We start from the raw sequence: 65,485 nt of genomic DNA, 5'->3' as shown, positions 1-65,485 counted from the left end.
AAAGTGATTCAATGTTATCCTGCTGTCAATTACACATCATGAACGCTTTAGTTTGAGTTTTAAAAATCTCTTCTTGAAGTTAAAATACAAATGTTTGGGATAGAATCGATGATCTACTCCGAAAAATAGCTCATCAAAAGTTGAAACTAATTCCTACAACATTTACATAATTCACTTTTCTAGGGACATAATTGAATCTAAACACAAATAGTGGGTATAATATTAAAACCGAACACATCCAAGTGACACCTAATTGAGAATGAATACATCCAAGTGAGAATAATTGAAAAATATAATCTGATTTGTTAATATAATTGATAGTAGGATAACATTGAATCACTTTTATAAACGTTAGGGATTCAAATAGAACGATTTAAACGTTAGGGATACAAATAGGACTTACCCCAAACGTTAGGGACAAAAACGATACTTTACTCAAACTAAAACGATAAGATTAAACATTTTTTATGATGTTACAAATAGGACAGAGACGGTTGAGATGGCATACCTGCTGGGGCAGTACATTCCAATCCTCAGCACATGCAATACTAGATTCGAGGATGCTATCGTATTTGTGTGAACCTCCGGTAGGTTCTAAGTTGTCTACTTTGATGTCAAAACCATCATTTCCTTCCATGAGTGGAAAGTCGAGCACTCTTTTTGCTGGTTTGCGACATGATGCTGACTTTCGGGTATCCATGTTATGAAGCTTGGCATCAGAAATGGGAATCAATCTCCCAGGTGCTGATTGTGCAGGTGTCTCCGTCATCAAACTATTTGAGGAAGAGGAAATTTTGATATCAGGGCTCTCAAAACTACTATCACAAACATCATGTGGAGGACAGACAGTATGCACTGGTGTATTAGCAATATTAGGTTGAAAGTGAGAGAGAGATTCCTTCCCCTGTCCTCCAGTTTTCATATTAGTTGCACAATCAGATGGTGGTGCATATTTGCTTTCTTGGTTATCCTGGCAATCAGATGCACAGGATGACAAGGAAGCTTTAGTTGTTGAAAAACACTGGAGCTTTTCGGTTTGGCTAGCAACATTCTTTTGAGAAAAGTGTCGGCTAAAGGATGGACATAGATGGAACTTCCCAGGCAACAATTCAATTTGATTGGAAGTTGACGAAAAAGCTCTGGAAGAATTTACAGGCAAATCTACATCAATCACGCCACATGGTCTTTGGCCAAAGGGCTCTGGCAGAACAGCCTCTGGAATATCAGCAGCCTTATCCACAATAAAACAAAAAGAGAAACGGGGATAAATACCTCCATCACAATTTCAAAATTCTTGAGCGAAACATGCAAATAACTGAGCCTGGCCCAAGAATACACTAATGAAGAGGTAAGCTAAACAGAAAAAAAAACACAAGTGGATACTGTCATTATCATCAACCCAACTTTTAACATAAGAAAACATGTTATTATACAGTGTGTATACCTGCTTGATGAAATGACAATACACAGCACAGAATTCTTTGCAGGTAATCCAAACACCACAACACAATATATTACCGCTAATTGACTCTTGTGGACATAGTCAGACACATAACACAATAGAAGAAGTACCCAGAAGACCCACTAGTAATTACCTTGTCATACTCTTGTAATAACGCAGTGCATTGAACAATTATCCTCGTGACAGCTAACGGTCTATAACAATTTCATATGATTGTATTGTGTAAACTACAAAGCAAAAACATAACTAACATGATAACTTAAAATTAAAAAAGTTACCTCGGGATGCATATTGGAGAAATTAATAAGCCTAGAACTAAAATATTGTCGAAGAGCCATATCAGCAGATTCATTAGATTCCTCTTCCAAAAAATCAAATACCAAGGTGATCTTCATGTCTGACTTCATACACAAGCTCTTCTTATCATGAACAAGGACCTTATCTATATGTATGCCCTCAGGAAGTATATACTTCATTTGTGCAAGATGGGCATATGAGAATTTCCTGGAAATAAAATACAGAACAGTAACTTCTTTTACTTAACCATAAAACCAAAGTTGTCAGAAGAGTAATCCCTGAAAAAAGATTGCACCCAATTGCCAAAGCATTAACATTAGTCTCACTACAAACTGAATAACTCCAGCAGAGTCCATAAAAATCAAAAGTACGACTGTAACAGTCATCCTAGTTGTCTATATAACGTGTTGGAAGCTACTTTATTCATGGACAACTTTGGGGATCTAATGTTATCACTAAACTAAATCAGGAAACATCTAAGAAAACAAAACAACACACCTCTGCGCCAGAATTTCAACTTGGGCACAAATATTTTGAAAAGTTGGAGACTTTTTACGCAGATGCAGCAATCTAAGTGAGCAGCTCATATGGCCAAACAAATCAGCTACGGCTCTGTATCTGAAACAAAAATTTAAAAGTAATATGAAATCACAATTTGATTAAAATTTGATGGAAATTGAAACTTTTGCCAAAACAATCTTTAAAAAGATAATATAATTATTTAGGGTGCACACTTTTCTGGGAGCTGAGTTTGTTGCTCTTTGGATTTGGAAGGTAAGGGCTCATTCGTCTTATTTGGTGTAGGGCATGCAATTGATTCATCGGATTCGTTGAGATTCTTCGCACACTTCAAGTCCGAAACGCTTCTCGCAGATTCCTCGCACGATTTTTGTTCCATTCTCCAACAACACTAAAGACGATGGTGCAGTAGGAAAAACTGCATGGCATGAAATAGAAGCGGGAAAAAAAAAAGGAATCAACGCACAAATTCAGCTAAGCATTGTCGTGGCACTGGAACAAAACTGTGCTCTGTAAAAGAAATTTTACCTGAGCTGAGAGGGTCGCAGGATTCGATTTGGAAAGGGGAAAAAAACCCTAGCTGGGTTTCTGAGTTGACTCGGTAGCGAGTTGTGACTCGGAAAGGAGGGAAAATGTACGAACTTCAAAAATCGTGTAGTGGCTAGTGTGTGTTTTCGCTTTCGTTGTGGATTGGTGCTTTCGTGAAAAGACGCGATTGCCCTCGTTTTGTTCAGCCTGTTGGCGCTTTTTTGCAGTTTTCCGTTTTGGGATTTGACCGTTGAGGGGCACTTGGAAGTTCAAACTTTTCTTCGTTTCAGCTCTTATTTTTTGGTCTTGAGGGTTTCAGCCTTTTATTTCAGGAACCAATAACATGGTTTTTTCCCGTATTATTGGGTCTTGAGCCCACTCTTGTAATAAAAAAAAAAATTAGTCTTCTTCGTTGATGTTAGGGCTGAAAGTGAGTCAAGTCAGCTTGATTTCGATTTGTTAATAGTTCGATAAGTCAAACTCGTGAGCTGACTCAATTATATATATATATATATATATATATATATATATATGCATTTAATCTATATTTTTAATATTATATATATATATATACATATAAAATAGTAAACATAATTATATATATTAATGATCTTAATTATTTAAAATTTTATATTTATTTTTTATATATAATTTTGATGTAGGAAATAAATAAAAATTTTATAATTTATTGATAGATAAATAATATATAAAATTGATCTTTTTAAATATTTTTTAAAATATATAAATTATAATTTATTGATATAGAATTATAGATTATGTTATTATTATTTAAGTCAGCTCGTGAGCTCAAACAAGTTCGTAAACTTAATCCATGAGCCATACTCAAATTTTTTAGTCGAATTTAAGTTTAGTCCAACTCAACTCACTTTCGACCTTAGTTAATATTTGATAGAGACCTAAAATTATTATTACTAAAATAAAGATATATACACAGATGTAAATATTCATTTTAGGAAGGAGCCATAGAGGTCGAAGGAATTGGTCATGGATGTTAAAAGAATTGGGTTTTTGAGAATAAAATTAGCAGGATAAAATAGGAAAAAATTGACTTAGAAATGATTGACAAAAATATTACAAAAAATAATGGTAACTGATTTTAGTAGTTTATTTTAATATACATGTACAGTGATTTTTAAATACCAAACGATGAAATTTTGTTTTTGTTTTTAGTCTAAACACTATAAATATTATTGAACATTTTTATTTTTTTCCCTCGACCATTGGATTTGGATCCAAAATAGGGATGTTGAAGAGTCTTGGATTAAATAGGCTTCATTCGTCCACTTGGCACAAAACCATAAGGCAGATTTCAGATCAGATGAACTCAAAGGGCAATGTTAATAAAAATAAAGAAATGATTGAAAAATTCAATTTGGTTGGTTTAGTAAGTATTGAGAGTTTGAATTTCGTTTTGGGTATACAACAACACTCATATTCATTCCCTGACGGATTAATCTATAGACAAAGATAATTATCTCATTTAAAAATTTATGTGAGTTGTATTAAATATTTAAATGCATGACTGGCTTATTTGATATTTTAATTGTTAATCAGTAAAACAATTTGTTTATTCGATATAAATTATGACTTTAATCTCGCAGATATTTTGATTCCAACCAACGATGATATTATAATTTCAGTTCAATTAATTATTAATAAATTAGTATTTACAATTTGTGAAGAAAAATATCCATGCACATGTATGTATAGGACTATAGGAGCGAAATGGGTCATACAGTTGACCAACCTAACACATTATGATTATTAACACCACGTGTCACCCTTCTTGACCAGTAGCTTGATCCTTGTGGCCCCACCTTTCCAACCATATTATAGTTGTACCTCACACGTGGAACACCCAAGAGCCGACCTATAAAAATGATTTGGAAGATTGGGAGGAGTATGTGTGGCCAAACACTATTACTATGAATGAACGTTATGAAGATGAACAAATTATTATGTTGCAAAATTATACATACATACATAATATATATTATATTTTCCTTTTGGTTTATATATATTCTCGTCGTTTTATTAAGAATAATATCCATATCAATATCATCAATATCAACTTCAATCACATACACCTTCATTTAAGCAAGGATATTTCATTTGACACCTATTACATGGATCGATCTTTGATACTAGCACATCCTTGCTTCCATTGATTAATTATAATGCATATCTTATAATAAAAAGATAGATATTATTATTATATTTTACATAATTTATTGAACGAAAAATATCATAGTATATCATCATCTCTTCACGTATATTATAGTAAACTTTAAAATTTAAACGGTAATATATTATTATATATATATGTTCATTACATGTATATTATTCTCGTTTATTAATCTCTTATGTAAGACTTCACGACGTGTCGTGGGTGTTTCGAATTATTCATTGGAAATAAATTAGTGTACATATTTTTCTAGTTTGATATGACATTTCCTTGCCACATGGCAGTAAAACAAAGATCCTTATGTATACCAGATTTCAGGGAATTGTTCAATAATTAGTTTTTTTATGTTTTATATAATAAATAAATTCATATATTATTCAACTACAGTCGGTTGACCTGAGATAATTCACTGAATTCAAAATAAAAATGGAAACGAAAGACATACGATAACAACAACAATAATGATAAGGACAAGTCGTAATAAATAGTTTGATATTTCGTAAAAATAAAAGATACACATTTAAATATAAAATAAAAATGTACTTATTAAAATAACAATCTCTTTCATAATTTATAAGTTCCAACAAAAGTAATTAATTAAGTGCATAACGTTATAAGATTTAATTTGATGAAGTTTTATATATATGTATATCAACTAATAACACAAATCTCAAATATATCTATACTACAGTAATTATTATAATCAGTTATATAAGGGTGGGGCAATTGCCAATTGCCCTCGTTGAATTTTTAAAAAACAAATAATAAATATATATGTATTTGTAATGTCTTCATTACAATAATAATAAAGATTATTATATTATATAGATTTAGAAAAAATATAAAAAATAATTTTTAATTAGTTAATATTAACCCTATTTAGTGTTTAGGCTTATGATTTAGAATTTAGAATTAAAAATTAATAATTTTAGGTTTAGATTTTAAGATAAACAAAATAATTTTTAAAAATTGGCCATTATTGGCTAAAAAAGATTACTTAATTCCGTAAAAAAAGTTATAACATAAATATTATAATGCCAACTCTATAATTAAATAACAAAAAATATTTGAATAATGATTTAATAAAAAAAAAAGACATTGTCTATAACTATATATAAAAGAATTGTGATTTGTTTGATTCTTTAATTTTTATATTTTACATAATATTTTATTTTCCTCTCACACAATTATATTGAAAAATCGAAATTGGTCCATTTAATATGTTAGACTCTTTATAGAATTTTTTTAAATATTAAGGTATAATTTTTATTATATAAAAAATAATCAATAAAAATAACTTTTTATGGATATAAAATATTTAACAAGATATTACTAGTATTATAATAAAATATTATGCAACATATTAAAAAATTGATTAATATATTTTAAATTTTAGATATATAAATATATTATTATTTTTGTCTCCATTACTAAAATTGTTTGAATTTATCACCGATTATAATGATGATTATAGCACTTTAAAAAATATTATTAAAAAAATATTATTAACATATAAAAAAAATATAACTTTAATCTTAATAACACTTTAATACATTATTTGTGAAAGAATTATATCTGCAACTAATTGTTGAAACTGGCCAAAGGCTATAATCATACTTTAGGCCGATTATAAAATGAGACAGCTTAATCCAAATAAGGGGCATGTTAAAAATTCTACTTGAGTTTCACTTGAAAAATTATTAGAATTTGACTTAAATATTAAAGTGTTTTTTTTTTGGTAAGTATTTACACTGTGTTTTTTATTAATCAAAGTATATTTTGTCCATCCCAATGAAATGGAACTAACTCAACTAAAATTTGGACGAATTATACCACGGAAAGATCAATCAAGCAAGAACAATATATATATATATATATATATATATATATATATATATATATATATATATATATATATATATATTTCAATTACGTTAGATAATCAATAAAGATTTTGCCAATAATATAATAAACCAATAAATATTTTTAAATTATATTTTATACTAATTAATTATTCTTAATTGTAGTTGTTTAAAGTTGACTGATTAAAAATGGTTCTTTATACTTTTTCATAATTTTTTTATATTTATCTTATATTTAAATTAATATTGGTCAATCTTTTATTTTTTTACTAAAAATATCTGATTCTTTAAATTTTTTTTTCTCTCTCAGCTTAAACCTAAAACCTTTGCGAGATAATAGACATGCATGCATCATATACAGTATTTTTCTTCTTCTTGCCTTTATTATTATTGTTATTTGACACGTAATTTTGGGACTCCATAAATGTGGTTGGCTTAAGTTGCAAGCTGGCATGATGAGGAAGGAAACTAAGCATGAAGATTTTTAATTTTAAGCTAAGATCAGATGAGAGGGTATGTATTGGCATCGAACAGTATGCATCATACACTTTTGAGTGCTAACGACAGCTAATGGAATTTTCCTGAATACCACTAACTTCTCCATTAATTACTTCTTGTATGTTTATATCATACATGCATGGTTTATTTATTTATTTATTTTTTTCATGTCATTTTCCTTAGAATTAATTAATATATGATACTAAAAGTTTGTCCCACTAAAATTAAGATTGACGGTTTACGTGTGATATTATTTTTTATAAGTCACCATTCCACTAGATCTCTATCTGTCCCTCTTACACGTACATTGGTTTAACATATGACAATTATTAATACTGATAAATACTATATATATATATACTAATTTAAATATATACGATATTAATAATTTATTATTATTATTATTGTTGTTATTTAATCTAAATTTGATGGGAAGAAGCTAAGTGTGTTGTACCCAGGAAATGAAGCATGCAGGTATAAGGGAAGCTAGCTAGATAGAGTACGTAGTTATATATTGACTTATTGTTATTTAAAAACTGGTAAAAAGTTGCAAGCTGGTGCTAAATTAGTGGCAAAGTGGGAGAAGGAACAAGAATGAATGAACCACTTGTGCTTATGAAAGTTGCATGTCACATGTTTTATTTGCCAAAACACTCACTATTAGTGGTGATGAAGACACATTATGTATGAATTGTCCACATTCATAAATATTTACTAATACTTACAAAGAAGAAATTTCAAGTGCTTTAAACCCCGTTGTTTGTTTTGTGGCTCAAGAGTTGTTTGGGATCTCAACGCTCCACTCAAGAAAAAAAATAAAAATGTTGAAATCAAAGTGATTACCTATATAAAAATATTTTCACAAGAAAATCATCATATATATCACTACAAGGAAATCGAAAAATAACGGTAGCTTTGTTAAGAAATTGCGATGATTTTAAACCACCGCAAAACAACATATCAACAGTTCTACAACTGTTACAATTTAGGGCATTGATATTTGATTTTGTGACAGTTTTTACGAATCGCTAGCACAACCATCGCAAATTAGATTATTGATTTTACGACGATTGCAGAAATGTCACTATTTTAGTCAGTAAATTTAAAAAATATACGGATATAGGATTTTTAAAAAATGCGATAGTTTCAAACCACCGTAATTTCATACATGAGCTTTAAAAAAAACTAACTAATTATAAATCACATTATTTGAAAAAAGTATAGATTTTAATTGGAAAATGTTTCCAATTTTTTTTTTAAAATAGAAAACACTTATTTAACAGTTTTTATCTAATATTTTTACATAAAAAATATCTAATTAAGTTATTCATCTAATATAAAAAAAAATGAATGAACAACCATCTCCTCTCAATAGAATATATGTGTGTAACACTATATGTATATACCTAATTAGATTAAATCGACATCTAGAATAGTAACTACTTGCCAAGAATGAGTTCGTTCAGAGGCAAAAGCACATTTGATATAGGATGATATATATTCTTTTGCATATTAAAAACACTAGATAGTAAAAAGTACCATTTCATATAATTTTTTATTTGCTTTTTCGGTCTACTTATTTTTATCATTTTCGGGTGGATGAGTTAACTTTAGCCTCCACTTGCTAACGAAATTTTCTTCAGATTGAGCATTAATATATCATCATCATCATATTTTGGTGAAAGTTTGAATATTAATTATCTTCACCCACTTGTAAGTTGACTTGGGCAGTTTATTTTAAATTTCTAATCCTTGTGAAAACAACCTCATTAGACGGCAAGCAATCCCATTTGCGGCAGTAATAATGGTAGTGTGGTCACTTGGCACTCAAATACTTAAGTAACAAATAAGAGAAATATAATGTTCTAATCATGATTTTGACACTACATTTTAGATATATTAAAACCTTGTGTTTTAATATTTTTATTATTGTTTATATCTATATTAATAACAGTCAAATATATCATAAGATTTAATATTATTTAATACTAAATATGCTTTTGCTTTTGCATAATAGAAACACTAAATACTAAATAGTAAAAAACACCCATTTATAATATAAAGGGATTTTTTATTTTAATGGGCTTCCAAAAAAATATATTTTTCGAATTATTTTTTTAAAAAAATATTTGTATATTTAGATATTTCATACAGAAAAATTTTTTTATTTATCAATTATGTCTGAATATAATAATAAAATATATTTTTTAAATTTTTCTTTAAAATATGTAAATTATAGTTTTTTTAAAAAATATATTTTTTATTTTTTAATATTTTTATTTTTACTATTAAAAATTTACTAAATACGTTAAAAAATAAAAAAAAAACTTTTTTTTATTAAATTTTTTTAATCAACTTAATGACGTCCAAATAATTAAACACAAACACAATTATAATTAAATATAGCTTATAGGATATATATTATTTTTTATATTCATATTAATAACAATCATTTAAAAGCTTTATGTTTATGATAACGAGGATGAAAATTAACTAAGACAATAAAAGGGGAAAAGCTAAAACCAAAACAAAATTTTTGTAAAACTAAAATACAAATGATCTATAATTAATTATTTATACTAATACAAATATGGACACCAAAAATACTACTAAAAATACTTAAACCTATTTATTTTTGAAAAATTTTATTGGGAAATGGTAGAATTAAATAGAAAATATAATATTTTTAAAAGAAATTTACATAAAAATATGTGATTTTTAAAATTTTTTTATTATTAAATTTTTGTTCCTTTTTATTGAAAAATACAATAAGATTATTACTAAAAGTAAACCTTACTATATCGTCACCATATATTATAAGATTATAATATCAAACGACCAATAATCCAATATTATATAAATAGGACATAGCCTATATGTTTGTTTATGTTGTCCAATTTATTAGAATATTTGTTGTTTCTATCTTTGTTTCCACACAAGACTGTGTCTCTCTGTCTCTATCTCTCTGAGTGTTTCTCGTTGAAGGAACAGCTAAGAACCCACATTCCTTTTGATTTTTGCTTCTTGGATCTCCATTTTTTGGGGAGGTTGTGTTTCTGGGAAGCTCTCAAGATCTATGCTTTCTTTTGATTTTGGATTGAATTGAATTGTATGATACTAAAGTTTTGTGCTTTCTCCATCTACTTGCTCTGGTTGCTGAATCAGACCTCACTTTAATGTTCATGGTATGACATTAGCTTGTGATTCTAATATTTTTTTTTTTTTGAAGTGAGAAATTCAAAGGGAATGAAATTATTGCAGGTCTGGAAATTGTTCTAATGGAAAAGTGTTTTTTTTTTGAAAAAAAAAAGATCAGCTCAACCAAGTTCAAGCTTTAGCATTGGAGTGAATTATGAGAAAAAGGAGTTTTGCCTTTTCAATCAAAGCTATATGGATAATAAAAAAAATTGAAGATTTTTGTGGTTTTTCCACCAACTCAGGAGCATTTTTCTCATTTTTTTTTCTAAAAGTTTGAGCTTTTAAAATTGAGTTATTGTTCAATTCTGGTTTTCTTTAGATTTTGAGTGTTATCCAGTATTCCTTTGCGTTTCTGCAATGTTTGCTTGTTTTGGGTATCTTTGGAAATCCTTTACTCACAATTTTTGAACTTTCTGTGAATTTTTTAGCCGTTTACTTGTTCAAGTATGCAAGTTAGAAACTTATAGATGAAGCTACTTTACCTTGATGAATTCTTCACTGTGCTTAAGTCTGAACCATTTTCATTTCCTTACCTTCTTCTATTGATGATGTGATATGTTGTTAAGAGTAAATGGGGTGCACGGGTGTTCATTACCATGAAATTGAAAGTATGGTGTTGGTGTAATCTTTTGAAGCCTTTTTCTCTTGTTGTCACAGTTCCTAGTTGACATGGACAAACACTTGTCATATCTCATGCTGTTCTTGTGATATTATTACTTTATTTATTTTTCTCTATTTATTTCTTAATTAAGATCTCTCTAAATGTGATTTTTTTTTTTTAATGCAGAGAATACCAGAAATTTTGACTTGACCAGTCAACAGCAAGGGCAAAGGACAAGGTTTGTTAGTTACATAAGTCTTTGGTTCTTGTTTTTAATTAAGGATTATGATCATGAAGATTTTGTAGCTTGTTGGGAAGTGGATATAGTAGTGAGAACCATTAATACTGCTGAAAGCTGTCGAAAAAAGTATAAAATTAATGGCTCCAAATAAAATATTTGTCAAGTTTAAAATATTGTAGAAGAGTTCAGTTACAAGTTGAATGTAATGCTGCTCGTGAGTGTAACCTACTACCTCTTTTTTTGGTTGTTTTGGCAACTTGGCATTTAATTAGTCAAGTTGATGGTTTTTCTAGTGTTAATCTCTCAGCTTCCTTGAAAGTTTGTTCCCGGAAATGAAGAATCTTTGAATCAAACCAATATACTGTGGGACCATTATTCCCAGCACTATATTGTTAAGTTTGCTCTGCTTGATGTTGGAGACAATCGAAACTCACTGTCTTATTGAAACAGGATTCTTGAGGGGTGGTTTATTTATTGTATATAATACACATAAGCATTTCGAAGGTATAGCAAGGCTCCAGACATGGGGTGCCTGGTGTCGACTCCAAAGGACTCTGGTGGAAACAGAAGGAAACCAGGGAGTATTGGAGAAGTTTCGGTCTATGTCCCCGGTCTACGAATTCCTAAACCTGTTGATTTTGCTCAGTCACTTGGAGATCACTTGTCAAAGAAAATAGTAGAGCGCCTTTCGGCTCTTAGAACACGTATAGTTGTAATGGCTGGCCAAGAAGGCCCTACAATTACAAGAACAAAAAGAAAAAGTGCTACTCAACATGGTCAGTTTCTTAAACAAAGATGAACTTATTTTATTTAATGATAAAAGAAGGTAGATTAAATTTACTGATGCATTGGTATGGCAACGCATGATCATCTGCAGGTGGTTCGACACTGCTTGATCTTCTGCAGGCTCTAGAAGATTATTTGCCGGTTCTTTTGGGGTTAGTCAACGATGGTAAGTCTTATATTTGTTCTTTATTATGTAATTATGTGCTTTTGCCTTTCTGTAAGATAAATATTCTAATATTTGCTTTATGGTGAAGGAAGCCATTTACAATATAAAGTACAATTTGTTTGGGTGAATCAAGAGGATGATGCTGAGGTAACTCCAACCATTTTTTTTCCTTTCTCTCCTGATGTATATTGTGTTTCTGGATTTGATTTGAAAATTATTTTCTACACTTAAAAAGTGCTGATCAGTTTGTTCCCACCACTTCCATTCTTTATGGTGTGGCGTGATTGACGCTTTCACAGGAAACAGCCATGTCTAATGGTTGGTATGAAGTGTTGTCAGTTTTACATTTGATGGCAATGCTATTACTATCACAGGCTAATTTTTTACTGCTTCCAAGATCATCCACTGATGGTTATCAGCTTAAGGTATCTGAAGGTAAGTAATTTGGAATTTTAACACAAATCCATTGTACGAAACAGCCAAAATCGATTGTAATAGATTTGTTTAGACCTCAAATTAGACTCTTTGCTCTTGAGATCATTGTTGTATATACTGTAATACTTTATTTATAAGAATTTTCTGTCTTCGCAGTTGCACTGATCTTTAGTATATATTGTGTCGATTGCGAAAGTAAAATAGTTGTTACTTGTAACAGAAAGCAGACGAGCTTCTGTTGATATCTTCTTAAAGGCTGCTGGATATCTGGATTGTGCTGTCAAACATGTTCTTCCCCAGTTGCCGGCCGAACTCAGGTTAGTACATATATATGTGATTTATGCAATAACTGGAATGAAGCATTTTCTTTCCCTGTATATGACCTATATAGTTTTCTATATTATTTGATGTTTATTACATGTGTTCTGATTATAGGAGGAATTTACCAGTAGACTTAGCAGAAGGAACGCTTCGAGCACTCTCTCTACAGGCATTAGGCCAGGTATCAAATTATAATTTCATATGGACCTACTAAATGAGGTGTCTTCTCTCTGCTATGGTGTATTTATGATCCACTCTTAGCTTTGAAACATTCAACTGAAAATCCTCTCTGCTTTGGTATAATTGTTTATTTCTTCCCTTGTTTAGGGAGTGGATATCCAACTTGGAATGGCAATTGATAGTACCAAGGCCACTCTAGCTGTGAAGCGTAGACTTGCATGCGAAATGGTGAAATGTTGGCAGCAGGTATGATAATGAAGAATTAGTCCTTTACCGAGTCTGTACCCTGTTGATTATGCTTTTGTTTGCATTAGTTTGTTAACATGCACCGGTTCGCTAAGCTTTGGTTATTTTTATATTTCACTGGTGTTTTCAGGCTCAAGATAACATTATGAACCTTCCATTGGCAAATGATTGGGGCGAAAAGCATATTCTCTTTGTGAAATGGAAATATGTAGAAGCAAAGGTAGGGGATTCTTTGCATCTTGATATTTGTTTATTTATAAATCATGAGTTGCTGTATAGTAATGATTAGAAATCTCTATCAAGTTAACATAAGTGATTACCTTGTTGAAATGGTTTACCAGGCTGCAGCATATTATTATCACGGTTTGATTCTTGATGAGGGAAATACAGAGAAATCTCATGGGATGGCGGTAGCTGCTTTGCAAGCTGCAGATGAATATTTCAAGGAAAGTAAGAAGCTGAATGAGGCATTCAACGCAGCACCTCCATTGTCAAGGTCACCATCATCTTCCCTTTCTCACAATGTTGTGCTGTTATTTATCTGAAAATCCTTGCATTTGTGAATCCTTTTGATGTTGACTTTATCTGAAACCTCAGTGTTTGGTTTCACTTCTTAGATTTAAATGATTTCACCACCTCGTTATAGAACTTGGCATGATGAATTTTTTAAATTTTTTGTCTCATCTTCCATTGCCTGTTGAAAATTTCAATGAAGATACTTTTGTGTAATATGTGTACACAAGAAGCTTGCAATCTTGAAGGCTCGAAGTTATGTCGTTTGGTATACTTGTTTATTGCCCATCTAACTCAAGGTCATGGTGCAGAAATCCACCACTTTGGGGGACCATGAAATATCTGTCTGAGAAAATTCCTAAGGATACTTCGAGCAAGGTGCGAATCAACCGTGATCTGTACTCTCATGAAAGGTAAATTTGCATGGTGCATGAGTAACTTTCCGGAATCATGTAGTTATGTATTATTCTTGGTCACTGTAAAGTACTACAATGACTAATAAAATCACATCTTGTCATTGTTATTTTTTTATCATTACAGGATCATGGAGACAGCACCAACATTGCCGGATTTCGCATTGGCCTTGAAACCAGATGAATATCAACTTCCTGCACTTGACCCCTCTTGGAAAACTGAGAACATAAAAATTGGAACAAACTGATGCCAACCATTTCAAGGGTGTCATAAACATCAAAACAAAACCTTGAAAGAAGCCAATCAAGTTCAAGCTCAGAAACTGAAAAGGGTGTTGTTTTCTTCAGTTCTTGTTAATACAAAAAGAAAATGGTTTTTAATTGAACCTTGTTTTGGTTTACCCTTTTGGGCCTTTTTTTATCTCCCTTTATAAATTGATTTCCTCCATCTACACCATCAGAAGAGATGCCATGCAAGTAGAGCTTCCAATGGAGTTCAATGTAAAATTTCCCCACTGCTTGTGAAGAAAGAATAGTTTCCCAATACCAAAAGAATAAGATTGCTATTTCCATTTCATAGTAAAGCAAGTCACATCATTTTCCATGTGTGTAAAATTGACTTGTGCTGTTGTGCAGTTGAATATAAAATGATAAGTTTCTTGACAAGAGTTCCCATATTTAGTCTAATTTTAAAAATATATAAGTAAATGATGTATTATATACAAATATTTTTATATCATAAGTTTTAGCTTAGATACGTAAAAATCCACATGAATGAAGCTTAAAACGTACTAGATGACAAGAGTAACACAATGGATAAACTTCTCAAGAAGGAGATTCTTGCTCTGCTGTGGCCAAACATATCCCAGTCTAAAGCCTCAAAATTAAACAAACAAAGTAATATAGAATACATGTCACACAACAGCTAAAACATCAAATCCTCAATTCTATAATGAACTAAGTGATTAAATTGACATATTCAAAGAATTTTCTGCATAAATTCTTGAAAAGCATTCTCTCCTTTGTGGACAGAGAAGTAATCTACAAGCAATTTCACAGTGGTAGCATCTGCTGCAAAACCTTTGTCTTTCATAATCTGAAGGTATTTTATTGACTTCAGAACATCATTTCGTCGCAGTACTCTTTGGACAAAGTCATTATATGTGCAGCCATCCTCTTCCATATTCATCAGCAACTCTTCAGCACCAATCAGAAGTCCTTTCATACATAGACCTTGGATCATTATTGTTTAGTATATACATTAGGTTTCAAGCCTTTTGCTGGCAGACAAGAGTTCTCGTGCATCATTTAGTTTTCCAGATGGCACATCCCATCGATCACCAAACTATAAATTACAATATTAAGATCCAAATTATTCTTCTCCATTTCTCTAAATAATGATATTGCATCAGAAGACAATGACATTTGAATTGGCCATCCAATATAATCGCGCAGCTCTGTAGATCAGGATGTTGATCAAATTTATGGATTGTAATAAACAATTCTCTAGCAGCTAACGGTTTCCTCACTCTGCAAAATCCACCAGTAAGAGCTTTCCAAGTAACAGCATTCACATTTAGTCTTTTATTGATTATTCCATCCAAGAGATAAATAACCTTATTAATCCTTTTAATCTTGCACCAGCCATGGATCTAATTAGCAACACCATCACCCTCATTAAACAGAGTAACTCCCCATTTGAATAAATCTACACACAGATTTATCAAATCTAATTCTCTTATTGATCTCAAATCAAGTCTAGTTGGTTAGATAATTTAAAACCTCATCACAAATCTTAATAGAAATAAAAATTTCAATTCTTTAGGCATGGTAGTAAATCAATGTTCAAATTTTTAGCTTGTAGAAGTGTCTACATTTAAGGGCCCTATAGACTATAGTATTCAAATAGGATTATTTCAATCCATGCAGTTCAAGTACACAAATCTAGATTTCTCAGTCTATAACAATGGTCTTAAATTTTGCTCCTAGTTTTGACCATTCACCTGTGAATTTTGCATGATTACTCTTTGCCACACTCTCTTGATGCCGCAGTTGTGGCACTTTTTCTCCCCACTCTTCTAGTTGAGCTTTAAGTGTCTTTCCTTCTTGAAAAACCTCCCTCTTTTTTTGAACAACCACCTTCTTTTCTGATTCACAATCACATAACTTAGCTTTGATGGCATTGATTTCCTCTTCCATCTCCTTTTTTCTTTTCTCCATCCAATCTAACTTTTGGCGCAACTCATTTTCCAAAGCAAGATTTTCCCTGAATCGGTGCTTGTTGGATTCCAATGCTGATTCTAATTCATCAACCCTTTGTAGCTTTGATGCCGTGGACTTAATTTTCATACATGATTCAATGTATTCCCTACTACAATGATTGAACAACCATGAAGCTTCCAATATCAATGTTTCCACTTCTCCTGATATGCCATCTTTTGAAGACAAACCGGAGAGGTAATGCAAACTATTGTTAATCACATTGTAGTGTTCATCATGCAGCAGCACTGAAGCATCATTATTGGTGATGAAGTCTTGTACTGTTTTCAATGCTTCCCTAACCTCTTCATTTGGAGCATTGATTGTAAATTTATCATGCGAATGTGAAAGACCATTGGTCGCATTAAGGGAAGCGTAAAAAGCCTCCATTTCTGCATCATCATCGTTGTCATCATCATCTTGAATGAGAGGACTTTCTTGTCCGTTTTCTGAACCACCAATAATTTCTACATCTTGTGCCTTTGCCGGATGATCCTTGGATGCTAGATCAGAACCAGAGTAAAGGAGAGTTTCAACGACTCACAAGACAGTGTGCAATCAGTTTTGGGGCCACAAAGAAAAATGGTTGATATAAAATGCACTATTGTTTTTTTAATATATAAACTTAGATCAACCTATTTACCTATTTATTCATAGAAATCACTAGTGATTATGTAAGATCTCTGAATTCTCTTGTTTATTTATGTATACTTGATGATCAAGACAGGAATGGTTCATGAGTTAGCTTAGCATACTACCAAACCCCAATCTTTTTTTCTTATTTCTTGATGCAATTTTATATCTCCTTGGTATAATAAATTTTGCAAAATTGTTCAAACTATGAAGGAAAAATAGTTAGCTAATATACAAAATAGTAACATGCCAGCTGAATAAAATATTTGTAAAGAGAATATTTTTACTTCCTATTTTTTTACAATTTCTTATTAACTCAAAAACCGACATAATCTTAAATTTCTCACTGCATTAGATTCCTAGCCTTAACGCATTTGACTAAGCAAATCTATGTATTACATTATTCAACAAGATTAGGGGGGAAAAAAAGAAACAGAGGGAGTAATGAACTTAATTATGCATCAATTGAACAGTCTAGTCAAGATAATGTTTACTGTTTCCTCCCACTTGGGTAGAGTTGAAAAATGCAGATGGCACCAAGTCAGTCAGCAATAGTAAAAGGCTAAAAGCTCACCTTGGACAATAGTGGTGCCATTTATTTGAATCACATCATCATTCAACGAAAGATGCGGATATAATGGAAGAGACACTTTATCCTCTTCTTTCTTCAGCAGAGGATTGGTGAATTGAATATCTTCCATGACATCACTTTGTTTGAATACATTAAATCCAAGTCGCAAGCTGTGATCAGGCTCAACACCCCCTAGGCTCTGCATAACAGGATCATTAAACAACTCCACATGATTCCATTCATTTTGTAACAGAAGATTATGCACCTCATCATTGATCTTTATCAGCTTTTGACTTAGAGCCATAATTAACATATCTTTTTCAAGAAAAAACATGGAAAACTGAGGCACATCATGACCATTGATGATCATTTTGAGGAAAAATGGTGCACAACTCTGTTCAGCAATGACACACAGATATATGGCAGGGAATTTGTTCCGAAACCAAAACGAAATTGACGAACCCATGCAAGAATGTTTGAGTCCCTGCCAAATGCCAATCAAGTTAGTCCATAAAAAATAACCTTAGAAACACTATATGCATAATATCAATATATGTAACAACTAGAAAGGAACCTGATTCAGTAACATGCTTCTGCAAGAGGATGTCAAGGATGTGCAGGTTGGTACATGCAAAATTTGTATATTTGGTGGAATTCCTCTAATTTCCTTAAGATTCTTGCAACCATCCAAAATGAGTTCCTCCAAAAAATGACATTCTTTGGTGCATGCAGGAACAAGTGTGAGGTCCAAATCTCTCAAGGATCTGCAGCGACTTGCAGAAATTTTTTCTATGTTTGGCGGAATCCCTCTAATTTCTTTAAGATTCCAGCAACCATCCAAAATAAGTTCCTTCAAAAAGAAACATTCCTTGATGGAGGCAGGAAGAACCTTGAAACTGTTGATTGATAGGTCTAACTTTTTCACACTGGAAAACCGCGGGACACCTATTTGAAGGAATTCATCCGACACATTGCACCTGCTAAAATCAAGGTGTAGCTGGTTTGAAATTGCCATTGAGCTGGTTTGCTCTTCCCCTTCATGTTCACATAGTAGCAACCCATCACAATTCTGAATACTCAAATATTTAAGTTCTGGCAACACCAAAATGCTACTTGGCAACTCAAAAATTCCAGAAAACCGCAATACCAGTTCTTGAAGCAGAGTAATATACTGAATTGAAGATGGAAATTTTGCTATTTGAGTGTTGATCAACTCTAGCTTTGTTAAGTTTTCCATCTTCCCTAATATTTGAGGAAAAGTCTGAAGACTTGAACAATTTGAAAGATAGAGTTCTTCAAGAGAGGGCAGCATAAGGGCTGGAAAATGCTTAAGACTACAACAACCATGAGCATCCAATACTCTAAGTTTGCCCAATAATCCAACTGATTCATGAACTTCAATTAAACTCTTGCATTTACGAAATGATAATTCTTCTATGTTTGGCGGCATCCCTCTAATTTCTTTAAGATTCCAGCAACCATCCAAAATAAGTTCCTTCAAAAAGAAACATTCCTCGAGGGATGCAGGAAGAACTTCAAACTTGTTGATTGATAGATCTAACTTTTTCACATTGGACAACCACGGGACACCTATTTGAAGGAATTCATCCGACACATTGCACTTGCTAAAATCAAGGTGTAGCTGGTTTGAAATCGCCATTGAGCTGATTTGCTCTTCCCCTTCATGTTCACATAGTAGCAATCCATCACAATTCTGAATACTCAAATATTTAAGTTTTGTTAACACAAATATGCTACTTGGCAACTTAAAAATTCCAGAAAACCGCACTACCAGTCCTTGAAGCCGAGTAATATATCGGATTGAAGATGGAAACTCCGCTATTCGGGTGTTGATCAATTCTAGCGTTGTTAAGTTTTCCATCTTTCCTAATATTTCAGGAAAAGTCTCAAGACTTGAACAATTCGAAAGATAGAATTCTTCAAGAGTGGGGAGCATCAAACTAGGAAAACGCTTAAGACGAGAACAACCGTCAGCATCCAATACTTTAAGTTTCTCCAATAATCCAACTGATTCATGAACATCAATTAACTTATGACATTGACGAAATGATAATTCTTCTAAATTTGGGGCAAAAGATACATCAGGTACATGCTTTAATTCACAGCCGTCAATTTTCAGAAATTGTAGATTCATGAACTTCTGCAGAACGAAAATTCAGATGGTGTTCAAAATGGGTTATAATATTCAACATATGAAAAGAGAAATGATTATACAAACCTTTTGTAACTGGATCAAATTTAAGAGACTGTACGATAAATCCAGCATGACAAGTTTCTTCGGACAAAAATCAGATGGCAAAGATCGTGACGGATAGTATCGCCATTTCAAAACTCTTAAACTGTTTGGAAGTTTTTTTGGACCTTCTAAACAACAATGTTGATGAATAAAAAGGATTTTGAGATTATTCATCTTCGCAAATGCTTCACCATCCCACTTTATTTTTTCACGAGAATTGGGTAACACCAGGTCTATGATTTTAATTTTGTTACTTCCCTGCTAACACACAAAGCATGAGTTAGTCGCAATGCATGTATGTATTTTACGAAGTTAACATACACATACGATTATGTTTACATACCATAATGAAAATAGAAATCAAATGTCAAGGCAATAAAAGATTGGAAACAGAGGAATAAATGGCTTGTGTAAACATAAATGATTGAACAACCTTGTTGTGAGAGACTTAATTATCAAAATAAATAAAGAAACAACCAAAAAGTAAAAGTTCCAACTCTCAATACCAATTTTTCTCACCTTATTTTCCTCTAGAACATGCTTAATATCCTCGAACAACCACAACCTGCTACGCCTTTTAGGCTCTTCCGGTGATTCTTGTCGCACAATTTCTTTACCCATGTCCTGTATCAAATCATGTAATGTTACTATATCATCATCAATCTTTACCAGAGATTTATCAACCAACACTCTTATGCTACTCTTTGGGCAAACACCATGGAGAGCTTGAAGTATAATTTTGGCATATTCCACCTTGTTTCCATTTAGAAAACAAGCAATGTCAAGAAAACAATTCTTCTCATCCTCCTCCAAATCATCAAAACTTACTTTAAGTATTTGTTGAATCTCTTTGTTCGGTATTCTTTTATACTGCTGTAATGCTGATTCCCATTCCTCATTACTTTTACCAAATAAGTTGGAACCTATTACTTCCAAAGCCAATGGCAGGCCAGAAGCATAAGTAACTATGCGATTCAAAATGTCTACATAACTTGGATCAACTTCATTGGTTCTAAAAGCATTCCATATAAGCAAATCACGAGATTCTTTCTCATTTAATTTCCCTACTTCATATGTTCTTTCAACACCATGACTTGCTAGCAAGCCTTTGTTTCGAGTTGTAACAATGATTCTGCTGCCGGAGCCATACCACTTAGAATCTCCAACAATGGCTCTTAACTGCTTCACATTGTCAGCATCATCAACAATCAAGAGAACCTTCTTTTGACGAAGCCTACGCATTATCACTGAAATTCCTTCATTGACATCTCCTAACTCAATAGTAGTGTCTCCAGTTAACTTATGAAGTAGTATCTTTTGGAGATATACCAAGCCATATGCAGCAGAACTTTCTCTAACATTACCAAGAAAACATGTATCTTCAAATGAGCCAGCAATCGAATTATAAATGGCACGCGCAAGAGTTGTTTTACCTATTCCACCAATTCCATAGATCCCTACAATGCAGACCTCATCATCAAATCCAACTTTCAAAAGTTTCATCACATCTCGAACATGAAGCTCCAGCCCAACCAAGTGATCGGTGATATGTAAAGAACCACGGTGAGTCCATTTGGAGACTGCTGCAACAACTTTCTTAATAAACATACGTTCAGATTCATCCCTGTGGAATCAATAACGGACTTAACTAGTGTGAAATATGAAATAAAATTGCGTGCATCATATTCAACCTGTTAGGATATGTGTTTATCGTAGTATTATATCCACTGCATTAGTTGAATGATCATCCAAACAACTAAACTTGATTACGCAACAGCATGTACTAAACATTACAACTAAAATAAGAGTGCCTTCCCATTAGCTTTTGAAGAAAGAGTCTAATTTTCATGCACATGAAACACGGACATTCAATTGTGCATTGTCATATAAGCAAAAATAAGTAATTTTTATTTGAATGCATGAATCTGACTCTGCCGGTGCATCAAGGTGGTTACCTACCAAATTTTATAAAACTACTGTTCTCTTTAAAGAAAAGTGAATCCAAAATAAAACCCTAAATGAATTTCTTTCCTATGTAAGATTAAATCATTAAGCAACTGAAAAAAAAAAAAAGAAAGGTGGTACCCAATTTTGAAATGATAACCGGAGATGTTTGCAGCTTGCTCAAGAGCCATCTTCCATTTCTCCAATTTCTCCATGTTTTTCACCATGGAACTTCCTTCGCCGCTCCTGAACCTCTCCTCGTGCTTAGTCAATGCTTCTCCATAGCTCCCTCTCAAACGCCGCACATGAAAGGGGTCAACCTCGTAAAACAGCGGCAAAACAATCTGATCCTTTGCCTCAGCACAGTCCATGATGCTGACAAGTTCATCCAAGCAGAAAGACGAAGTTGCATAGTTGGCAGAGAAGACAGGGATAGCATCCTTGATTCATGAACCGCCGTGAGAAGCGAGCGTGTGAAGTCTTCTCCTCTCTCGAGCTCCTCATCGTCAAGAAAGGTGTGTATTCCTCTTCCACGGAGAGCTTCATAAAGATGGCCGATAAAACGTTGCCGAATATCTTTGCCTCTGAAACTTAGGAACACATCGTACGTCCACTCACCCATGATTCCTTCTCTCTCCAAAGATTAACTAATAAGAAATGACGTAGTATCTATTTTCCTGATCTCGCGGAGAATAATCTGATAGATGTAGGATTCAAGTTTGCACTTTGTAGGGCCTTAGCGAGTGTATTAAATGGAATATTTGGACGCTTAATGGAGGTTTATAGAGTATTAAAAATATAAGTTACCTCTTTTTATAAGGTAAAATTTTTGGGATGAGTGGTATCATGACGTGGTATTAGAGTTTTAAATCCAAAAGATCAAGAATACACATTGTACAAATAGTCCATTGATTCCTAACCAGACTCATTTACTCACGATCAAATAGTTTTATAAGTAGATCGTAATATCATGTCAATAAAAATAATATATTTTTTATATTAATTTTCTGAGTGACTACTTATAGATCATCAGTAAATATATCATTTCTACTATCTGTGATTTTTACCAATTTGATTCTTGGATAATCATTATATGGCTTTTAATTGTTACTAGTGTAAAACCCGCGCGTAGCGCGGGCCAAATGTTAATCCAATATCAAAATTAGTTAGTAGGTATTGATTTAAAATTCATTTATACAATAGAATAGTACATATTGATTGATACTAATATTTATTATTTTTACTTAAAAAAATATTTTATGCATAAAAACTCATTGTATATGATAGAATACTATTTCATCCTTTACTTTTGATAGCACAAATAATATTTTTTTAAAGTCCGCTATTATTTTATATTAGTGAATTCCACTTATATATAAAAAATCTATTATGTATGTGTATTTAAATAAAATTTATAACACTATATTACTGTTATACATAAAAAATATAAAATACTTAATACAAATAATTGTTATTGTAACCACATAAGCAAATGCTTAATATATATTATTGAATTTTTTGCAGTTTGCACATAAGTTTTCACCATGATAGTTACATTACTATATAACTAATATAAAATTGTTTACCTAATTTTTTAAACAACGTATATTTCATCATACAATATCTCTTATACACAATATCTGTCCAATGTCTCAAAGAGTGTCTAGTATAGTGAATTAATTAGAACTCATTTACTTAGTTCAACCGATTACAGAGAATTCAAGTGTACACAATTGAGGGATGAGATTTATTTAAGATTCTATGAAGCTTTTTTTAAATATTTTAATTCTCGCTATTATTCAATTTCTTCCATGTATTGTCCTTTAACAACATTAATGTATATAGGACATTCAGTAGGTAAGAAGTTTTCGAATAATGTTCCTGAACAGAATTACCTGAAATCTATCAAATTCAAACAAAGTAAAAGAACTTTTTCAAATAATAAGCACCGAATGGCTGAATGCATAGCCTTTTAAAAAATTCAAGAAAATATTAAAAAAAAGGAATAAACCAATTGAGACTAACACAAAGCATATATATATATTAGCTAATAAATTATTACTTTTTAACATAGGTTTAGATGATGTACTGAACTGACATAAAAAGGTAAGAGTGAAAATAAAACATAAATTTTTAGCAGTGAAACTTTTCAATTGCAGAAACTTACACAAAATAGTTTGCCTTTTTATTTGGGATGATTTTGAGAGAAAATAAAACAAATAAATAGGAAAAAAAAGAGAGAGCACAATGTAAAAACAAATCTAAATCAAGCATTGGCCAAAAATCAACAATAGAGAAGGATCACAATATCATACTTACATTATTTCAACACAAAACTCACAAAAATCCATTTACATCAAGATGTAGCAGTTTGCAGCAAAGAGAAAGAAATATTTCAGATAAAAAATGTTGGAAAAAAACAGTAAAAAACTGGTCTTACAAACAACTATAGATTAGATATTTGTTCATGATAAAAAATGACAAACACAGAAATATTTTAATCTTAAACTTTGATATATCTTTAAATCCAAGTGCATCCTTAACCCTTGATTCAAGGATCATTGGCAATTGAACATGAAATCTATGTCTCAATCTTTGATCCATTTTTATTTCATTTCCAATTCCATCACCATTTGCTCCAAATCTCACATCTTTTCAAACAACAAATATAACTAATGTTAAAAAGACATATACAAATGTTTTTTTAATGCCACATAAAGTATTCCAAATTGAATTTGAGTACTTATGCTCTAAACATTACTATCTGAAGACATACTTTAAGCATTGATAACAGTTAAAAAGAGAAATATCAACAATAAATGAAACCTTCTAAGTCTTGACCCTTTTTGCGGCTGCAGTCAATCTGGCATGAATCTGCTACCGCAACCCATTCCTCTTGCCAACTCTCCAAATCATCACCTACAGGCTACAGTAAACAAAGGAACATACTTCTTAGTCTTTGGAAAGTATTGCAGTTCCAAAGAAAACCATAATTCATTAATTACTCATAATTCATTGTTAAACAAACAACACAATGCAACAACATCTTCATCCACCTAGGAATGAAAACTAATACACCTGTTCTCAGTTTTAACAAAAATCAAATTTACTCAGAGAAAGTTTTAACAGAAATAATTAACATAATTATTCCTCAGTTACTCTTCATTGATATAGACAAACAACGTAATGCAACAACAAAATCCAGATACTTTTGAAAGCTAACAGCACACTAATAAAGAAGGGTGTTAAGAGCAACATAAAAGATACTGCTTTATTGTTTTGTACATTCTCAAGCAAAAAAATAATGCTTGTATTAATCTGTTTGGAGAGAAGTTGGAAAGGACAAAACAAAAATAAAAAACTTACTTAATAAATAATAAGAATAACGTAAAAATATCAAAGGTTAAAGAGTATTGGGGATAAAATAATAATAAAAAAAACATTGCTTCCCATGAGTTGGCACTTTTTAGCAAAGTGGAATCAACTCAGGATATCCATAAGAATTGCACCCACCATTTCCATAAGTCATCCAGTATCTTCCTATGCTCTCTCCATTAATCCATACCTGACCCTTCCCCATTCTTTCCATGTCCAAAGCCAATGGTTCATTCCCATCCGGTGCATTGGAATAAACCTGAAGTGTTTATTTATCATTATTGTATTGGTAAGCTTATATATAGTTGTTAAAATTCAAATTCCTAATCCACATTAAAAGAAACTATTATCACCATATGCCATTTCAATTAGCTAGAGAATATCAGTGTTTTATGAAATCAAGTTCTAGTGGGTTTAGTTTGAAAATTTATACACCCTATATACACAACTATCGCTAGATATATATACTATATAAAGCAGCTGTCATTAGAACACGTATAAAGCAAGGGCGGCACAAAGAAAAAGGATGATTTGAGTATAGTTCATCTCCAATTATATTTTCATCTAAAGATAATCAAGAAATACAATTAGTACTTAAAGGGATTAACAGATTAATGGAATTGATTTAAGTCCAAGGATCAACGTGATGCCACGTACGTCTTCTAATATGAAAAATGGGTTATGTAATCTTGTGCATTTTTGTTAATAACAGTTCAACAGTTAGGAAAAGAAAATATAAACATGCTTTAACTTGTCTACTTCACATTGTACTCAAAGCATGAAAAGTATATCTAATTGAAATTGAGACCCAAGAATGCTTTTAATGTTTATCTATTCGATTGAACTATCAAATTCATTTAGCTTTGCCATGACATTTGTCTTTGTGTGTAGCCTTTTCAAATTTGCAGTGTGATTGACACTATCACATGGACCAACCTATGAATAAAAGAAACTTCTTTTTTTTTTTTGGTGACTAAGAAACTTCTTATTTAATACAACTATCCAATCGATCAATTATTTGGAAAATGCATCTCTTCTAAGTTCAAAGTGTGACTAATAATTAATCAGTATTATTATAGATTTTTAGTTATTTTTCAAAGTACTGTTCTACCCGTTTCTTCTTCCTTCTTTCCCAGTTAAATCCTAATAAAGACAGATTTAAAAAAGAACCAGAGATATAATTAAAGAATAAAGATAGAAAAGTCACCTTTAAAATTGTGTTAGTAGTGTAAACCCTTGCCAGATAATACAACATAAAATAGTCTTGTCAATAAAGTGCAGGACAAGTACACCTTTGATCTTAGCTTTAAGTTGAGGGTGAATCCTTGGTGGTGAAATCAATTAGATAGATCTTAACTTTTATGTTCTTCCATAAACCACCAAATTCAAATATCAGTAAGAATAAAAAATTACCTATATATTCATTATTCTGAATCCATTTTGTTGAGAACAATAAAATAGATACTTGTCAAGAGTAGCATACATTATTTTCGACTTAAAAAAAAATACTTTTTTTCATTAGACTTATTCTCTGAATGTAGATCTTATTATAAAATCAGCCCATCTTGTTAAAATTATCTTCACAATGTGAAAATATCAAAGTGCATAGTTTCATCTGACAAATATCTTTATTGGTTTTCAAAACTTGTCTATTTATTTTAGTATTGTGTTAGATTGTTGTATGTACCATAAATTCCACAACTTCTTTTGGGAAAAAAAACTCTTAAATGCTGTAAAAGCAGAGGAATTAAGCACTACAAAATAATAATAGCAAAAATCTTTACACTGCAAAAGCAAAGGAATTAAACTCTACAAATAAATTATAAAACAAAAAAGGCCATGTTTGGTGCTTTTTATCAAACTGAGATCATTTTTAGATAGCCAAAATATAATTTCTTTCTTTTAAAAATATTTTGTCAAAAATTAAATCTTTTCAGGAGGTCAAAACGATAGTAGACTGACATTATTTATATGATGATCAGTGCCCCTTTTCTTTTCTTTTTTTCCATACATACGCACATATCAATTCATGAAAAAAAAAATTTCCTTATTTTAAATCAACAATGATGAGAAGACTCAAAAAAGAAAATTTAGAAAACAATAGAAGCAATGCAATAATCTAAATAAGGACCCTTTAGAACCTTCAAGTTGTTTATTTGCTCAAAACAACAAATTTGCTCAGAAGCAAATTAGCAAATTATTTTCTCAAAACAGCACTTCAATTATCTCTACCATTCTGACCTTACTACAAATTATACTACTTTCACCATTAATATAAACATTCAGAGACACTACCACCTTTGCCACTGCTATATGATCAAACATGGTTTGGTGCTGCTCTTTTGCCAAAACTATTCTATCATTTTATCTATTATCACATTTGCTGTGGGAAATGGGAACCACTCTCACTGCATACTACTACCACATATCACTATTCTGTTATCATAATAACAACTAAATTAGTTATATTATATGTCTGTTGAATTTTCAAATTATAGCAAGCTATTATAAACATAATTAAAATTGTTAACAAACAAAATAAGTAGAATTAAAACAATGCTATCCACTATGTCATATTAGATCAAGTTCAGTCTAGAAAAGCTTTAATAATAACATGATGCCATGTTATTGATCACTTGAACCATGCTTTGATTATGATTTTTTTAACCCAGACAATATGAAATAATGCAGCAAGAGTTAGTGATATATAAGATCAAGATAACCAAAGCTAATTCATTTAAAAGATGAAGCGAAGCTATTTTCCTTTCATTTTGAGATGTAATTGTATATAATTGAAGTATATTTCTCTATTTTGTAAGTAGTTTGTGATGTTCTTATTCTTACTTTCCTACTTTTAGTGTTGGATCCAATTAGTTAAAATAAAATGGATATAACACACAAATGTTTATTCTTTCTTCTCTATATGTTATAGAATAAGGGCTGCTGATTACAGGCATCAAACTCAAATAAATTGAAAAAATCAAGAGTATTGAAGAGGATAGCAAAATGAGTAACAAAATTTAATCAAAACCCAAAAATGAAATGATAGAATACCTCTGTCTGCTAGAGTTCTTAGAACTGCATGGTTAGTAATCAAATGCGTAGCCCCATATGTTTCCTCCTTAGAACTGCTTTTGTGTCACCGTTCTCTTCTTCTTATTGAGCTTGTGAAATCCAGTCACATAGTCTCTTCACAACCAAACCAAAATTCTCATTTTTATTGATATCATTATACACTTAAACTCTAAATCACAATCACATAAGTTGCAAACTTTTTCAGCACAAACAAAACTTCCAGAAAATCAAAACAAAAACAAAAACAAAATGGGTAGTCGCCTATTTTTCTCGGTATAAGAAAGAAATAAAGGTATCAAATTTTAAAGTTTACATGTTTACTGACTAAATCTGCTTTGAGTTGTGTTTTACTATTTAAGTTTACCTAAATTTATGTCCTTAACATTGTTAGCATTAGCTTGCCATTTGTCTTCATATAAGCATTCAAAATTTCACCCAGTTTAAGAACATGTATAAATAATATTTTTTTAAATTATTTTTCATTTTAATAATTGAAAAGAGCGTAAAAACTACACTTAGTTATTTCCAGTGAACAAGAGTTAAAACATAGAAGTCATGTTTGTCTTTAAAGAAAAAAAAAACAGACAAACAAAAAATTCTGATATTTAACAAAAAAAAGTCTAATTAAAAAGATGTTACACCGAGTACAATACATAAGCCTATATTAAAATCCACAATTATAAAAATAAGTTAAAATATAAATATAAAATATATATTAAAAATAATTAAATAATATATATTTATATATAAATATATAATAATTAATTTTAATAATTTATTTTAGTATATAAATAATATTTTTAATCAAACATATACAAAATAAAAAGATACACGAGTACATAAAAATAGGGAGATATAAATATTATTTTTTTGCTAATTTTGCCATTCGATTTTATTTGTAATAAAAAAATCAAGAATAATTATCAGTTTTTATAAGTTTTGATTTTTTTAATCAATTTTACATTTATTTTGTTTGTTCATAGTAATATGTTTTTTTAGAATTTTTTTTTTATATTCTCTAATGCATATTGTTATATTTTTGTATCGAAATTTTTAGTACTCATTATTCATATAAAATTTTTAATTATTTCTATTAATACATGTTCTTTTGTATGGAACTTAGTTTTGTATGGAACTTAGTTAATTTTTATTTAATTTTGTATAATTTGACTATATAGGCAGCACACTACACGTAAACCGCTATAGCCTATAGCGGTTTACACTCACACACACAAACACACACGTAAACCGCTGCTGCCAGCAGCGATTTACACTCACACACTCACACACATAAACTGCGGCTAGTTGTAGCGGTTTATGCACACCTGTAAACCGCTACTGCCAGTAGCGGTTTACATAAAATAGTGAAACAATGCATTTGCGTATATAAAACTGAAACAATGTATTTGCGTAATATTGGGGCTCAAACAATTTATAAGCGTAAATTGCCCTTAATAAAATAATTAACAATTTGAAAATATTAGTTAACGTTATTGCACATGTATCATTTGAAAAAAAATTAAAGGACAGTAGATTTTTGTATTTGAAATAATTTTAATATTTAATAAGAAATAATTATTCAAAAGAATTATAAGCTTTTTGTTACGTCAACTAAAAAAAATAATTTTTAAGTTGATATATTTTAATAAGAGTAAAATGTATTTTTTATTTTTAAAATTTTTTAAAAGTTAATCAAATATTTAAAATTTTAATTTATTTTAATTTTATCTTAAAAGTATAGACTTGACAATTAAAATTTTTAAAAAAATTATGATCTATCCAATAATAATATATGACTACCATATTTGATTAACTTGTGTTAAGAATTATTTTTGTTAACTTTTTGTTAAATTAGTTCAAAATTTAATAAAAAAATAGTAGTTAAGAATATATTTAATGTAAATTAAAAATTGTTGAGATAAAAATAAATTAAAATAAAATAAAATCTTTTTAAAAAAATTTACATATTTTAAAAATAAAAATATATTTTAATTTTTTTAATTTATTTTTTTTGTTTGATAACTATATTATAACTTTTTAATAATTGGTGAACTAAATATTTAAATTTATTATAATACTATATATACTAATTGAATTAGAGAAGATCATAACTCCCGCTTAAAAATTATTTCCAAACTCATTGTCATGAATAAAACATTTTAATAATAATAAAAAAATGTATCTTTCTCTCTTTCACTCCCACTTGTATATACAGATATACACACATTTACTATTACTACCATTCAAATTTAAATTGGCACCTAACTTTTCACCAATCAAGAAAAAGATGCAACTTTTAATAGGTTAGAATATTAAACAGTTAGGAGAGTTGGAAACTTGGGATGCTCAAGAGTTAGAAAGCTGGATCAGATCAGGAACTATAGTTCTTGAGTCTTAGTGGATTTAGATAAGAAGTTCTCCTCACTAATTACACGCATTAAGAAAAATCAAGAGAAATAGATCACTTTCTTGTCACCAGTGGTCTTCTCCTTCTTGGAGTTGTTGACCTTGTCAAGGAAAGGATTACCGTTGATGGTGTTGACGGTGCTAATAACGGTGCAGCTGATGATGCAATTTCTGCAATTTTTTTACCATGCCATCCGCCATAATTCTACAGGAGATTTGTAGCTTACCCCATGAACAGCCATCTGAAATATAAAGGTACTTATGAGATCTGATTTGAGAGTCTCCAATTATAAGAGCGTTCTATTTCTAATAATAACAGGTGTATCTCTTTTTCATAGATCACCAAATTATATTATTTTTGTTTTTGATTTTTCAAATTGGATTTCTGTTGAATAGATTTAGTTTTACACATGTTGGTTTTCACTAACATAGTTTATCTGATGCAGAGATATTGCAGATTTATAGATCATACTGATGAATTTGACGGGTTGGTTATGGGATTTGCGTCGATCTACTTCTTCACCAGATTATAAGTAAGTTAGTGAGATTCTCAAAATGTGCCTGCATAACTTGATCTATTTAAATTAATAGATTATGCCTCCATCTTTAAATTTAACAAATTAAATTAAATCTATTGTTAATGTTTCTGTAAATTTTATATAATTTTTTTTTTACTTTTATTACGTGTTTCCCTCTTAATTTGTGTGGAGAGTCCTGCTCCTGACAATGGTGGATAGGATGATATTTAGATGAAAATTGGCAAGATTGTAGATAAAGTTTTGTTAACAAAGTGGTGACCACTCATGACAGAAGCTTCATACTATGAGGTAATTAAAAAGTAAACAATATAAGAACATGATGTTTTTTTGTGAGTATAGTTGATAGTTTTTATTACAATTGTATGATTATATGTTTATTGATTTGCCTTTTTATCTGTTATACATGATAATGGCAGTTGGCTTAATTGTTTTGCATACTTTTATCTATTTGCCTTTTTATATGCTTCTATGTTTCTATTTAGCTTGATCCAATTTGTGAAATCTCATATGTTCAAACAACTGATAATATAAGAGATTTTTTAGGGATATTGCTTCCATGTAAAATAATACAATTTTACATAGAGATGGTTTTGTAATGATATTTTGCCAAAACTTATCATCTGGATAAATTTATTGTAGAATAACTACTAACTGTGCAACATTAATTTCAATTGAAAATTATTAACTCTAATGTATATGTATATCACAGTCCGCATAATAGATGCTCTAATCAAGGCTTTACTACTTCTAAGTGGTCTATAACAATGGTGTTAAATTTTTCTCCTAGTTTCGACCATTCACCTGTGAATTTTGCATGATTACTCTTTGCTATACTCTGTTGATGCCGCAATTGTGGCACCTTTTTCCTCCACTCATCTCTTTGAGCTTTGAGTGTCTTTGCTTCTTCAAATACATCTTTCTTTTTCTGAACAACAATCTTCTTTTCTGATTCACAATCACATAACTTAGCTTTGATGGCATTCATTTCCTCTTCCAGCTCCTTCTTTCTTTTCTCCATCCAATCTAACTTTTGCCTCAACTCCCTGTGCTTGTTCTTGTTTCCTTCCAATCCTGCTTCTAATTCATCAACCCTTTGTAGCTCTGATGCTGTGGACTCAATATTCCTACATGATTCAATGTATTCCACACTGCAACAATTGAACAACCATGAAGCTTCTGATACCAAGGTTTCAACTTCTCCTGATATGCCATCTTTTGAAGACAAATTGGATAGGTAATGCAAACTGTTCTTCATGACATTGTAGTTTTCTTCATCCAACAACACTGAAGCATCATTCTTTGTGATGAAGTCTTGTACTGTCTTCAATGCTTCCTTGGCTTCTTTACTTGGAGCAGTGGTGGTTGCTGGATCATCATTGGAATTCGGGGAAAGAACATCATGTGTCTCAGCATCAAGAGTAGCATAAAATGCTTCCATCTCCACATCATTATCATCTTGAGTTAGAGGAGCTTGATTTATCAAAGGCTCATCAAATTTTATTAGCAAAGTGGTGCTACAAGTTTGTGTGTACATTTTCTGTCCACTATCTTTATCACTACTTGATGGAGTGGTGGGAATTGGGTCATGAACGTTTTCTGTGTTAGCTATGGATGGTGTTTGATATGACTCTCCTACAGCATTTGCTAGATTATCCTCATATGCTAGAGTAAATCCAAAACAAAAGAGAGTGTGAAATGATTAGTCAATGCATAGAATAGGGTATTATAGTCAATGTAGTGTTAAACAGAGCAATTGAAGTTGATAAAAAAATATGATGTTAGGCTTTTCAAAAACAGAAACGCCAAGAATCAAGAAAAGAGATTAATCTCTTTCAAAAATAGTTCCATTTGCTTTCTAGGAGATGCTTTCTCGAAATGAAAAACCCGAATTTTCTTGGCTGCTCTTAGAAGGGAGACTGAGACCAAGAGACAGAGACTAAATTAAGTCTTTAGATTATGTTTGGTATAAAATATACTAGACTGAGTTATGTCTAAATATTATGTTTTTGGTTTAAGATAAATATGAAGGTTGAATGGTAGATTTGAAATTTAAAATGTTACGTGAGAGTATTTTGGAAAGAAATGTTAAAGTTTCAGTTTCTAATCCCAGCAATTTCAATTCCCTTTGTCTCCACTTTTTAAAAATACTAAAGGGACTCAAATTTTGTGTTTCGAGACTGATTTTCTTCTAATTGATAAGTTAATGGAATTAAATTGTTTCTTTTTATTCAACTTAGATAGCTAATGAAACAATAATAATTTATATGTTGATCAAGAACTAAATAATTTTGTTTGCATGGGTGCCAATCTTGTCCTAGTTTTTATTTATGAAAATGAATGTTCTCAAGTACAAATTTCATAAGACTATATCATGTGTAGTTTTTCGCCACATTAATTATTAAGAAATGCCACACATATATTTACCTTGGACACTAATTGTGTTAGTTTTGTGCTCTGTAACAATTGTGTTTGACTCCCAATTCAAATTGTCACTGAATGATGGAGATGGAAGCAATGAATGAGATACTATTTCTTGCTCCACACTTCTTTCCAATGAAGTCAAATTTTGATGCCTTTGCACAAATTGTGTAGGAGAATATCCAATACCCTCCAAGCTATGAACTTCTTCCAACAAGAACGGATCAGTGAATCTTATATCTTCCATGTTACTAAATTGCTTGAATACATGGAGTCCAATTTGCATCATGCTCTCATATATAGTTCCACCACCTACTCCATGCACTGCATGATCAGAAGACAACTCCACATGATTCCATTCATCTTTAGAAATCACATTGTTTACCTCATCTTTGAATTCAGTTTGTTTTGGACCCAGAGTTAGAATCAGTATGTGATCTTTTTGCAGAGAGAATAAGGAAAAAAGATGCATTTCATGACCATTGATGGTCAACTTGGGTTCAAATGAAGTCTTTTTCAGTTCATTAATCACAAAGAGTGATATGGCTGGAAACTTGTTTCTAAACCAGAAAGAAATTGATGATCCGTGGCGAGAATAGTTGAACCACTCCTGAACTTTTGTTCCTGGCATTGGCAGCCATGATTCCTTGTCATTTACATCCTCATGTAAATCCTGCTTCTCATAAGAATTCGGCAAGGTCAAGAATTTTTTAACTTGTTTGATAACTAAGTACTTGACAGAAAAAGTGACATTCTAATGCCCTTAAATCAAGATAGTAAGACTCACACATGATGTTAATTACAAAATTAATAACTAAACTCACTTTCTCTCATTACTAAATTCCTTGATTTAGAGGATTCTTTTCCTAAAATGACATTATTACCTATATCACAAACCACCACCACCACCATTAACAACTCTTAACCTAATGAAAATGTCAATCAAAACAAAACAACACAAGAAATCATTTGTGATGGGGCAACAAATGTGTGCTTATATCAAGTCTAAATATTTTATAAAGTTTTTAGAATTTGGGGTTTAGAGTAACCTGGTTAGAAAACATGCTCCTAGAAGAGGAAGTCAACAATGTAGAGCTTGGTGCATGCAAAACTTCTATGCTAGGTGGAATGCCCCTTATTTCCTCAAGATTCTCACAACCATCCAAAATGAGTTCCTTCAGAAAGTAACAATCTTTGGTGAATGATAGGAGAGTGAGGTCCAAACTTTTTAAGGATATGCATCTTCTTGCAGAGAATTTTTCAATGTTTGGTGGAATCCCTCCGACTTCTCGAAGATTCCCACAATAATCCAAAATAAGTACCTTCAAGAAGGTACATCCTTCAATGCATGCAGGAAGAATTGTGAAACTGTTGGATGATAGATTCAGCTCTTTCACATTGACAAACCAAGGAACACTCCTTTGAAGAAACTCATTTGATACATTGCAGTTTCTGAAATCAAAGTGTTGCTGATTGGAAAACACAACCGAGCTTATTTGCTCCTCAACTTTCTCTTGTGAATGTAACAGCAAACCATCACAGTTTCGAATTCTCAAGCACTTAAGCTCTTTCATCAGAAAAATGCCACTTGGCAACAGAACAATCTTAGAGTGCCACAATTCTAATCTTTCAAGCCTAGTAATATAACGAATTGAAGGTGGGAATTCTTTTATTGGAGTGCATTCTAACTCAAGTTTTGTTAAACTTTCCATCTTCCCTAATATTTCTGGAAAACTCTCAAGACTTGAACAAGACGAAAGGCGGAGTTGCTCGAGAGCAGGCAACATAAGGTCTGGAAAACTCCTAAGCTTGCAACAACCCTTTGCATCCAACATTCTAAGTTTATTTAGCAAGCCAACTGATTTATGAACTTCAGTTAAGTTCTTACACCAACAGAAAGACAATTCTTCCAAATGTGGGGCAACAGATAAATCAGGTATTTGTTCTAGGTGCTGGCAATTTCTGAAATTCAAAACTCTCAAATTCATGAACTTCTGCCAAAGAAAAAGTAATATAAATCAAATAAATAGGCTTAAAATGGATAAATTAATGTTCATGATTATAAAAAAAATAGACTTCTTGTATTGTACTTGCCTTTTGCTTCTGAAAGAAACTAATGAGTGATGATATGGAACTATCTGGTAACCACAATATGGCTATTTCCTTTGGATAAAAATCAAATGGGAAAATTTGTGAAGGATATCCTCGCCATTTAAGCACTTTCAAACTATTTGGAAGATGTTTGGGACTGTCTGAAAAGTCACCTTTATTAATATCAATTGTTCTGAGATTATTCATCTTTATGAATGCTACACCATCCCAATTAAGTTTTTCATCAGCTTTGGGGAATGCTAGCTTGATAATTTCAATTTTATGGCTACCCTGCTAGCCCATAAAAGCAGCAAACAACTTTAGATAGATAATGACCTTAACATATCATTTAAAGGATTAAAGGAAAAATAAGAGTTAATACTCAAAATGATTGTTCAAAGATCACACATAAGTCAATTTAAGTCATACATAATCTTTCATGAACCAAATTTGAGCATTGTAAAAGAGAATCCAACTTACCTTGTCTTGTTCCAAAACACGTTTTGCATCCTCAAAGTTCCAAATTCTGCTACGCCCTCGAGGGTCTTCTGATTCTTGTCGAACAATTTCTCTACCCATATCTTGAATCAAATCATGTAACATCACTCTATCATCTTCAATCTTCACCAAAGACTTATCAATCAAAACTCGCATGCTGTTCTTGGGGCAAAAGCCGTGATGAGCACGCAGTATCTCCTCAACATACTTGGATCTATATCCATTAAAGAAACAAGCAAAGTCAAGAAAGATCTTCTTCTCTTCCTCCTCCAATCCATCAAAACTCACTTTAAGAATCTCTTGAATCTCCCTCTTAGGACTTCTTTTATACTGATCCAAAGCAGATTCCCACTCATCTTTACTCTTACCAAACAAATTAGCCCCTATTACTTCCAATGCAAGTGGCAAGCCAGAAGCAAAAGCAACCGTTCTGTTCAAAATGTATGAGTAACTTGGATCAACCTCTCTTGTTTTGAAAACATTCCATCTAAGTAAATCAAGTGCTTCTTTATCATTTAACTTCTCCACTTCATATGTTCTTACAATTCCATGACTCGTTAACAAGCCTTTGTTTCGAGTTGTTACAATGATTCTACTACCAGAACCAAACCAAACAGAGTCCCCTGCAACTGCTTTTAACTGCTCCAATCTATCAACATCATCTACAATCAACAGAACCTTCTTTCGATTGAGCCTACGCTCTATCACCTTCTTTCCTTCACTGACATCACCTAACTTAATATCTCTTTCATCACCAACTAACTTTGAAAGCAGCATTTGTTGGAGATACACTAAGCCATGTGTTATTGAATTTTCTCTTACATTACCAAGAAAACATACACCTTCAAATGAGTCAGCAATGGAATTGTAGACGGCGCGAGCAAGAGTTGTTTTACCTATTCCGCCAATGCCATGAATCCCTACCATGTGAACTCTGTCACTGGATTCAACATCCAAAAGTAAGTTCAGTTCTGGAATCTGAGATTCTAGTCCAACTACTTGATCTGAAACATATAAACAAGTGTGATGAATCCATTTGGAGACTGTTTTCACAATCTTCTCAGTAAACTCGCATTCAGATTCGGCCCTGTGCAGTCAACATGCTAAGGTTAACCAACACATGCATCACAATTCAAATCTTTTCATGTTATGCCATGGTTTGATAAATAGATTCTATGCATGTCTTTTGCTATTTAAGCTTACTTTTAAGTAAGTTTTAATTTTAGTATCTTTTCATTTTTGGAATCTAAGATATTTTATTTTAGATTTTATTGTTAGTAAATACCAACATAATCGTTAAACTCCGACGTCATAAAATAAAAATTTACCAGAACGAAAGGCAAAAAATAAGAAATTTAAAAACAGTTTTGAATAAAGTTTTTTATTTTTTAATTATTCTATTACTTTCTATAATTTAATTAAATTTATAATTAAATTTTTATACTTTTTTTTTCTTTCAATTGAGCTTCTATACTCCTTTTAATTTTATAATTAAATCCTTTTCGAGTAAAAAATATTAAAATTATCGGAATACTCTTTCCAAAAAAATATGATGAAAGACCTAATTATGAGTATCTTTAATTTATGAAAAAATATTTCGTTAACTCTAATATTTTTTAAAGACTTAATTACAAAATTAAAAACAGTATAAAAACTCAATTAAAAAATATATATATGAATCTAATTATAAATTTGTTAAAACTATAAAGACCAACAAAATAATTAAACTTTTTTATATCATTAGGTAGAGTTGATTAGTTGGATGAAAAAAACGTTATACATTGAAATGTGACACAATTCTGCTTTGTTTGGTCTAACACAGCCTTACTCATTTTAAATATTCATAAATGATGCATGTTTATTGATCGTTATTAAAGAGATGAACAAAATCTGGAGTATTGCATAGAAATATAGCAAGGTACCCAAGTTTAAAATGAAATCCAGAAAGATTAGCAGCTTGCATAAAAGCCATCTTCCATTTCTCCAACCTCTCTTTATCTTCCTTGAGCTTCATCCTCTCCTCATGTTTTTCCATTGCTTCACCAAAACTCCCCCTCAGATTTCGCACATCGGAAGGATCCACGTCATAGAACACCGGCAAAACAATCTGCCCCTTCGTCTTGGCACACTCCATGATGTTAACCAGTTCGTCCAAGCAGAAACTTGAAGTTGCATAGTTTTCCGAGAACACCGGAATTGCAATCATGGAGTTTTCAACTGCAGTGAGAAGTGAGCGTGTGATATCCTCTCCTCGCTCGATCTCCACGTCATCAATGAAGGTGTGGAATCCCCTCCGGCAAAGAGCTTTATAGAGATGGCCAATGAACCGTTGCCGAATATCTTTGCCTCTGAAACTCAAGAACACATCGTAGGTCCAATCAGCCATGAATGATAACAGTAACACCTCGCTGTTCTTTACACTCTACCTATCTAATGAGTCGATTTAATTAACTGTATTCTTTTTTACATATACATAGGTATAATTTTTCCCTTAAAAAAAAAAAATCTTGGTCAGATACCTAGGTATATGTTGAATATTTTTTGTGCGACGTATCGGGATCACTATTAACTATGCGCCTTAGTGTCAGCACGTTGTGCTGGAATTTGGCAGTTTCTATTCTGTTCATAAACAACAAGAAGAATATAGTATAATTTGGAAAAAGCAACTTAGCAATAGCAAGCTTCACTTTGATAAAAGAATCTATGATCAATATCATGATGAAATGTTGCATACTTGCATGGTATTCTGCTCCTTCGCAGCAGGTTTTGGCATTACACTTACACATAACAACAGAATTTTCACCGATGCAATGCAACATCCAGTAACAGAAAATGTACCATAAACTACTCTTGAATTCTTACACAGACATCTCAGTCCAAAACAATGGTCTTAAATTTTTCTCCAAGTTTTGACCATTCAGCTGAGATTTTTGCTTGAATAGCCTTTGCTAGACCCTGCTCGTGCCTCAAACGTGGCACTTTTTCACCCCTCCACTTGTCTAGTTGAGCTTTAAGTGTCCTCCCTTCTTCAAAGATATCTCTCTTCCTCTTCAGGGCCATATTCTTTTCTGATTCATAAGCAGATAAGTTAGCTTCAACAATTTTGATATGCTCTTCTTGTCCCATTTTACCTTTTTCATTTTCCATGGCTACAGCTTCTTTGAACTGATTCTTGTTAGCTTCTAGACCTGCTTCCAATGCATCAGCTTTCTGCAGCTCGGATGTCGTGTACTCAAATTTCATGCTTGCTTCCACGAAATCCTTACTCCAATGGGTCAAGAACCATGAAGCTTCTGATATCAAAGTTAGCACTTGTCCTGATAGGCCATCATCTGCAGACAAATTGGAAAGGTACTCTAAGCTAGTTCTCACTGCACTGTACTGTTGTTGATGCAACAGAACCGAAGCATCGCCAGAGATGAAGTATTTTACTATTTTTATTGCTTCCCTGGTCTCTTCGCTTAGAGCATTAGTGGACAAATGATCTTGGGAACATGAAAGAACATGACTCCTAACATCAAGAGAAGAATAAAATGCTTCCATTTCTGTATCATCTTGAATTGGAGGAACTTGATTTATGTAAGACTTGTCAAATGTTGTTGGCAATCCAGTGGAACAGGTTTTCACGTATATTTCTTGTCCACTAAGTTTTCCACTTGATGATGTGGGACTAGGGGACTGCATACTTTGAGTCTCATCAAAAGGGGCTTGAGATGATTCTCCTGGAGCCTTTGCTAGACAATCCTGGGATACTAGGTAAAATCCAAAAGGCAGGAGACAAGACAAGGTTGAGATTAATGATTGGCGGACTCAAATAAATGATGGCAACTATTAATAAATATTATAAAATAATTTTAAATACATAATTATAAATATGAATAAAAAAATATTTTGTGAAATAATAAAAGTTTAATCACATAAAAATATATATTGTAAATTTATTAAAATTTTAAGACTGGCAGATATCTATATAATATCAAAGATTATCTTTATATATACATAAAAAACTGGTAGTTATCTATATTTTCCTTGACAAAATCAATTATGCATCTCATGAAACGAGCGAAGTACACAGTAAAACTAAAAGTAATACTGAAAGCACATGAGAAAGAAATGTAATATTTACCTGGGAGTGGGACAAGAGTGGAGCATCTTAACTGCTCTGAAGGCATTGAGTTTGAGTAATTCTTTTTATTGTCGAATTCTGGAGGCGGAAGCAATGAAAGCAAAACTTTGCATTGTCCCATATACGGATCGACTAAAGCCAACATTTGTTTCTGCTGCATAAATTGTCTCTGAGAATGTTCCCTTTCCACCACTCTCTGCTCTTCTTTCAGTGGATCAGTGAATTGAATATCCTCCATGCTACTACTTCTTTCAAATAAATGGAATCCAGTTTGAATGACAGGCCCATGATTGACCTTAGAATATGTCAACTCCACATGATTCCATTCATTTTTTAGAAGTACACCAGTCATCTTATCTTTGTTTTTTATTAACTCTTTACTCACATTCAGAATTAATTTATTGTATTTTTCCAGCCAAAAACTGTAAAAACTATGCACTTCGCGGTTGTTGATCTTCAATTCTGGAACATCTAAGGATAATCAATCTCATTTTAAATGGGAAACAGGTTTTGATAATTATGCTTTTAAAAAAGGGTTTATAAATAAAGATTCAAAATATACAAAAATACCATCAAAATACGTTCCTAAAATTCAGGAAATGGAAGGAGAAAGAATGCTCGATTTAGACTGCAAAAAGAACGAAAAAGAAATTTTCGAAAATTGGTTGAATTCCTTCCTATTAGAAGCCTTTACTAATCCAAAACTTGGTGAATTGTCTGGAAGGGACATTTGGAATTACATAGGGTTTCATACTAAAGGAACTATAAGAGATTATATGACATCAATAGAAAACCAAATAATAGAAGAATTAGAAACAAAAACAACAGCTTATAATAAGATATTATATATAATGATGATTCTATATAAAGAATTTTTTGGAAAAAATATTATAGATCATAGACAAGAAGTCTATAATAAAGAATATCAAGAAGCAAAAAAATTATTTAGCTAATATTCAGATATATGATTTATGTAATGTGGAGTCTTATATATGTGAATATAGAATACATTATTACAAATTAAAAGAAGAAGATAAAAATCATTATCTTAGTATGTACATAACAAAACTTCCATATCCTGCTAATGAATTTATAATGGGAAGATTTATAAGAGAAATAAATAGAGGAACAATTGAAAATAATTTTGGTGGAGCAACCTCTGCAATAAGAGAGGAAATAAAAGAACGTTGTATGCAAGAAGCAACTCAAAAAAGATTTGCAAATATAATCAGAATTTGCTGTCAGGATAATGAGGAGATACCTCAAAAATATGGTCTTAATAAAAATTTTTAAAGAAAAAGAAAATATCAATTTAGAAAAAGAAAATACTATCCAAACTGGAGAAAAAAGAGATATTTTAGAAAAGAAAATAACAATAAAAACAAAAGACAAAGAAATAACTATTGCCCAAATAAAAAAGAAAATTGTAAATGTTGGTATTGCCAAGAAGAAGGACACTACGCAAATGAATGCCCGAAAAAGAAGGATAAAAAGGATCTTACTAAACCCATAGAAATTGCTAAGTCTTGTTTCATGGAACCACTAGAAGAATCTGATGATAACTTAGACTATATTTTTGAATATGTCTCGGAAACAGACTCAGAGACTGAGTAATAATGCTACATTTATTACTATAAAAATAACAGAAAAGTTTATAAATGCTTTCATAGATTCTGGGGCAACACAATGCTTTGCTAGTTCAAATATAAAACTTGATTGGAAAAAATTAAAGAAACCATTAAGAGTTAGAATAGCTGACAAATCAATACATAAAATTGACCAAAAAGCAGAGATGGTTGAAATTTTTATTCAAAATTATAGGTTCATTGTTCCATCTATATATATGTTAGATTCTGGAATGGATTTTATCATAGGAAATAACTTTTTAAAGCTATATCATCCATTCATTCAAGAATTAACATATATAGTTTTAAAAGCTCCACACGATTCTTCAATAAATCAAAAATCAAAACGTATAAAAATACCAACTACTACTATAGATAAGATCTTAAAATTTAAAATATTTTCTATATTAGAAACATGTTATTTAAATCTATACTTTCAGATAAATATTCCAAAAAATAATCTTGAAATAAAGATAGAAGAACTCTTGGATGAAATTTGTGCTGAAAATCCTTTAGATATTAAAAATACAAATAACGAATTAGTAAGCATTAAATTAAAAGATCCCACAAAAGAGATAAATGTTCCAAATAAAATTCCTTATTCCGCGAGAGATAGAGAAGAGTTCTCATTAGAATGTAAAGATCTCTTGGAAAAAGGAATTATAAGATTAAGTAAAAGTCTTCATGCGGCTCCAGCTTTTTATGTTGAAAACAATAATGAAATTAAAAGGGGAAAACGAAGAATGGTAATAAACTATAAGAAAATGAATGAAGCAACTATTGGTGATGCTCATAAACTTCCAAGAAAAGATTCTATTTTAGAAAAAATCAAAGGAGCAACTTGGTTTTCATCTCTTGATGCAAAATCAGGATATTGGCAACTTCGTTTAGACGAAGAAACAAAGAAATTAACTGCTTTTACTTGCCCAACAAAAGAATCAACAAGTGTGTTGCTTTATGAATGGAATGTATTACCATTCGGATTAAAGCAAGCCCCAGGTATTTATCAAAGATTTATGGAAGAAAATCTAAAAGAGTTAAATGAATTTGTTTTAGTATACATTGATGATATACTAATTTTTACAAAACAGGATAAAGAAGATCATCTTCAAAAATTATTAATAGTTTTAGAAAGATGCAAGGAAAAAGGATTAGTTCTTAGTAAAAAGAAAGCAAGAATAGCAAAACAAGAAATAGAGTTCCTTGGATTAATTCTATCCACTCAAGGAAAGCTAAAACTTCAACCAAATGTTCTAGAAAAGGTAAATTTATTTCCTAATAAAATAGAAGATAGAAAACAATTACAAAGATTTTTAGGGTGTATAAATTATATTTCTGATCAGGGATTTTTAAAGAATATAACAGAATACACTAAAAACTTATTTCCAAAAATAAGTACTAAAAAAGTATGAAAATGGGATGAAAAAGATAGTATACAAATTCAAAGAATTAAAGAATTATGTGAAAAACTTCCAGAACTTTATATTCCAGAAGAAAATGACTACTTAATAGTAGAAACAGATGCTTCAGACATAACCTGGTCAGGATGTCTAAAAGTTAAGAAAGCTATAAAAAGTTTGGAACAAGAAAAAGAATCACTAGATTCTAAATATCCCCCAAAGGAATTACTTTGCAGGTATATTTCAGGGACTTTTACTCCAACAGAACAGAGATATACTACTCATGAAAGGAAAACTCTAGCAGCAATTAAATCTCTTAAGAAATGGAAAATTGATTTACTACCCAAAGAATTTACCTTAAGGACAGATTCAAGTTATTTAACAGGTTTCATACGATATAATTTAAAGGTTGATTATAATCATGAACGATTGGTAAGATGGCAATTATTTTTGTTATAATATCCAATAAAAATTGAATATATTAAGGGTGACAAAAATGTTATTGCAGATACATTAACAAGAGAATGGAGTTCGTCTACAACGCATTAAATCAAGAAATTCAGAAATACGAACAAGAACTCGAAAAATGCAAGCATTGTCAGTAAATAAGGACACAGATCCAATCCCTCAAGAAGGCCATCGAAGCAATGAAATCAACACAACAACCAAAACCATTAGAGTTCAGCCAGCTAAGCGTGGTGGACAAATCAGGTGAGAAAAAAATTCCAGAAAATAAAACAATTGCTGAAATTATCAAAAAATCTACCCAAGATAAAAAATATTATGTAATTTATAATGGCCCCATGAAAGGAGTATATGATGCCTGGGAAAAAGCAGCACCATTTACACAGCAATCAAGGATAATTCATAAAGGAGGGTTTTTAACACTGGAAGAAGCAAATGAATCCTTCAGAGAATATGAAGCTCTTCATCCAGAGCAAACCCTAAAAAGAGCAGATAAAACTCCAATTCAAACCCAGAGAACAGGGATAATAAGAAACATTCCTACAAGGGCTGAAATTAAGGAAAAGAAAAGGGTTTGTAGATCAAATCTCAGAGAAACCCTTAACATAATCCTGAATTGGACTGAAGAAAAGAGGGCAATCTTGGAATATTATCCTATTGCCAAAGAACAGCTAACAAAGCTGGTTATATTTCCAGAGGCTTCCCCATCTGACACCTATCAGTTTTTCCAGTACGGATTAATTGATACAATTTTAATTTTTAATGATTTGAAAATTATTAGTGAGTTTCCTGCAGGATTCGTTGATGCAGTAAAGAGATTTAAACATATGATTGACAACGTAAATCCAAGGGATATATCCCTAAAATTTACAAACAGTCAACCTATTTTTAATGAAGAAGAAGAATGCTTGGTTCCAGCACATCAAGTAATATTCATGTCCGTCTTCCTAGGAAACTTTCAACCAATTGATCAAGTTCAAGATTTAACAATCTACAGTCATGAAGGTAGACTAGCCAGCACACTAGCAAGGGTCTTCGAAAGAACTCAAAAGATAACAAGGAAATCTCACACAAGAATCAATTATAAAAGCAGAAATACTCTGCTTGTGTCCAGTAAAAGAAATGAAATTGAAGAAAGAGAGATGAGACTCTTAGTGGAATTTGAATCAGCATTCTACAACTTATCTGGACTCTTAGAAAAGCTCCCCGAAGGGATAAAGAGGAATCTCTGCTATTTGATAAAAGACAGAGAAGACCACAAGTGCTAGCTGTGTGTCTCAGAAATATCTGAAGAAAATAATAATGAAATGGAATCAACCCACATGATAAAGGAAGGAGACAACGCATCTGAAGGCCACATAATGAAAGAGGAGGACAACACATCTGAAGCATCTCTCAACATTATTGCATAATGACGTAAGCGCTTAGGTCATAGAGTACCAACAATGTAGCTGGTACAAGATAATAAATAATGACATAAGCAATGACGTCATAAGAAGGGTAAGGATGAGAATTGTCCATCAGACCCAACCATTATAAATAGGTTGCTTAGGCAATTGTATAAATCATCAAACAATAGAAAGCAGGAGGCTAAGAGTACTCATATGCTAGGAGAGCAAGGAGGAAGCTGCCGAGGCGATTCTATAGTTTGAAGAAGAATTCCCTTAGGAAAAACCAATTCTAAACTCCCCTCTGGAGTTAGTATCTACAATCTCCCCTCTGGAGATAAAAACATCTTATATAAAATATTCTAAATAAAGAAAGTTTTTCTCTAGAAAGGTACGCATTTATCCTAATCTCTTAGTTATGAATTATTTAGAAAGTTTAGAATTAACGGAAGAATCTGATTATTATAGATTATCTGCTTTATTAGATAATGAAAAACAGATTGTTCTAAAAACAGAATTAAATCTCAAATCAAATAAAAATTTTAATAAACAAAATCTTTTAAAAGAAGTTTTTAATAGAAAAAATATAATATACTATGGAAAAATTCAACTTGAAGCCCCTATAAAAATAAAATCTGCCAATGGAGAACTTGAAATAGCTTTGATAAATGATGAAGACTTGAGTAAACAGATTGAGAAAATTAAGGATCAACAAAAAAGATCTAAAATTGGATGGATCCATATTAGTACTATACAAGTCTTAATCAAATCTACATATATGAAAGGAATTAATTCACCAATAAGCTTAGTAATCTGTGACAAAAGAATAAATGATGACCCAATAGATCAAATAATTGGAATTGTTCATGAAAACTTGGCAAATGTAAATGTTAAATTCAATGCCCATCTTGGATACGCTATACCTTTATCAACTGAAAATCTTGGAAGATCTATAAGTTTAGCTTATAAATTTCACAGAAAGAATCTAATGGAACAAGATGATGAACCATTTTCAATTACATATGCAATAAATTACGCTTTAACAAATAGCCATCATAGTATAATATTTAAAAACAGAGAAAGGATTTATGTGGATGAATTATTTCAGAAAATTGTAAAAACAGAAATACCAAAATATAAAGCTATTGAAAACCCAGTTCTATTACTAAAAGAACCATCAGGAAAATTAGTTTCATCGAATTTTCAAATAAGAGAATCTAAAATTAATAGCCCTTTAAGTTTATCTAAGTTAAAAATTAAAGAAGAAAGTTCTGAAATAAAAGAACTAACAAAAAAGGTCGAAAAATTAAACGAGACCCTAAACACTAAACTATGACAATAAATAAAGAAGAAATATATGTAACTTATCAAGACAAGAAATAAGAGCTCTTTGAAAGAGAAAATCGTTTGAATTATTTACAGTTTTCTGAAATAAATCAAAGAGCATTTGAAGCCCTAAAAATAATCTATGACAAGTTAAAAAGAGAAGTTGAAGAGTTAGAAAAATTAATAGAATCTCTAGAAAATAGTGATGAATCAATGATAGAGTTTGCGGAAATTTTAAATAATGAAGCATAAAAAGATTGAAAAACCAGAAAATAAAATAAAAAGAAATAGGACGAGAAAATTAAAAAGTAAAATAAAGGAGTACAAAAGGGAATTAAATAATTTTCAGATTGAAATTGATGATCTTATACTAAAAAGGATAGAAATAAGAATAAATATAAACAAGTTGGAATTAAACTTAAAAAATTTATAAATGCCTGAAAAATCATATTATGACTTAAAAGAATTAAAACTGCTGAAAGAAAAAATGGAGAATGAATTGAAAAATTAAACAGATATTTAGAAACAAGAGAAAGTGCATAAATAAAAGAAGTTATTGAGGATTTGAGAAATTATATTAAAGAAAAAGACAAACAGATAAAAGATTTTATATACAGTAATCCATGCAAAAAAGAATATTATAAACTAAAACAAGATTAAAAAGTTATAAATCAAAATTATAAATATACATCAAAGTAGTAGAAATGGTCAATACTTTAGAATTTACAAACTATTCAAAATTAAAAAATTTGGTATCAGAGCCAAGTTAAAAATAACATTTTCTCTTTAAGCAACACTTTTAATGATACACTTTTACTTTCTCCTATTCACGTGTAGTTTTCTAATGAAAAAAAAGGCTATAGTCATTGTAGCCACAACACATCCATAGCTACCATAGACTGCACATGCATATAAAGTTATAAACGATGTAATGTTTACCATGTTAAAATTAGGTAGAAATCCTCTTCTTATAAATTCAAATCAGGCCTAAACTGGGTCAAACAGCCCTCAACTGCACCAGGTGTTACACTCTAAGAGGATGACTGGTTATAGCCTCCAGCTGACTCTAAAATCACTACCATAAAAAAAAATAATTAATAGACATATTAATACTTATTAATATCTTAATAATATATAAAATAAGAGATTAAAATAATTTTGTAATGAGCTAATAATACTTAATTAATTTGTAAACTATAAATTTGTCATGTCAGTACATATTGATGAATTTATTTTATAATAATATAAAAATAAAATCTAAATATTTACCGAGTCATCTTTATAATATCATAAATAATGAATTGTCTATAATTAACCTAACATTAATTTGCTAACGAGTTATAGTTCAAATGACATAATTTTTTCATACTCATCTAGAGATTGCGAGTTCGAGTTTCCTTATCCTTCTTTAAAAAAAAAAATCTAACATTAATTTTATAAATTCTCATATTAAATTTTTTAGTTATATAAAAATGGTGTTTACTACGGTACGTTAATAAATTCATACATACCGATAAAAATCTCTGATTTTTAACAAATTAAATAAAAATCCAGACCTTCATAAAAATAATTGCAAACTAGCTACATTAATTTTTAAAAAACAAGATATAAATAGTTTCAATTTCTTCCTTTTTTTTATATAATTCGAAATCAAATGGTATAGAATAAATTTTCAAATGTAAAGATCTACTTGACACAATAAAATTTTTAAATTGAAAATTTTCACGCTAACACTAATTTGTGTTCCTATTTTTAATTTGTCACATCAATATTTTAGTTTGGAATTTAGTTAATATAAGAACATTTTTAAATTAATATTTTCATAAATACATAACAAATGTATTAAATTAAACATCAAATTAGAATGTGACACATCAGATAGAGTAACTTACATATTATTTTAGAAATGATGAGATAGCATTTAATTATTATATATATATATATAAAGATGAAAAAAAAGATTATTAACTTAATATAATAAATGTGATTTAAGCAAGATTTGATATGTGATTTGACACTATTGTATTAATGATAGATGTATCACAAAGTTTATGTTGCCAAAAAATTGTAACGAAAAACTTTTTTGAAGGTAATATACTTTACAGTTTAGGATCTTGAGTGTAGGATTTATATTTTGGGAATTAGTGTGTAGGTAATCATTGGTAGGATTGAGATTTTAGGATTTAGGGTTTAGGAATATAAATTATTTTAATATTTTTATGTATTATTTGCTGTCTGCTGTTTAAATTTTTCAGTATTCATCACTGGTTTGCGGTATAATTACTGAATATGAAACCTTTAGTTCAGTGTACAGTGTTACGGTGACTTAATTTTTTTCCTCTAAATATTAATGTTAATTAAACGAAGGCAAAAGGAAAAGTGAACTTAGTTATGAAAGTGTGAAAGAATTAAGGATGAGACAAAATGAACATGAGACTCATGATTAATGCAAACGAGTTGTTAATTCGTTGTGGTGAAAATAAATTGTCACATTAAACTGTAATATTAAACCGCAAATAAGAGAGCGTAAACGCTCAACCCTAAACTTGAGTCCAGAAACTTGGACCATGAGCTCCGAACCCCAAACAGGAAAAACCTAAAGAATGGAACTCGTATCCCTAATCCACGAAACACGATTTGTATACTCGTGAGAGACGAAACGATGTATACAAATTTTTAGAAGACGAATTCTGAACTGTAAAAAGTAAGTTGATTTGCTTATTCCTTTTTGGTACAATACATGGCAAGACTAATTTAAGAAGTTGAACCCCGCATGCCGAACAGAGAAACTCCTAACTGCGAAAACAGTGAACCATGGTATGGGAGCTCAAGAACCAGATTCCGTAAACACCATATCTAAAATCGTAAATCACAGTTGATTTGTTTATCTCGTTTGGTGAAAGAACACTGTAACACTATATGTTAGACCGTAAACCCTGAACCATGTTGCATGAGATGTGACTTGAATCCAAATCTGTAAATTGGAATTCGTATTCCGTAGTCTATTAGCTTTAAACCGTGATCCGACAACCGGCCAGTAGACTGGGTTGAATCATAGTTGAAAGAATTAAACCGGCGTCTTTATTGGTTCACTACTTATTTAGTTTAACCGATAAATTACTAGTTGAATTGACGAAATCAGTCTTAGGTGGATAAAAAATATAAAATAATAAAAAATATAAAACTAAAATTTAAAATAGATGTATTCATTAATATTTATGGCAGTACAATAAACTTTCGATAAGGTATTTTTAACAAATTATTATTCAATTATTACTAAAGAACATTATAAATATATAATATTTTTCATATTAAATATTTAGCAAATTTGTTATTGTACTGAAGTAAATATTTTAGATTCTCGTATCTACGTAGTTTATAAGTATTATATTGTGTATATTAGAATAAAAATTAACGTTAGAGAAATAAATTGCATGAAAACCCAAAAGTGACAAATAGTAATAAATATTATATTTATTAAAAGTGACAAAAACAATTTTTTATTTAATAAATGAAATATCTATTTAATCTAAATTATTTTGTTAATGTTTGAATAAATATTTAAAAGATGTACAAAAATATTTAGAACAAAATTTGATCTTTAAAAATATTTTTTTTTTAAATTTAATCATTCACAATTAATTTTTTTTAAAATTTACTTTACATAAAATTATAAATTTTTAAGAATGAAAAGATCTTATTTTTTCGATATTACTTACAAAAAATTACATCAAAATATGATATTCAAAGTCTTCTTTTAGAATATATATTTAACGTATATCTAATTCTACAAAACTTATTTGTTGTTAACACATTTTAGAATTATATTTTGTTAGTAATGTAAATTTTTTGATATTAGTTTGATTGTTTACTCGTTTGAAATAATATGTTCCAAAATATTATTCTCTCTTTTAAAGAAGAAGAGAAATGTCATTTTAATATTTTTTAGAGTAAGAGAGTGGAATCTATTATATCTATTATAGATCTCTAATTTTACAACTAAAATGTGCCACATGTCACTTTCTCATTGCAATTAGAATCAAATCTTTTCCTCTAAAATTAAGGAATTTTTCTCTCTTCCTTACTAATTTTACAACCAAAATGTGTCATATATCACTCTCTCATTGTAATTGAAATTAAATATTTTTCTCCAAAATTAAAAAATTTTCTCCCCTCCTTACTAATTTTACAACCAAGATGTGCCACATGTCACTCCCTCATTGCAATTGAAATCAAATCTTTCCCTCCAAAATTAAAGAGTTATCCCCTCCTCCCTCTTCCTTTCTCTATTTCTCTCATTCCTTCAACTACTCTATCTATTTTATATATCATTATCAATATCAATGACTAATTACTAATTTGACAATCAAAATACAACATGACATTCTTTAATTGCATTAAAATTAAAATTGAAATTGAAATATACCTATATTATGTATCATATTACTATCTAATTTAATAATCAAATGTGTCACATGACACTCTCTTATTAAAATTGAGAGAAAATATTTTTTTTCAAACTTAATAAACTCCATTCCTAAATTCTCTCATCTACCTCTCTCCATTTTTTTATTTCTCTCTATTATTTTTACTCTATATATAATTTATATTTTATATTAGTAATTTGACAAATCAAAATATGTCATCCGATATTTTTTACAATTAAAATAAAATTTTTTCTTCCAAAATTAACGAACTCTTACTCTCATTCTTCATCTTTATCTTTCTCTCTCTTTTCTCTCATGCTCTATTTTTTCTATCTTTCTCTTCTACAGAAAACAAAATTAACAAAATAATTTAATTTAAATAAAAAATTATTATTATTGTTATTATATACATAGTTTTTTTATTTAGTTTTAAATTTTTACTGTCTATCTTTTTAATCTATATTTTCATTTCTCTTCTTTCAAATATTTATTACATATAATTTGGAGAGAATACTAATGTTATAATTAAAAGTTAGAATCAAGATTCAATTGTTTTAAAAAAATTAATTTTAAGTTAATTTTATAACTATCAGTATAATTTTTTATGCTAATATCTAATTATACTTTTATATGCACAGGGAGAAAAAATATTATTTTTAAATAGCAAGTATAAAAATTAATTATTTTTATTTGTGGAACAGATTTAACAGTTAACACCTAATTAAATGTAAAAGTATACACGTTAAATTGTTTAAATTTTAGATAACAAATGTTAAAATTAATTATTAATAAAAAATTAAATTTTTCATATAAAATAATAACTAAAAATCTTATTATTTAATTTTTTATCTACAGATATCTCGGTTTTTTTAGCCAAAGATTTCTGTCAATCAACAATTTTTTTTTTGTAAAAGTAGTTTAATTTTATAAATTTTTTCTGCTAAAATAGGCCGTAATTTTTTAAAAATTATATTTGTTATTACGGATAAAATAACTAATTTTCTTTAAATTAAATATTAAATTAACGTAATTTGGCACGTTGTGGAAAGAAAATACTCGTATTTTTCACATTGTTAAATCATTTGGAGCATGGATCTTTCACAATCAATACATACATATAAATGGCACTTTCAAATACATGCTCTTGAAGATTAATGAAGGGTGGAAGGAAGATCCAAGTTGACTGTCTTTCCTCCATTTTTTTTTTTCGCTCAGCAAGGCCCAATTCAACAAGTTTTCATCAACGGAATTCCAGCATAATCAAATTCTGTTGGATTTTATGCCACCAGCTCGGCTCAATCGAGTCTCCCATGAGCGCCAACAACTTCTTGACAACATGCTCAATCCTGCAAACTGAAAACAATACGTATTAGCATTATATATAAGGAGAAAGTAAATTTGTATATTTGTATGAAGTTGTGTCTGTACACTAGAGCGACCCTTAAATTATTATTCTAATTATTAGTATGTAGAACACTTTTCTATATATGGTCATATGTAAGAAATTAATAGGTTCGTACATATAACATAATTCAAATAGGCAAAATATCAAACTCATTTAGAAGATTTTAATTATGATGTATTTGATTATTAATTATATTTACGAGTAATAAGACCGAAAATAATATATAAAAATCGAAAATTTTGTATATAACCATAGGTGAGTCAAATGGAGAAAGAATATGATGAATTTCATTTATTTTTTTTATTCATAATTAGTTGAGTGTTCTTGCTTATAATTTTCCTATACTAAAACTGTCGTAGAGTCCAAATAAATCCGGGGATAATTTCTAAGTCAATATTATTTGAAAAGAAAATAAGGGTCAAACATATAATAACATTGCCTTATACAAAATATGCAACAATATTTGTGTATCAGGTAGCATTTACTAATGCATTTTAATGATTTTACAATGGGACTAAATAATCCTGTCATCCAAAAAACGTTTTACTAAATAATTTTAAGTAACTTTATTTTTTAACAAAAGAGAGTATTCTTATTTGATTCTTATACTTTTTGCCACATCACGGAGGTATTAAATCTAATGTTAAATATTTTATGCATTAACAATCAATAATACATATTTTTCTAAATTTATTTGAACAATATAAGGCAAAAATAAAATTTTTGGAAACTTTGCCTAAAGTTGAATCGTGACTACACCTTGTTCAGGATACAATGACACATTCTTTTCTCTCTTTTTTTTTTCCAAAAAAAATAAAATAAAATAATAGTGCATCTAAATTTTTTACTACTATTTGATAGTACTTTAATTATGTATTATAAGCATAATAAATGATCATTCAAACCAAGTGATAAGTGCTGTATAATTGTGTTGACTTGTAATGGATAAAGCAAGGAAGGAAATACTATTTATTTTTGGGTCTTTGGATATAAATAATAAATTAATAATTACTTCTTTATAGTGGCCTTTTATTCAAAATAAGTCCATTCAAACGCAGTAAATATTTTTACTTAATTATTATTAACATCAATTAATGTGAAGAATAAATAAATGCTTCAAATGGATATGAAGAAAATAATATATAGAATTTTATATTCCTCTCAGAACAAGCTGAGAAATGGCTAGATATTATGGTTGAAACAGGTATGAAACTTTAAGTGTTCACAATAACTAATTAACTAACTGAACATCTTTTATATTCAGAAGAAGCAAATTAAATAACAAACTGTGTTACTTGCACTTTAAGCAACTCTTTGTTCATGCAACAATGGCAGCAAAAGAAGGAGACATTGGCCTGCATCAGGTTCCGTTTCAGGATTCATCAGAAAGTGAAAGTGATAATAATGCTGATATCGAAATCGAAAGCGAAAGCGAAAAGGAAGAGGAAAAGAATCAGAAGAAGAATCAATCACCCTCACCCCTTAGTCGTAGGCAATATGGCAATTTCAGAAGATACTATGAACATCGAGTATTTATCATCTAATTTCTTCTTTTTCTTTGTTATTGCTTGCTTCTTTTCATTAGTTTCGGTGAAAAAGATTCAAACTTTACAATGCCCATTTGTTTTTGATGATTCCAGAATGAAGAGGGTCCTGAAGAAGATCCACGTTTGGAACTCTTGAGGAAGGAATGGTTTGAAGACAAGGAGTGTCTTGATATTGGTTGCAACGATGGGACATTAACCATTTCCATTGGTATTTTCTTTAACCCTCCAAAGATTCAATCTTCCCTTAGCTTATTAAAGTGATCATATCATAGGAACTATTTGAAGTGTTAGAAATTTATGTATTCTTGGTCTGCAATTTAATGGGAAAAAAATGATTCTGCTGTTATGCATTGAATTGAAGTTTGAAAATTGTGTTATGATGGTAAATTTTCATTTCTAAATGTTGTTTCTTTGTTCTTTTTCGCAGCGAAAATGTTCCGGTGCCAGAGCATTCTTGCAATTGACATTGATCCTGGTATCAGTTGTTGATTTGTTTTCTCCATTATTCAGTATTTTTTGTTTCTATTGGATAATTTGGATAGTGCCTTCTTTAGCAAGTAACTTTGATCTTATTAGGGTTATGTATGCTTTTTATATCTTAAAGTTCAATTTCATTCACATTATAGAATCATGTGTGCTATTATTCATCAAGCTTTGAACTCTGAATTGGGATGTGAGAATAGGTAAATGTTTTGTTCCTTGTTGATTTATTGTTCTTCTGGCCAATTTTCCAGAGCTTGTTGAGCAAGCAAATTTAAATTTGAGAGATTCTTGTTTGCTAATGCAAATGGGAGGATCCTCTGAGAATAATTCAGATGATTCGGCGCAAAGCGCTGCTGCTTCGCCGGAGAAGGAAGTGACGCCATCGGAACCTTCTTCATTGGAGAAAAGAAATCTGCTTGAAGTGGTTACATTCAAACAAGAGAATTTTATGGAGAGCCAGCATCCAGAACTTTATGATACTGTTACTTGGTAACCTTTTTTTCTTTCCACTTTTTTCTTGTTACACCAAATGAAAAACAGAGTTTTTAATTTCATATAGCACTTCTAAACTTATTTTATTTTATTTTTGTCACTTAGGATCTTAAGCATGAAGAAAGTGATGCATAAAAGTGATTTTTCTTTTAAATTTCTCCAATGCTTGGATTGCATGAAATAAAATATATTAACCTTGTGCAATGCAGCTTTAGTGTAACTCAATGGATACATTTAAATTTTGGAGACCAAGGCTTAATCACATTTTTTAACAAGATTTGGGAGGTACTTCGACCAGTAAGTATTTTACCTTAATTTATGTGTATCATTTACTCATATAATCTAATGTATTTTATACAATTTACAACATGTTAATATATATTCTTTCTTCTTCATATCAGGGTGGTGTTCTTTTATTGGAACCTCAGGCATGGAGGTCTTACTCATTGAACCATTATTTATCACCTGTAATAATATCCTCTCTCTATTTCTTAACATGATTTCTCTTCAATTTTTTGCTAATATTAGAAGTTATCTAATTCCTAGAACAATTTTTGTGTAGTTTTATTTTCTGAGTTTCAGTCTCGTTGATTATAAAAGAATATATATCATAAGTTAGGAATTATATATCTTTATACTTATGTTGCTTATATCCTTCTACAAAATTTGATTTACATTATATGAATCTGATCGTTAAATTACAGTAATCTATTATTAAATTATTGAAGAAAAATTCTTTTTTGTTGAACATATATGAGCAAAGAGCAATATATTTAAGTTCACTCTTAACATTTTTTAATATATTTTGGATTATTGTTTTGCCATTTTGGAATCATTCACCTATAATAATTTCATAACCTATATTTTTCAATGGATTTATATATTTGTGCGTATCTATCTACCACTTTAATCAATTTCAGCTAGATTCTTTTTAATCTTGGCAGTTAATTGATTATTATAATAATCAAAGCATCATCAACTTGCTATGTTTTAATTATGCTTTTAACTCTATGCATTTACTCCCAAATACCAATCAGCATTCAGCATATATTTTTTTCTGAATGTTTTGCTAAAAGTTATTGAAAAGATAATTTTTTTTATATTTTTAATGCATTAAATATATTAAAAAGTTAAAATATTTTTATTATTGTACTCTTTAAATTTGTGTCCTTAAAATACAAGTTGGTTAAATATTTTTTGTTGTGCAGGTTGCTAAGAAGAATTATAGTGAGATTGAAATTCGTCCTAAAGATTTCCAGAAAATATTATTGAATAAGGTTTATATTCTTTTTGTTATTTCTTTGATGATAAAACTGCACAAACATGTGATATTTGTTCAATTAATTAATAACCAGCATTGTTTGTTTTATTTATTATGCAATTTTATCATTGATATTCTTGACACCTGATTTTATTTGACTTTGTTGTAGATTGGATTTAGAACGGTAGAACACATCAATTCAGGTTGGGTAGATGCAAAACATCTTCGTTTCAATAGACCCGTTTTGGTTTTCAAGAAATGAGACCATCACAAAAGTTTTGTATAAAATCAATAATGTAATTCAATATGAATTACTTTTTTGTATAGTTCACTGGTTTAAGTTTTAAATTAGATGGTAATCAATGGCTAAAAGAAGGGAGTTGAATCTTAACTCATTTTTTTGCTGAATATTAATCTTTGAATTTTCAAAAAACTTTTAAAGATATTTTTGTTTTTTGTCTCGTATTGAGTTGAGAGACACTTTTATTTTGTCTCGTGCCGAACTGAGAGATATTTTTTTATTTAGAATAGATAGCTCCCTACAATTTGCAAAATGTGTTTTGCTTGCTCCCAAATTAATATAAGTTCTTCAAATCTTGTTCGTAAAATAGCAACCTTAACAATGAATTACGAAATGCACAAATTAATATTCAGCTTGGAATAATTGTTTATGGAGGTAGAACGAGAGATCGATAGTATCTGAAAGAAATATTTAAATCCCTATCTATTTTAAGAAAATACACTTTAAACTTCTATTCATTTTAAGCAAAGACACTTAAATTCATGTACTGTATACAAAATGTTAATAGAAAAGTTAGAATTACAATAAAATAGGTAACACCCTAATATTTTTAGACCAATTTTAAACGTTATTTGAATTATACTACTAGTTGATATTTAAATTTTACAAAATTTTAAAATAAAATTTTTATAAAAATATAATGAATAACTAATTTTTATTTTTAAAAGCCATTTGAAAATAGTAAGAACTTTGATCATAAAAAAAAATCATTACTAATTAGAAAGTATAAGTGAACCTAATAATACTAAGACGAAAAATAGACGTATTAAATTATAAAAGCAAAAATAATGACAAACTTTATCTATATCAAATAATTATATAATAAATAAAAACAAACATCACAACCACAATTATAGTTATTTAACAAAAATTAAATAAGACACCTAGGGAATTCTAATTCTCTCAATCTATTCTTAATATATAAAAGTAGATACATAAGCATGCACCACATTACTTCTAAGTTATTCTTCTTATTCTACTAACACCATGTCAGCAATATTGCTTACGTGGCAAAATTTTAGAAACAACCAATCAAATCTTGCCAAATTTCAACCACTCAAATCTTGCCAAATCAACTTCTATTTTTAAATTAAAAAAAACTAAAAAATAGAATAAAAAACAACAAAAACACAAATTAACATTTACCCTAAAAAAACCTCTGAAAACCAAAGAGTTCATTACTTTTCTCATGCTTCTTGCCTGAAAACTCCTTACTCTTCTCATGCTTCTCGAAACCCTATTCTTCTTGGCACCTCTCCGTACCAAGATCCTATTTTCTCCATGCTCTTCCGGTATGAGCCATTGTGTTTTCCTCGAATCAAATTTTACTCTTCTCATACTTCTCGAAACCCTCTTCCTCTTGGCATCTCTCCGCATTGCATAAATTGTAGAAACCAGACCAACTAAGAAAATTCGTCCAACGAAAAAAATTCATGCCAAGTATTTTCCTAAAAATTACAACATTAAGGTAATTTTATATAAGAAATTAAAAGTAGATATACTTAACCTATCTTTTATCTTTTTTATTCATAAACTTATTCTTTACCAGTCGTTTATGCTTGCAGTACTTGATTCCATATCAATGGCATTTCAACAAACTCATGAGAATATATCTTCTATAAAGTAAGTCATCTCTTACACATTGTGAGTCGATGAGTAATTTCATACCAAACTCTTTTAAAAAAACTTACGATAATATATTTCTTCATAAGTAATCAATTTTTTATGTCTGGAGTAATGTTTATATTTCTTTCTTCTAAAATTTCTCATACATATTTTTTGTGAAAATGGTTGTATCTACAGGTATAACATGCTTCGGAATAAGGTCGACTTCTACAATGCTCTAACTGGTTCGAAAATTAAATCTCAATACTTCTTTTTAGACATTGCACACATAACCATGGGTTGAATTTAAGGATATTTTTTTCTCTTAGTTTTGTATACTTCTAAATTTATTTATATATTATGCTACAATTTTTTATTTTTTTTCTTTTACAAAATTCTTAATCATATCATTTATAAATCATAATTTAAACCACTTAAAATTGGTCTATAAAATTTATGTAATATTCTTAATCACATATAACAATTTAAATAGGTTAAAGTTACATTTTAAAGCTTATAATAATTTATTAGTTAGTAAATAAATTTATATCATTATTATTGCATATTACTTCACTAAGAAATATATATTTAAATGTGACAATATCATATTAGGTGAAATGCTTGGTCATCTTTAGCATTAAGACATTGGCATTCAATTTGATCCACCAAAGATCGATCACATTTAATAATATGATATTATCTAATTCAACTTGCTAATTTATGTATTTTATTAGAAATAATTGGTATTATTCATGATTACAGATAAAAATACTATTATTAATTAATAAATTGCTTTAAAAGTGGGATAAGAAAAAATGGGCAGAAAGAAGATGTACTGGCTTCTATTCTAACTGCAAAATTTTATGAAGTCATTTAATTAAGTAATTAGAATATTAATTTTGAATTACTGCTAATAAACTTTTCGCCATTTTCGGTACGTTAGTATATATTAATTGTTCAAAGAGAAACGTTAAGGACTAATATTTTTTATTAATATTAGTTTAAAAATTTTCAATTAAGTCCATATAATATACAAATATTTTTTAATCAAGTCTTTTTAAATTAAAATTTTTGAAATTAAATTTGTAACATATAAAGACATTGAAATCATATTCCTATATTTATTATATCTTACCGTTATAAATAATACAATAAATTTATTATACTAATAATTAATTTATTAATTTATGTAAATTAAATCATTAAAAATTTATATCATTATTATTGCATATTACTTCACTACTGCCATTATTTTAGCGAACATAGATCTCAACTTTGGATCTCTACAATACAAAAAGAGTATCATATAGTCATACCAAGCATAGGATGTATTTCATTCATGTAGGTGAAATATTCTAAAACTTCCTAAAACTTAAACATTTGCAAATAGCCTAAAAGTTTTTTATTAAGTCCATATAAATCTAGAAGTTTTTGATTAAATTCATATAATATACAAATATTCTTCAACCAAGTCTTTTTAAATTATAAATTTTGAAATTAAGTTTGTAACCTATAAAGATATTAAATCTATATTCTTATATTTATTATATCTTACCGTTATAAACAATATAATAACTTTATAACACCAATAATTAATTTATTAATTTTTATAAACTCAATCATTAAATGTAATAAATATCCATATAATAAATGTCATAATAATATTATTAATCATAATAAATTTTACGTTACAAATATTTAAATTATATACTATTTGAACTACTTATATAAGTTTCTAATCAGTATTCTTTAAAATAACATCAAATTTACCATAAGAAATTTCTTTCCAAACTATACAACATCTCAAACTTACTCAATGGAGCATCATTCATTGGACAATATAACCAAACATACAGACAATTGGTTTATCAAAGTTTGCGTGGTTCGTCTATGGAAAACATTAACATCCAAAAATAAAGAGGAGCCTCTTTTCTTAGAAATGATTATATTAGATGAAAAGGTACAAAATAAACAAATTTATTCTGTTTTTAAATTGAATTTAAAAAAATGCTTTAATTATTTTTGTTTTTTATACTTTTAATATTATTTTATAATACTTTATATATAATTATATTTTAATATCATTAAAGTTAAACTTCTCTCAATTTGATAATCATTGTTCCTTTTCTAATAATTTAAAAAAATAAACGCAATCATTTTTTTAACTAATTGTTAATAATGATTTACTTACACTGGAGGGAACACCTCTTCATGTAATTGTGAAGAAAAATATGATAAACAAATTCAAACATTTGTTAGAAGAAGAAAAAGTCTATACTATCAAAAATTTGAAAATAGAAGATGCAAATGATTTGTATAGAGCAATTAAAGGTACTATGAAAACAAATTTTTTAATAACAACTATTGTGAAAGAAATCAAAGATCCAGCTTTGAACATTCTCTAACACTATTTTGAATTTACATCACTTGAGACATTATCTGACAGAGTGGGTCAAAGACAAATTTTAACAGGTAATTTTATTTTATATTATTTCAATTATTCTTATTAAAAATAATTTATTAAAAAAAATCAACACATTTTTGTTCTTTTTATTGTAAATGTCATTGAAAAACTGCATGCAATAGGAGAAGAAGAACATGTAGATGTTAAAGGAAAATCCACAAAAATACGAAGAATGGAATTGATACTCAAAGAGTAAAAAAATATACAACCAATTCATTTTTCATTTAGATATATAGTTATTAACAAAATACTATTAATTTTAGGAATATCGTGTTGAAAGTCACATTGTGAAAAAATCTCTCAAATCAGATAAATAAAGAAATTACAACACAAATTAAAGGCCAAAAAATTGTTGCACTCACATCAACATTGGTTAGTGAATATAAAAGTATGATCTTTTTCAAAAAATTTTAATTTATTGTTTTTTTTAGTTTAAAGAATTATATTTTATATAATACATTAATTGACACAATACAACACAATCTTATTTTATATAACCTATTATATTATAATATTAGGTGATTATTAGGTTAGCACAACTTCAAGTACAAAAATCTATATCAATCCAGAAATTGAAGATTTCACACAGCTGACTTATGGGTATTTCATAACTAATAAGTCTCTCAAAAATTAATTCATTTAATTAATTATTCAATTTAATAAATATAAAAAAATTCCTCAACAGGACTGATCAACATGAAGAAGTAATAGAGATACCAAGCCAAGACAATGCCAACACAAATCTTCAGAGTAGAATGATTAGAAATCGAATAACTATTCAAGATCTAATGGCTATGCAATGGGAATCTGATTATCAGGTATGACAAAAAAATCTCACAACATGCATCATACATTCATTCTTACTCAAATACAATATACCTAATGATAACATAAATGGAATATTGGAATAGAAAAAGATCTTTACAATTTTAGCAACTATAAACGGAATTGATGACAAATTTGGATGGAACTATGTTGAATGTGAAAAGTATCATAAGAAAGCATATAAAAAAGGAGACAACTACATCTGTGGCACATGTAATCAAACACCACAATATCCAACTATAAGGTAACTTTATATACTTTTCATAATCTCATTTAGCAAATTATTAGTTATTAACCCAATACTTATTTTAGGTTCAGAATTCAATTAAAGGTTTCAGATCAAAGTACTACAGCAACTTTTGTATTATTTGATGGCGAAGCAAAAAAATTGTTGGACACAATTACTTCAAATCTAATCACAATCCAAAAAAGTAATGATCTTGAAGTACCACCCCAATTGAAAAACTTGTGCAACCTCACACTTATTTTTGAAGTCAAACTAAATGAGTTTAATCTCAAAGAAGGTTCTCAACAATACACCGTTACCAAGACATTTGTTCCAACTAAAAATACTGAACAACAACACCCATTACAACAAATAAAACAAGTAATACTAAAAAAATCACTTATTTAAAACATCATTTTTATTTCTAATTTATATTATTCATTGATTATACGAACCAACTTCGCCAACACTAATATCATCAGACGAAGATCACATACCTATCAAGAGGTTGAGGAGAAAAAAACGATACAAATTCAAGACACATTTTCGGAAGAAGACCATACATGTAAAGAGGGAGCAAACAACACAAAAGAAAGTGCACACAACTCACCAATTCATAAGGAACATGCCTTCACAACAACCTATGACAGAAAGAAGAAAGCAACAACTCTAACAACAACCAATAAAAAAAAGGAGGACGAGTGCCACATAAGAAGACCAATTCCATCAATTAAACCAAATGCAAAAATCAATTCCAACATCCAAATACTTTGTACTACCATTTCTTTTAAATAAAATACCATTTAAATTTATTTTTAGTTTATACATATTTCATTTAATTCTACAAAACATAATAATTTTTAATATTTATTATATACTATTATTAATTTACCGTCCCGCATATCGTGCGGGTCACATTCTAGTTTATATAATTATGGTTAAAATAATCGCTCATCCTCCATCCTTAATATGAATTTGAATAAGTGTTTAACGTTCTGTATCTATGTCTTTGATCTCCCGCTCCTAGCCATCTTATAATGTATTGGCCTTTTTAGCTCAATCAAGTAGCGTATTATTTTGCACCGCGTTGTTCCTGAAGATAGTACAGAAAAAAGAGTGATAAACAAAAGTTTCTCAATAGTTTATCTATATGGTGTTATTATATCCATCTCCAGCCACTCCAAGTCTTAAAATAAAAATAATAATAATGTAATGTTGTTCAATTATTATTTTCAAAAGATTTTGTTAATCGAAGTGGTGTGACTTTTAGATACTTCTCATTTACTTAAGTTATGACACATGTGACTCATGCCTACAACGTTAAAACATATAGAATGCAAACTCATAAACCTTGATTTAATGTTTTCGTAGGCCATAAAATAAGGCAAAACAAATAAGAGAAGAATAGTAACATTAGTATAGATAAATGAAGGTTGTAGTAGGCTTAGAGAAGGGGGGTTGAATCTATGCCTTCCTTTTAAGTTGCTGTTTTGACCCTTTTTTAGTAGAAGTTACAAATCTGATTCTGTTTGAACTCAGCAGCGAAAATTTATGAGACAATTTATTTTTGTCTCATGAATATCAGAAAACCGAACATGACAGAGAAGAAAAAGCTTACACCAGCATATATCCTGGTTCGGTTGCTTTGTGCTATGCAACCTACATCCAGTCTCCTCCACAAATATGGAAGAATTTCACTATAGTTAACAGTATTACATACACCAATTTCACACTCAAGTTCTAACCTAACTTGACATTGGCTATGCTAACACCTAACTATTTACTCTTAGTGCTAACCCAACTAAGAAAGGGATACCAAACAGGTACAAGATACAAGACACAATCATACCTAAAGAAATCAGAAAACAACTCTAGGCTTTTCTCTCAAGTGTATCTCTCAGCCTTTTTTCACTCATGGCTTTTTCTCAAGCTTTCTCACATTGCCTTTTCTCTCAAGAAATTACAGAAAGATAAGCTTAGAAAAGTACATTACAATCAGTAAAATATGAAGGAGATTGACTTCATCAGCAGCCTCTTTGCTATGTGCAAAACCAGATTCACAAACCTCAGCTTGAGTTCTTCAGTATTGGCCGAATGCTTCTTTGAAAGAAAGCATTATCCAAGTAGATGAACTTCCTAACAGAACACTGTTCTCACACTCTGGTTTTTTTTTTCTCCTTGCTTCAGAATGAACAACAAGCTTCTTTTTATCTCCTTGCATGTTCTTTGGTTCTTCCTCCAAGGTCAACATCTTGAGCCTTGAGCTTCACCAACCACAGATCCACTTTTTCTTCTTAATCCTCAGAGTAGAAACTTTCCCTCTGACTTCCTCATCTTGACCGAAAGCCACAAAGCAGTAACCATAGAAATCTTCTCATGGTCAACTTGATCTTAGCCATAGAAAAGCTACTTGGTCCCCAAGTATCACTTGTGACCGTAGATGTGAAACAGAATAGGGCAGAGAACCACTTTCCCTTGAATGTCATTTTCGGATATAGCAGAGAGTTGGGAAGAAGAGAAGAAGATTTGATGCAAGCAAAATGAGATGGATTACCTTTAACCTAAGCTTGATTTGGTTTGGTTTTTCTGATTAAGTTTCTGTGTGTCAAGCTTTACCTTTCTCTCTTTTGCTTCTTTGGTGTTTAGTTTGGTGAAGATGCTCTTTCTCTTTCTTACTTTTCTGAAGGTTTGATTTGACTTGATTTGAGAGGAGGGGAACGTTGCTTTGGTTGGAGCATTATGGTGGGAATTGAAAATCAATTCGGGCTTGGATCATGTAACCCGTTTGGCCCATCTGATTTCTTTGGCTTCTATCCTTTGCTTTTGTTTGGGCTTTACCCATTAGCCTTGCTGTATTGTCTTTATACCATTTGGGCTGCTTAAAGGAATTTGGCCTGTAACATGAAATAAATAATTAGTAATATGCCATTAAGATTGATCAACACTAATTATTTATTTTGCCCAAAAATAATGTTTGTCATCACTAATTAATTTAGTTAATTTCTTAACTCAACAATCTCCCCCTTGATGGCAAACATGATTTAAGCAATAATCAAAAGGAAGTGAAGTAAGGTATAGAAACTCCCTTTGATTTTTGTCATTTGCTTTTATGTTGCTCCCCCTTTCCTTTTCAAGATTAGCTCCCCCTGGATTTATGCTTTCCTCTTTGTTCCTGTTTATGCATTGTACTTAAAGAAAGCACAATAAAGAGCTATACACATTTATCTTGTCTAAGAGATATCAAATGAGCAACATCACATAATCAGCCCAACATTAATTAAATGTTAGCAGCAAAAGGATTCATCATGTGAAATCAAATTTTAGTGCAGCAATTAGACAAAAATTCGAAAGAACTACTAGTAGCTGCATCAACATCAAAAAATACCATCATTACTCCCCCTTTTGTCATCAAGGGTGGACAACTCAAAGGATCAACAAAAAACATCAATGCAAATCCTACAAGAAAAGGTTAGATCGTAGTTCAAAGTTCTAACTAAACCAACAAAAGTGCAGCAGTATTTAGAGTTATTACAGTCATCCAAAAATTAAAAAGTTCAACAGATGCAGAATAAATAAAATTC

General features: G+C 30.1%; 5 protein-coding genes and 1 long non-coding RNA gene across 15 annotated transcripts in view; 3 read left to right on the top strand and 3 right to left on the bottom strand.

Annotated features, from left to right (window-relative positions):
* Positions 1 to 3,001, bottom strand: part of LOC112801815 (CDT1-like protein b) — a 4,822-nt gene extending 1,821 nt beyond the window's left edge. Inside the window, exons 1-5 of the mRNA XM_025844755.3 lie at positions 2,807 to 3,001; positions 2,494 to 2,696; positions 2,258 to 2,377; positions 1,741 to 1,966; positions 509 to 1,231 (exon numbers count right to left, since the gene is read on the bottom strand). Coding sequence (XP_025700540.1) covers positions 509 to 1,231; positions 1,741 to 1,966; positions 2,258 to 2,377; positions 2,494 to 2,657 — 1,233 coding nt within the window. The 5' untranslated portion in view covers positions 2,658 to 2,696; positions 2,807 to 3,001. The remainder of the gene's footprint in view (positions 1 to 508; positions 1,232 to 1,740; positions 1,967 to 2,257; positions 2,378 to 2,493; positions 2,697 to 2,806) is intronic.
* A 7,105-nt stretch (positions 3,002 to 10,106) lies between these two features.
* On the top strand, positions 10,107 to 15,138 carry LOC112801813 (uncharacterized). Of its 9 annotated transcripts, none has more exons than XM_025844753.3 (13): positions 10,107 to 10,557; positions 11,358 to 11,409; positions 11,863 to 12,188; positions 12,290 to 12,364; positions 12,453 to 12,511; positions 12,739 to 12,799; positions 13,020 to 13,116; positions 13,235 to 13,301; positions 13,448 to 13,546; positions 13,677 to 13,766; positions 13,888 to 14,042; positions 14,371 to 14,472; positions 14,600 to 15,138. In XM_025844753.3, the coding sequence occupies exons 3-13, from the start codon at positions 11,936 to 11,938 to the stop codon at positions 14,718 to 14,720; spliced, it is 1,179 nt and encodes a 392-aa protein (XP_025700538.1). In that variant the 5' UTR covers positions 10,107 to 10,557; positions 11,358 to 11,409; positions 11,863 to 11,935; the 3' UTR covers positions 14,721 to 15,138. The 9 variants fall into 9 exon arrangements, with proteins under 9 accessions (XP_025700538.1, XP_025700536.1, XP_025700537.1 ...); XM_025844751.3 differs by having other exon boundaries at positions 12,664 to 12,799; XM_025844752.3 differs by having other exon boundaries at positions 10,220 to 10,419; positions 12,664 to 12,799.
* A 1,168-nt stretch (positions 15,139 to 16,306) lies between these two features.
* On the bottom strand, positions 16,307 to 22,841 carry LOC112801812 (TMV resistance protein N-like). Its single transcript, XM_072237418.1, is given in 7 exon segments — positions 16,307 to 17,234; positions 17,939 to 18,419; positions 18,510 to 20,096; positions 20,175 to 20,450; positions 20,712 to 21,816; positions 22,278 to 22,575; positions 22,578 to 22,841. Coding segments are annotated over 7 exon segments (4,737 nt in total). The 5' UTR covers positions 22,759 to 22,841; the 3' UTR covers positions 16,307 to 16,425.
* Positions 22,842 to 30,860: 8,019 nt separating this feature from the next.
* Positions 30,861 to 34,261, top strand: LOC112801810 (uncharacterized). Of its 2 annotated transcripts, XR_011882234.1 has the most exons (4): positions 30,861 to 31,247; positions 31,439 to 31,525; positions 31,703 to 31,819; positions 34,124 to 34,261. It is a non-coding gene; the product is annotated as an uncharacterized lncRNA (long non-coding RNA). The 2 variants fall into 2 exon arrangements; XR_011882235.1 differs by lacking the exons at positions 31,703 to 31,819; positions 34,124 to 34,261 and having other exon boundaries at positions 31,439 to 31,637.
* A 713-nt stretch (positions 34,262 to 34,974) lies between these two features.
* Positions 34,975 to 38,924, bottom strand: LOC112803708 (disease resistance protein Roq1-like). The gene is made up of 4 exons (XM_025847188.3): positions 38,461 to 38,924; positions 36,521 to 37,625; positions 36,044 to 36,331; positions 34,975 to 35,943 (listed from the first exon to the last, which is right to left on the bottom strand). The coding sequence occupies exons 1-4, from the start codon at positions 38,922 to 38,924 to the stop codon at positions 34,975 to 34,977; spliced, it is 2,826 nt and encodes a 941-aa protein (XP_025702973.3).
* Positions 38,925 to 54,028: 15,104 nt separating this feature from the next.
* LOC112803706 (probable RNA methyltransferase At5g51130) lies at positions 54,029 to 56,745 on the top strand. Its single transcript, XM_025847186.3, has 8 exons — positions 54,029 to 54,229; positions 54,341 to 54,455; positions 54,675 to 54,722; positions 54,982 to 55,219; positions 55,432 to 55,519; positions 55,624 to 55,689; positions 56,431 to 56,499; positions 56,653 to 56,745. Exons 1-8 carry the CDS (start codon positions 54,029 to 54,031, stop codon positions 56,743 to 56,745), a joined length of 918 nt encoding a protein of 305 aa, XP_025702971.2.
* Positions 56,746 to 65,485: the final 8,740 nt, after the last annotated feature.

This window comes from Arachis hypogaea, chromosome 5, assembly GCF_003086295.3.
Source record: "Arachis hypogaea cultivar Tifrunner chromosome 5, arahy.Tifrunner.gnm2.J5K5, whole genome shotgun sequence".
NCBI classification, from domain to species: Eukaryota; Viridiplantae; Streptophyta; class Magnoliopsida; order Fabales; family Fabaceae; genus Arachis; species Arachis hypogaea.
This window is presented reverse-complemented; position numbering and strand designations above follow the sequence as displayed.

What these genes read in the sequence shown, in the direction of transcription:
- LOC112801813 (XM_025844751.3), top strand. Translation starts at nt 11,936, where the DNA reads ATGGGGTGCCTGGTGTCGACTCCAAAGGACTCTGGTGGAAACAGAAGG. An exon ending in GGAAATATGTAGAAGCAAAG is followed by an intron (nt 13,767 to 13,887) that starts GTAGGGGATTCT and finishes ATGGTTTACCAG; the next exon opens with GCTGCAGCATATTATTATCA. An exon ending in GATCTGTACTCTCATGAAAG is followed by an intron (nt 14,473 to 14,599) that starts GTAAATTTGCAT and finishes TTATCATTACAG; the next exon opens with GATCATGGAGACAGCACCAA.
- LOC112803708 (XM_025847188.3), bottom strand. Translation starts at nt 38,924, where the DNA reads ATGGCTGATTGGACCTACGATGTGTTCTTGAGTTTCAGAGGCAAAGAT. An exon ending in GGATTTCATTTTAAACTTGG is followed by an intron (nt 37,626 to 38,460) that starts GTACCTTGCTAT and finishes TTGACTGCACAG; the next exon opens with GGCCGAATCTGAATGCGAGT. An exon ending in GTGTTTTGGAACAAGACAAG is followed by an intron (nt 36,332 to 36,520) that starts GTAAGTTGGATT and finishes ATGGGCTAGCAG; the next exon opens with GGTAGCCATAAAATTGAAAT.
- LOC112803706 (XM_025847186.3), top strand. Translation starts at nt 54,029, where the DNA reads ATGGCAGCAAAAGAAGGAGACATTGGCCTGCATCAGGTTCCGTTTCAG. An exon ending in CTTTATGATACTGTTACTTG is followed by an intron (nt 55,220 to 55,431) that starts GTAACCTTTTTT and finishes TGTGCAATGCAG; the next exon opens with CTTTAGTGTAACTCAATGGA. An exon ending in TGAACCATTATTTATCACCT is followed by an intron (nt 55,690 to 56,430) that starts GTAATAATATCC and finishes TTTGTTGTGCAG; the next exon opens with GTTGCTAAGAAGAATTATAG.